The 72,089-nt window shown below is 37.1% G+C and overlaps 2 protein-coding genes and 2 non-coding genes across 4 annotated transcripts; 3 read left to right on the plus strand and 1 right to left on the minus strand.

Annotated features, from left to right (window-relative positions):
* Positions 1-6,022: 6,022 nt before the first annotated feature.
* Positions 6,023-6,129, plus strand: LOC136201628 (small nucleolar RNA R71). Its single transcript, XR_010673974.1, has one exon. It is a non-coding gene; the product is annotated as a small nucleolar RNA R71 (small nucleolar RNA).
* Positions 6,130-22,193: 16,064 nt separating this feature from the next.
* LOC136201026 (amino acid permease 6-like) lies at positions 22,194-25,527 on the plus strand. The gene is made up of 7 exons (XM_065991566.1): positions 22,194-22,496; positions 22,572-22,805; positions 22,899-22,992; positions 23,072-23,289; positions 23,360-23,505; positions 24,456-24,686; positions 24,766-25,527. The coding sequence occupies exons 1-7, from the start codon at positions 22,397-22,399 to the stop codon at positions 25,189-25,191; spliced, it is 1,449 nt and encodes a 482-aa protein (XP_065847638.1). The 5' UTR covers positions 22,194-22,396; the 3' UTR covers positions 25,192-25,527.
* A 1,449-nt stretch (positions 25,528-26,976) lies between these two features.
* LOC136235498 (KH domain-containing protein HEN4-like) lies at positions 26,977-34,332 on the minus strand. Its single transcript, XM_066025205.1, has 9 exons — positions 34,185-34,332; positions 31,186-31,909; positions 30,125-30,550; positions 29,773-30,033; positions 28,870-29,193; positions 28,590-28,669; positions 28,397-28,508; positions 27,701-27,857; positions 26,977-27,543 (listed from the first exon to the last, which is right to left on the minus strand). The coding sequence occupies exons 2-8, from the start codon at positions 31,891-31,893 to the stop codon at positions 27,714-27,716; spliced, it is 2,055 nt and encodes a 684-aa protein (XP_065881277.1). The 5' UTR covers positions 31,894-31,909; positions 34,185-34,332; the 3' UTR covers positions 26,977-27,543; positions 27,701-27,713.
* A 15,004-nt stretch (positions 34,333-49,336) lies between these two features.
* LOC136201559 (small nucleolar RNA R71) lies at positions 49,337-49,443 on the plus strand. Its single transcript, XR_010673906.1, has one exon. It is a non-coding gene; the product is annotated as a small nucleolar RNA R71 (small nucleolar RNA).
* Positions 49,444-72,089: the final 22,646 nt, after the last annotated feature.

The following is a 72,089-nucleotide window of genomic DNA, read 5'->3' on the forward strand; positions in this document are numbered from 1 at the left end:
GTTACCAACACGCTTAGTCCTTACCATGGTAATGGTGTTTAGTGTGTTTAGGGTTTGAGAAGAAGAAGAAGAAGAAAAAGGAATTGAGAGAAAGAGTAAAGCTTGAAGATGAGTTTGGGGGTTGAAATTGGAAGTGATTGAATGGAAAAGAGGATAGAAATTGGAGTGAATAAATTGGGAAGAGTAAAAGTAGGTTTTTGGGGAAGAGTTTGGAGTAAGGGATTGGGTAAAAAGAGAGGTGATGTGAGGTTTGTGTAAGAAGTAGGGTTATATAGGGTGATTAGGTGAATGTAGAGGTAGAATAAGAATAGGAATAGGCAAAAATATTGGCAAAATCGGAATCAAATGGGCATATATCACGCGTGTCGCGACCGCGTATAGCAAAGCCGCGGCCGCGGCACGCGACTTTCAGGGAATTTTGCCCCTGAAATTCGTCCATTGTTGCTGCTCATACCGAGAATTATTAATTCTCGGTAGAGAATTAGTCAAAATGGCCTATTCGGATGCCTAATGACTTGGTTTGTGCAATTTTGATGATGGATTGGTTCCTGAATGTAATATAAAGTGTCCCTGCACTTAAAAACTAAAATAAATGACATTAATTGCAAGGAAAACCAAAGGTTTAACCTTAATAAATTGAATTAAAGTGTATAAATTGGTTTATGAAGAATTAATGAAACTTAAATGTTCATTTATGCATATAAGTTAAAAGAATCATATTAAGTGTATAATAAGTGCATATAAATATATATTAATGATATGAATTTAATCAATTGAATGAAGTAATGTTTCAAACTCAATGAATGAAGTTTGTGAAATTGGATTAAGTGTGAATATATGTGTTAATTAAGAAAACCATGATTGTTCAATATTATTGATTTTATATAGATTTAACCATGATTATATAAGAAACAGAACAAACATATATCCAACCTTTATAAAATTGATAAATGAATGAAAATGAAATAGAAACTTTATTGAATAAAACAAAGTAGAAAAACAAAGAATGAACTCAAAATACACAAATATTTACAAAAAAAAATAAAAAAACTATTAACCTAAACTATTCTATATACTCATCCCTATCAAGCGGGATATTTCTAGCCTTAATACGATCAATTTGAAACTGCACGAAAGTTTCACGTTCCGGTGCAGACAGAAAGTGAGGCCCTGCTCGAAAGACACGTTTCACAAGTCCTTCGTGCTCGAGAAATTCATAGTCAATTGTTGGGAAGAATTCATCATCATTCCATGGAACATCAATGGTACCCTTGGTACCGAGAATTATTCCACAGATTATATTACCGAACCCAATCTTCTTATCTTTGGATCGAGAAGCGGCGACAAGACCCTCCATCAGAATCTTTGAAGAATCTACTGCATTTCCCTGGAAAATATCTCCAAGAACATAAAGATCTATGTCACGGACCACACTACTGAATGTGCGACCGAATAGACTGTGACACAAGAATTTGTGCAAATACAACATGGAGTTGGAGCGAAAGGAGTGATTATAGGCGAGTTTTGAATTGAATCGCCAGAAACCGGTGAGCATTCTCCAAACATCCGTGGATGTCATGTCTCTTCCAGGATGACGTTTGATTGTATCCCTCGGGGGAAAACCAAACCAAGCATGCAACTCGGGATAGCCAAAAGTGAAGATTTCGCCATCTCGACAAAAACTGAGACGTACTCGTGGTTTGTTAGTGAAACGAACGGTACAAAAGAATTCGAGTATCCAGTCGCCAATTATTGGGAACCGCATTTGGGCGAATTTTGTCCACCCTAGGCGTTCTATATATCGGCTCATGTCATCACTAATGCCAAGTTGGTTGTTAAGAAAGTCATCCATATACAACATTCCAGTGAAGAATTTATAACGGAGATTCCAATAACACCTCCCTTCATCGTGATTGAAGATAGGAAAGGGCGCCCCATATCGCTTGGATAAGTCTGGGCGTTTGTTGCTTGAGGCAGCATTGTGCCTTGAAGGTTTGTATTTGGTAGGCATGGTGTTGGTTTGAAGGAAACAAAGTTTCTGGTACTAAATGAAAAATGATGTTTTGAAGAAATCAGAAATCTGACAAAGATGAAAAGAATTGTAACAGAACTTGAATCCTCTAGGACTAATTTATAAGAGTTTTAGATGAAAAGAGGTGTTGTTTTAATCATGAAAAGGTATAAAATTACACCTTTCGGGAACGAAGAAACTTAAGGTTTCGTTTGTCAAAAGGTTCGTCGAAAGGTTTAGGATGATTCAAACTTAAATGTGCAGGAATTACGCGTGTCGGGACCGAGAATTCCGAATTCGCGGTCGCGACACGCTTGGTTTCTTACGGAAATCAAGCGTCGTAAGCCATGTCCTGATTCACGGTAGAGAATTTATTATTCTCGGTAAGTTCAGAGAAAATCTAACCTATTTAGACAAATCTGAAAAATAGAATTCTCGGCAGAGAATTGCCTGAAACTTCAATTTCATTCTAATTTCCTAAAATTAATTCCAAAATCATGAAATAAACATATTTTATGTACTTAAATCATAACATAAAGTCATCTAATCACAAAAATGGCATGTGGAAAAATAAAAATAAAAATAAAATAAAATGAACAAAAATATAAAAAGAAATAAAACAAAATAGACTGTGATCGAAAACTGAGTGATTTATACGTCAGATAATCTTGTTACGAACGGAATTTCTATTTGTGAAATATTTTCGTAATAGATTTTACATCGATTACCATTAACTTTGAAACGAATTCCGTTAGGACCTTCCAGTTCTAGAGAACCATAATCGAACGTTTTGACGACTAAATATGGTCCTATCCATCTGGACTTAAGTTTTCCTGAAAATAAACGAAGTCGTGAATTAAATAACAGCACTTTATCCCTAACATTAAAATGTTTGACTTTAATTTTGGCATCGTGCCATTTTTTCACTTTTTCTTTATAAATTTTTGCATTTTCGTAAGATAGATGGCGTAACTCATCTAACTCATTTAAGTCGAGCAAACGTTTCTTACCTGCTTGTCGTAAATCAAAGTTAAGTTCCCTAATAGCCCAATAGGCTTTATGTTCTAATTCGACTGGCAAATGACATGCCTTCCCATACACTAAGCGGTATGGAGTCATTCCTATTGGTGTTTTAAATGCAGTACGGTATGCCCATAACGCATTATTAAGTTTACAAGACCAATCTTTTCTTGAGGATGAAACTGTTTTCTCTAGAATCCATTTGAGTTCTCTATTTGATATCTCCGCCTGACCATTTGACCGAGGATGGTATGGCGTAGACACGCGGTGGCGTACTCCGTATTTTTTTATAAGTGTTTCAAAACTTCGGTTTATAAAATGAGTACCGCCATCACTAACGATGACTCTTGGACAACCAAATCTACAAAATATATCGTCAAGAAAATTAACGACAACTTTAGAATCGTTCGTCGGGGTTGCAATTGCTTCAACCCACTTTGAAACATAATCAACGGCAACTAATATGTAAGTTTTACCAAAAGAAGGGGGAAAAGGTCCCATGAAATCTATTCCCCACATATCAAAGACTTCAACTTCTAATACGGTAATGAGGGGCATCTCATCTTTCCTTCCTAGATTTCCTGTTCTTTGGCACTTATCACAACGAGTAATAAATGAACGGACGTCTTTAAACATCGTAGGCCAAAAGAAACCACATTCAAATATTCTAGCTGTTGTTTTGGTAGCTCCATTATGTCCTCCATAAGAGCTAGAATGGCATTCCGACATTATGGATTCAAATTCATTTTCACCAACGCATCTCCTAATTATCCCGTCACCACAGGTTTTGAACAAAAAAGGATCTTTCCAAAAGTATTGTTTACTGTCGAAGAAAAATTTCTTCTTTTGTTGGAAATTTAATCCTTCCGGAACAATATTGGCTGCAAGATAATTGGCAATATCCGCATACCATGGCGACATGACGGTTTTCATTTGATAGAGATGTTCATCAGGGAAATCATCTCGTATACCATTAGTCTCACCTATAGGACCGTTCTCATCTTCAAGTCTCGATAGATGATCGGCGATAAGGTTTTCTACTCCCTTTTTGTCTTTTATTTCTATATCAAATTCTGGTAACAATAAAACCCATCTAATTAGACGCGGTTTTGCATCCTTTTTAGCAAATAAATACCTTAATGCTGCATGATCAGTATAAATAATAACTTTCGAACCTAACAAGTATGACCTAAACTTATCACATGCAAAAACTACAACTAACATTTCTTTCTCAGTTGTGGTGTAGTTTAATTGTGCACCGGAGAGTGTGTGACTTGCATAATAAATGACATGAAGTTTCTTATCCTTCCTTTGACCTAAAACACATCCGACAGCTAAATCACTTGCATCACACATAATTTCAAATGGTAAATCCCAATCGGGTTTAGCAATAATAGGTGCACTGACAGTAGATTAGTGAGTGGTTTGGAGATTACAGAAAAATTCTTAATAAATCTCCTGTAAAAACCGGCATGTCCTAAAAATGATCTTACTCCCTTAACAGTAGTTGGAGGGGGTAATTTTTCTATTACTGAAGTTTTTGCTCTATCCACTTCTAATCCTTTTTCAGATATTTTGTGACCTAAAACAATTCCTTTGTCAACCATGAAATGACATTTTTCCCAGTTTAATACCAAATTTGTTTCTTCACACCTAGACAAAACTTTATCCAAGTTTTTTAGGCACGAATCAAAAGAATCTCCATAAACTGAAAAATCGTCCATAAAAACTTCCATGATATCTTCAATGAAATCATTAAAAATCGCAGTCATACAACGTTGAAATATTGCAGGTGCGTTACATAGACCAAAGGGCATTCTCCTATATGCAAATGTTCCGTAAGGACATGTGAAGGTTGTTTTATCTTGGTCATCCGGGTAAATGTATATTTGAAAGAATCCGGAGTAACCATCTAGAAAACAGTAGAAAGCATGACCAGCTATCCTTTCGATCATTTGATCAATGAAAGGTAGAGGAAAATGATCTTTCCTAGTTGCTTTATTTAGATTTCTATAATCTATACAAACCCTCCAACCAGTGGTGGTTCGTGTAGGTATTAATTCACCTTCGTCATTCCTTACAACTGTTATGCCTCCCTTTAATGTATCTTCTCTTTTTTATTTAATGTATCTTCTTTGGGCTTCGGTAAATCAGTTCCAGGTAAAGTCGAATTTCCGGGCATTTCCGGACCTAAGTATTTTTTTTCCTGAATGAAGAGTGATAGCCTTAACATGCTCTTTCGGATTTTCTTCCGTATGGCTTGGAAGACTTCCCTCTTTGCGGGATGGAATTGATTTAGCGAGTTGACCAATTTGAATCTCCAAATTATGGATGCTAGATGATTGGTTTTTAATAAGCTGATCGAATTTATTCTCGATCCGTTTAAAACCATCGTCGTGATTACTTATTTTTCCGCTCATAGCATCAATAAATTTGTCGATTTTAGAAGATAAAGTGCTAATCGTATCTCTTGATTGATTTTGATAATTAGTAGTACGATTTTGATTAGCATTAGTATTATTATTATTATCTCTCCAGTTAAAGTTAGGATGATTTCTCCACCCAGGATTATATGTATTAGAGTAAGGGTTATTATTTTGGTTTTGCCCTTGGACAAAATTTACATGTTCAATTTCACTCATACCTTCGTAATCCACATCTGTTTGGATTGGCTTACCATTAGGATCACACGGTGCCATAAACCTATCAATTTTGTGCGATAAGGCAGAAAATTGGGCTTGCAACATCGCTACTGGATCAAGATTCACTATACCTTTAACTGATGATGTTGTTGAGGATGATGGTTTTGCTAATGGTACGTGTCCACGTTCCGCGGGCCACATACTGCTGTTGATTGCCATTTCCTCCAAACGTTCTCTTGCTTGGGCAGATGTTTTCTTCATAAATAACCCTCCAGACATAGCGTCCAATGAACCTCTAGTTATAGGATTTAGTCCATTATAAAATGTTTGCATTAAAAGTTCAGCGGGCAATTGGTGGTGTGGGCATAAACGTTGGAGTTCTTTAAAACATTCCCAAGCCTCATAAAGAGTTTCATTATCATTTTGAGAAAAAGATGTTAACTCTTTAATGACTCTTGCGGTTTTTGCTAAAGGAAAAAATTTTGATAAAAATGCTTGGGCTAATTGCTCCCAAGTCTCAAATGTTGCGGCTGGCATAGAAGTTAACTACTCTTTGGCTCGATCCTTCAAAGTAAAAGGAAAAAGGCGAAGATTGATTGCTTCTGCAGTCACATTCGGTATTTTAAAAGTGTCACAAATTTCTAAGAAATTTGTCAAATGGGTATTAGGATTTTCATTAGGTAGCCCGTAAAATGTTACGTTATTTTGTAACATATTAAGCAACGCAGGCTTAATTTCAAATTGATTTGCATTAATTTGGGGTCTAACTATACTGTTTGTTACACCGGCCACTCCTGGCCTAGCGTAATCCATAAGTGTGGCCATAACTTCTGGCTCGGTAATTCTAGTTTTTATTGGGGTTTTGTTTTTCTTTTTCTTTTCTTTCTTGTTCTTTTTAAGAGTTCTTTCAATTTCTGGGTCAATAGGATCTGGTGACGTGCCTGAACTTCGAGAACTGCGCATGAACTTGAAATTTCGCACGAACCGAAACTACCTACAAAACAGAATTTGAAAAATAAATATGTTAGTAATTGAAAATAAAAAATATAAAAGTTTGAATAAGTATGAATAAACCTAGATTCGTAATAAAACACGAAAAATTTAAAATTTTGTCAAAAATTTTGGCGTTCCCCGGCAACGGCGCCAAAAACTTGTTGAGCGATTTCCGCAAGTGCACGGTATACGCTTGTAGTAATAAAAGATATCGATCCCACAGGGAACGTTTTTTGAACAAAACTTACTTATAATCGGTTAAATTTACTTTTAGGTTTATAGTATGGAAAAATCGTTTAATCGGTTTTGGTTTTGAAATTGCTAGAATGAGAATTAGATTAGAGTATGAAAACGTTAGAAAATATTCTGATTTAAGAATGAATTTGCAAGATAGGAACGTTCAGTACTTTTTAGAAAAGTAAACAGATGTATTTGTTTGCATTAAGCAAAGAAAACAACTTTAAACTTTGTACGAATTATAAAGATGAAATAAATGACGGAACCTCTAATTAATTGGCTTTGAACATGACAAAACCCTTCCGGGATAATTGCCCTTAATCAAATTAAAACTCTTTCGAGATAATAATTTGCCTAAGTGTTCAACAAAGTTTCCTTGTAAAGATTTTGAATTAAATACGTTTTAATGAAAACACCAGTAGTCACTTTAGTGGATTGGTTACCATAAGTGCTGCATAAAAATCTATTGAATAGAACGGACTTTATTAGATGAAATATAAATTGATACAAGTTTACAGAGAACATGGAGCATGGAAACATTCGACGACGTGCAAGTGAACGGGTTGTCAATCCTTTCCTTGGGTTTCGTTAGAGTTTGTCAGGCTCAGGGGCGGATCCTCTACTCAATCTTCTCGTTGAATCTTCGTAATAGAGACTGGGTCGGTCTACTACCAAAATGAAAACTAAACTGGAACAATGTCTAAATGCTACTAAACTTGTTATTATTGAATAAACAATGTGTGTACAGCATATTGCTTTTGAACAGAATCGAAATCTAACTTTGAATCACTTGATTCGGAATTTCTGCATAAATTCTATACTAATCTCTTTTTTCTACATATCTTCAACTCTCCATCAACTCTTTATTTATAGATGTTGAAGAGTCTTGATTGAAGTGTCGTGTCCGTTGTGAAGGATCGTATCTGTTGCGAAATGACGTCTTTATCCATCCGAACGATCGTGTTTCGTCGAAAACGAAAGTGTGTAACTAGGCTTCTACAAACTCCTGCTCATACCGAGAATATTAAATTCTCTACCGAGAATGGGGGAGCATCAATTGGTCTTCAAACGAAGGGAAGGAAAAGCTGACGAACGCGTGTCGCGACCGAGAATGTGGGGGCCGCGGTCGCGGCACGGAACGTTTTTCAGTTCTGCTGCTTTCGTTCGCGTCCTCGATTTGGCGTTATTAATTTTCGTCGTCTGCGACTCCTTTTGTAGGGTTTTTCTTCTATTTTCGAGCTCTTTTCGTTCCTATTTGGATTTTACCAAATATTTATGTACCTTACAAGAAAGAAACATATTCGAGAGTAAAAGCTTTCTAAACAGTTATAAATAGCATAAATTCGTAGCAATATTGATGTAATTATTGATGATATTTTAGGTATATTTTGGGCTTAACACCAAGTATCGGCCCAAAACTTCATATCAGCTCCATCCGAAACCAACTGTTCCAACCTGGCTTTCAACAAAACCGGCCCCTTGACCACACATTTCCAAAGAAAGCTCGAGTTCATCATTGCGTGAAAAATTTCCAGCCCAGTACGATTCCAGGAATACTTTCTCCATAAAATCTGATCCCAAAGTGTCCTCTCCTCTATTAACATCTGCCAACTGAGATTAGAGATTAAGGACAAATTAAAATCACGTGTAACACGAACACCAAAGCCACCCTCATTCTTAGGATGGCAGGCCGATTGCCAGTTAACTAGGTGAATCTTCCGCTGCGCATCAGAGCCTCCCCATAAAATGCGTCTGTTTAAACAATCAAGTCTACATCAAACGCTTGTTGGTAGAATGGTGGATTGCATTGCATAGGCAAGGAGAGATGCATTCACAACCTTAACCAGAGTCGCCCTTTCAACAATAGACAAACAATGATATTTCCATCCACTTAGTCAGGATTGAACCCGATCAATAATATGCTGAAAAGACTCTTTTAAGGGATGCCCATGAGAAAGATTAACCCCTAAGTACTTGCCCAAATCAGTAGTGCTTGTAATATTCAACTTGACTTCTTATCGCTCTAGGGGAATGTGACGATTCTACCAATAACAGTCTTCGCACTCATTCTATTATATGTTTAGTTGAAATTGATTTGTTTAAATTAATTCCAATAAGCATATATGGCTAGTGGCGGTAAGAATCTAATAGCTCACACACAGAATTAAGACTAGAGGACGAAATGGTAATTTTAGAGTGAGAATAGGGTTGGGTCGAAATATGTAGTGTATGGAGATTAATTGATTTATAAGATAATTATAATTTGATTATAGTTATGGATAAATTAATTAAAGGATTATAATTTTGTTAGGAAATATAAATTCTATTTTGATTAGAATTGTAGATTATAATTATGTGAATATATATATATATATATATATATATATATATATATATATATATATATAAGGATAATGTTTCTAATATTAATTAGTAAATATAATGTGATTATATCTCTAATTAAATTAGTATCCTAACATAAATGCTATTAGAATTAGAATTGTAATTATTAGTTATATTTATATTAGATATAGATATAGATAATATTAATAATTATCATTATTTATTTAATTAGTAAACCTAACATGATAAAGCTCTTAGCCTGTTAGTTGAGAGCTTACCTATAACCCTAGAAGTCATGGATTCGAATCACATGGGGTGGGACCGGGTTGAGGGTTTCCTCATATGTCAACATGCAATCAAAATCTCCAATAATACACTATGGTAGCTCTGAAGAACTAGCCACCCACCCTAATAGATACCACGACTCCATGTGCCTTTTTTTATCCATATATCTATAAAATCCAACCAATCGCCAGTCACCTCCGATAACATTCCTAATAGTTGCCTCTATATGATGTTCCGAGAAAGAATTTATCGTAAGTCCAATAGACCCTTTCCACAACATTGCCCCCCACTATGTCACCAAGCATCAACTACAAAGCATCCATCAAACATAAATTGTCGTCGTAGTCCTCCAATCTGACTCTTGTCCACCAATGTTCCAATAAGGAATACCACCATTGGCTTGTGATTTTTTATAAGCTCACCCAGTATACAAAATGCCTAGGGGTTGCCGAAACTCAGACAGTTCCAACTTAGGTAACTCATAATGCCCGACGAGTCTGCTCTGCAGACCACACCGTTCATGTCTCCTTAGTACTCAATTTATCCTTGCTTGTCAAAGAAGCAACTGGTACTGTACCTTCCGTAGCCCCCACACTTCCTCTCTCCTCACGCCTTCGTTTCCTATCCTCCTGAAACTCTAGAACGTCACCTTTGCCCAATGCCATATCTTCCTTGTTTCGGGTTTCTACTGATTTGCTAGCAACCTTCGTACCCGTCAGCCCACTCCCTGGTCTCCCTGATGAACCACATGTCTCCCCTCCTAGCGCACGTAACCATCGCGAGACATGTTGCATGATATTAATTCATGCACACAGGAGCAATTAACCATGCACCTCATTCACGTTTAAGGTCCACAGTGTGCGGACTAAACATTCGATCACAAAATCGTTCAGTATGTCCCAGGATCCCACAAATAAAACAGTTGTTGCCGTCCATATTTAGAGCTTATTGTTGTCACCTCTTTCTCAGCCCTCTTGGCCTTCTCGACTCTCTTCAATGGCTTCTAAATGTCCAATGCAACTCGGATTCGCATGAAACTCAACCTCGAATAGTTCATATTATTCATCGTGTCATCTCCAATCCCCTTTGCCATATATCCCAATGGAAGGTCATATATTTGGACCCATATGTCAACTGTATCAAACGTAACTTGATCCGGACGGATACCAAGCTTCAGCTCCTTTAGAACAAGCATCTTATTATCAAATGACCAAGGGCCTCCATCCACCGATCCACCTCATGATATAAATCAAAAGTAAACATGTTGAGTCAATATCCACAATCAACACTCCTTTTTCGGCATCCATATATATGTCAATCTAGTTTTCTTCGTTGTAAAGTTAACAGGCCTCTTAAATAGGAAGCTTCCTACTAGTGCATACTAGCATGTTTGTGTATTTGCCCCGCATCGATAGGAAAGGTTATAGTCTCTGCCTTCCGCAGTCAATCATTAAAACGGATCCGCATTGGTAATGGTTAAATGACATATATTAAAAACTGTTTGGAGTATATAATTGTAGTTCATATTTATTATATTATAGTATTTTTATAATTTTAATTAATATTTAAAGTCATTTCAGAAGATGTATAATTTTATTTTAATTTTTAATGAATGTTTTGTTATGTTAAAGTCTTAATAGAATTGCGTTATTATAAAAAAAAATAAGAATGAAGTAGTAACCTGTAATGATTAAGGTGGCATTATTGGGGTAATGGTCAACACATATGACTTCCAAGTTGGAATTTTGTGTGTCAAAGATGAACCGAAGAATTTAATTTCCATATAGTCTATATTGGCTGGCTGTCGTTTTCGGATGATTTAGGGTACCTATGCTGTCGTTTGGCGCTACGTCCTTATCCAGTTCCAGAAACGACTATGAGTATGCATGTTTAAGACCATTTTTAAATCACATTTCCTTATTAAGTAAAATGCTCTTCATATGTTGGTGCTGCTTGAAAATAATAACTCATATCTTTGGAAGTAAGATTTTAAAAGGAGGGTAAAAGAGAAAATTGATTAACTTTTACTACTTTAGAAATAACTGAAAGATACCTATTAATAATGAGTAGTTTTCTATGTGTTTGCATATGATTGGTTCATATTCTGTAATGTTTTTGTGTATGTTTCCTTTATACTGTAAATTAAATTAGGAGCGCTTTTTAAAGATTAGAAGTGTATCTTTAAATCTGATCATGTGATTGAAACACATATTTATATGAGATATCTGATAAAGGCTATGGTTACATTGTTTTTGACAAAGTAACTCTTACTTTGTGTGTTTTCACCACTGGATGAATCTTATACTCCACCATCCAATGGTGAAAATAACCAAGTAAGACTTACTTTGTCAAAAACAAAGTAACCATAGAAGACACCTAAGATATCTTATTGGTTCATGTGGCCAATATTTTATTTAATATGATATAAAAAATCATACCATTTGAATTTTGAAAGTAAATTTAGTTTAAAATTTGAATAAGATTATAAAAAAAAATGGCAATTTTGAAAAGAAATGGATAGTGATGAGGTGGTAAATGAGGAACAATTATAAGCTGAGGACAATTTGCATCCTAATTAATGTATAAAATTATCCATAAGTATCCGATGATAAATTGGGAGTCAGCATGAAGTTGACCACATTAATAAAGTTTGGATTTTGTTTCCCTTTTTTTGGGTTGCATTAATTAGCACCGGAGACGAGTTGGTCTTCAACTTCTTCTTTTTTTGACTTGAAACTTCAATTTATTTGCATAAAAGAGAACAAGGACTACCTATATTATATAGCTACATTTACCACATCATTCCAACCTAATTTTATTTCTATAGTTCCCATGGGATATATATACACATCAATTCTAACGTTAACGCTAGCAGGTCAAAATTTACCAAATCTGCTACTCAATCCCTATATGGGAAGAATTTTTTTATTATATATGATGGCTACTGTGTTTTTTTTAAATTGAATTAATTTATTTACTTTGTAAACTAGTATTAATTTAAATAATTATGGCTCTATGTGAAAAATGAGATAAGAGGCTCTTAATAATTAAAAAAAAAAGTATTTGGTCCATTTTAAACCTGAATATATATTATAACTATATTTATAATAATAAAAAATAATACATATAGTAAAAAATAATAATTTGGGCCTATTTTGGCTATGAGTTTTGGGCGGCTACACTTCTGGCTTATACCCAGGCTCGGCTCTAGTATATAATTAAGTCATAATAATTAAGAAAAAAATAGAATTTTAGTATAAAAATTTAGAAAAAAAATATTAAGGATAAATTAATTATTTTAATAGTTTAATTAATATTTCTTTGGTATATATGAAAAAATCCTAAATGACATAAAAATCGAATAGAAAAAGTAGTAATACTAGTAATAGTTTATATAACGTTGTTTTCGGTGAAGAAAAAGTAACGAGGGATTCAAAAATACAACATCACTATTCCTACCTACATCCTATCACATAGAACCATCTCACTCAACTTAAACAAAACGTATCATTGTAATCTCAATGATAACTAACTGATTTTCCTTCCATATGTACATCAACCAATATACAACAACTCACATCATTTGTGATGGTTTCTTCATTCCCTTAAGCCATCTCCAAGGGTTCTCTAAACTTAGAGAACCCTTGGAAAATCCAGCTCCAATGGAGCTGGATTTGCTTGCGGCATTTTTGCCACAAGCAAAGATATATTATTTTTTTTTTTTTTTAAAATCCTTTTGTTTTACTATTATTTAATTCAATTTTATTTTTTTTATTAATCTTAATTATTAAATGTTTTGTTTAGTTTTATATAGTATTTATTTTATATAATATTTGTTTTAAATATTTTTTATTTTAAATATTAATTTCATGTATATTTATTTTTTGTACATGTATATTTATTATTTAGATATTATTTTTTAGACGTATTCATGTTATTTAATTGCTAATTGTAGTGTTATTTGATTTTTTATTGTGTTGTACATTTAAATATTAAATTATAATTATAAAAACACTAAATATTACATAAATTATAAAAACATTTAAATATTACACGAATCATAAAAGCGTTACACGAATTATAAAAACATTACACGAATTATAAAAACATTACATGAATTAGAAAAACATTACACGAATTAGAAAAAACGAAAACAAACTAGAAAAACAACAAAGACAACATACTACTCAATAAGGTCCTAAATCATTTCCACTTCCACCAAGATTGTTGAAAAACCCGGAAAATTTGAAATCAGCTAAGGTAGGTGGTGGTTGTGATTGAGTATCTTGCGTTGCCGCCAATCTTCTTGCATAAATATCATTTAGTTTAAAATAAAAATATTAAATTATAAAACATGAGAAAAATTAATAAATGGATATATTTTGATTAATAATATAAAGAATATAAATGTTATGTTTATTCAAAAAAAAATTGTTATGTGAAAATTGAATATAATAATAATAAAAGTTTTAAAGAGTGGGTAAAATAGAGTATATAGTTGGAGAACTTTCACTGTAGCAACTCTATATTTAAAGATAGAGTAGAGAAAAATGAAGATAGAGTATGCTAAATAGAGAACACGGTTGGAGATGGCCTTAATGCAAGGAAGCCAACTGACAGGTCATCGATATAATTATATCATTACTCGCCAATCGTCTACATAGACACATCTATACCGTTAGATAATAATGATGTACTGTAAGTTGTTAGATTCTTAAGCTCGCTTTTATTATGGGTGTTGCTATTTACCGCCCTCAAATTACTTATCGCCACTCCCATTTGGACAATTTTACCCTTTTCATAAAAAAAATTTTAAAATTTTGAATTTAAAAAAATGCAAAATTTGGCCTAGTCGGATCCGCCTAGCCAATAGGCTGGGTGGGTGCTGGATCCGTCCAGAAAAACAATAAATTGTTCCATTTTTTGTGATGAAAATGCATTCACTTTTTTGTGACGAAAAATATAAAATCGTCACAAAAAATATGCATTATTTTTATGATTTTTTGACTAAAAAACGTAAATTTTAATGTTTACAACTCGTAATCATCCATTTCCGGAGTTTAGGTTGTCACACATTAATTATTTTCATAATTTCAATTATTATTGTTTGAGTTTGTGATTTTGGAGAGAGAATTTTTAGTTTTTAATCAAAATTATGAGGAGGATAAAAATGTCCAAATGGAAGCGGTAACTAGTAAAAGAGGCGGTATTTAGCAATTCACTTTATTTTTCCTTCTCTTCTTTTCTATTTATAGATGTAACAATATATAAATTAAATCAATTGAGATAATATCTTATTCTCACAAATTCAATTCTTCCTGCATTTTTATGATTGTATCAGAGCACGCTTAGTGTAAGGGGGGAGTTTGGCCATAGGCAAACTCAACCCCAAGCATTGGCAAAGCTACGATAAGGTTTCGCCATGGAGTGGAGAATGAGACATATCAAGGTACGCTGATGGAAGAGACAGAGTTGGTATAAGGAACATTATAGGGGACAGGGACTACCTTGGCGTTGGATCTCCACCACCCCATAGATCAGTAGTCAGGACTGGCTTAAGCGATCCACTCTCGTCCATTAAGGACAGGAGAGTCGGGCATACGTCCTTCGTGAAAGGAGGTGGATGTCTCCATAAAGGGGAACTCTATGGACATTATAGGGCCGCCGAGAGCCCATAATGCGTGCCCATTCTAGGGCGGGGTTTAATCACATGGAGACCCTCCGGGACGGAATACCGACAGACGTATTGACGGGACACTTAAAGGGAATAGACCCCTTCGGTAGGAGTTGGCTGGCAGAGATTAGGGAAAGTCGAGGCGCCATACGGGATTTTGGCCTGGCCCCGTGACACTTAGCTCACTTATCTATTTCATAAATTACTCAAAGCTTTATAGCAATGACAGCCGTTAAAGTTCCTCAAGTAGATGACACTCTAGGAAGCCCTTCTTTCCTTCATATAAATGAAGCACCATGACTGAATCTAGTCTCCCAAATACTGAGTGAACCAAATTACCATCAACGGTCCAGATTAGTGAAGGTTGCCTTTATGTCCAAAAATAAATTTCATTTCTTGATGGTACAATCCAAGTACCTGCAACATAAAATCCAATGTTCTCTACATGGTAGAGATGCAATAATATGGTAAAGTCTTTGATCATGCTCGTAGTATCTCAGCTAATTGGCAAGAGTATTATCTGGATTGAAAAAGCTTCAGAGGCATGGACATATCTTAGAGACACGTTGTCATTGTCATAAGGTGATTCACTAAGGATCTCAGAATTGAATAAGGAAATACACAATTATAAGCAGGGACAACTTGGAGTAACTAAGTATTATACAAGTTTAAAGATTTTTTATGATGAACTAATGAATCTAAGAACCTTACCCAAATATAGTTGCAATCGTGCATGCAATTGTGGTGCCTTTCGCACACTCAGAGAATAGCTACATGAGGATCAGGTAATTACTTTTCTCCAAGGTGTAAATGATCAGTATAACACTGAATGTTTTCAAATACTGCTTATAAAACTATTTCCATCTCTCAATAATGTATATGCATTAACTATGCAATATGAGAGGCAGATTCATCACACAACTACCAGAATCACCAAAATAGACTCCACATCGTTTGTTGGTTTTATAAATTCCTAGCAAGGATATAACAGAAACACAAACACCAATTCTAACCCCCAAAGGAAATTCAAAGGCCTATTGATAGGGACGTTTTGTCCCTATCTTTTTAGGGTGATTCACGGTCTATTTTGAGCTAATAATTAAGTTTAATACCTAAAAACAAGTGTGTTCCATTTAATCACTAGAAAAATAATAAAATATGTACTCTTGATAATTAGTAGGATGTCATTCAAAGCCTATACAAGTGACTGTAATAATAAATAAGTTGTCATCGTAACACGAGTAATATGACAGCGTACCAATAGGCTTATGTCATGTGAGATTCCTTTACATGACAGAATTCAATCGTTATCACACAGCAGTGAATCCCATGATAGTTTTATTTACGGGACGACGGTTTTAAACCATCGTCTGAAGGGTTTATCGGCATAATGTGTCCACCATCGACAGTTCCAGTACCAGCTTTTCATCCTCATCTAAGCTTAGTGATAGGCTTGTAAAATCCTCCTACATGAAAGCCACAAAAAGAAACTAGGGTTTACAATTTTCACAAAGAAAAAACATACGGACGACTTGCGAGAGACTAATCTTTTAACATAAAAATTAGAAGACATTTGAGTGAGGTGGATTGGAGACGATCTATAGACTAATCTTTTTTGTTTTTTTGAAATTCATAAAACATTCTTAAACATTCACGTGTTGAATATTGTGTAGGGTGAAAATAATTGTATCTCTTTAGTATTTTTCCTGACCGGAATAGAAATAGAAATATAATAAGGAAAAGTAAGAAACATATGTCAAGGAGAAGAAAAGTTTGTGAATCTAAATGAAAATTCTCCACCTAACCATAAACTTGGATATACTTGTCGACATTTGAGATCTTCATTCACCATATCATATGTGAACGAATTTCATAAATCTTTTGATTCTGTTTATTGTACATGCTAGTCAAATCAAAGAAATTATGACCGAATACTCATTAACTAAGATTATGCATTACAGTGTACCAAAAAACATTACATATAATTTATTTGTATTTTTGGAATGTATGCCCAAAATTCTATTATGATTATGGTTTATTAGATATTATTACAAAAAAAAAAACAAAAATAAACTTTGTGGTTTGGGTTATTTTCAAGCATAAACTACGTAGTTTAAAAGTTTGCAAACTAGCACATTGTGGTTCATTCCGTTAGAAAAGACAGTATAAACTGACTAACGGTGTTAAAAAAGTTGAAAGTAAAATGGTAAGCAGGGGCGGAGACATGGAGGGGCACGGGAGGTCCGGGGCCCTCCGGCCGCACCATGGTCACGAGATGCTTCTTGACAAAGAGAAAACAAATATATTTGAAGTGATCATTTACAAGGAAAAAGTCATTTTATGTGACATAACACTTTGGTCAATTTATTAGAAAACTCTTAGTCGGTTCCTTTGTAATTGTTTGAAATAATTTCTCACTCAGTTTTTTATTTTATGAGTGTAAAATCTATTTTTATAGGTATTTTTAGAAAGAGAAAATAGATGAAGAGTGAGTATGTTTAGAGAGCGAATGAAAATAAATTAAAGAGATATGTGAGAGAAAGATGAGATTGTGAATTTGATATTTTGTTTTTGTTTTGGGGTTTGTTTGTGATAATTAGATAATAAGAAAGTTAATTTATAAAATAAACAAATATAAAAATAAAATAGCTCTTTACCATTTGACTTTTGACTTTTTTTTTAACACCGTTAGTCAGTTTGGACTGACTTTGCTAACGGAACCACAAGGTACCAGCTTGCAAACTTTTTAAACCACGTAGTTTATGTTTGAAAATGACTCAAACCATATGGTTTATTTTTATACTTTTTCCTAAAAAAATGTGATAATGACCAATTAAGATTGGCTTTAGTGGTTAAGGGCTTCAAGTCACTTAAACTAGGTCTCAAGTTTGAGTCCTAGCGTACGCAGAAAGCTCTAATTGGGAGATGATCCACCATAAAGGGTGCTTGACGAGCCTATTTCCGAGAAATCGGACAAACTATCAAAAAAAGGGGTTGGCTTGAGTGGTTAAGGGCCTCGAGTCACTTAAGCTAGTGATATCAGGTTTGAGTCCTAATGTATGCCAAAAACTTTAAGGGAGAAGATCAACCAAAAGGGTGCCTGGTTTAAAGGGGGAGTTCGATCATAGGCAAACTCAACCCCAAGCACTCTGATGGTAGAGGTCTAGTTGGTATAAGGAACACTATAGGGGGACAGGGACTACCCTTACCAAAAACTTTAATTGGGAGAGGATCCACCAAAAGGGTTCCTGATTTTAAGGAGGGGGAGTTCGATACTGGCAAACTCGTTGACGGGACCCTTAAAGGGGATAGACCCTTCGATACGAGGACGAGACTTGTTCTTGACAATGCATGGGGTTTTGGCTTGGCTCTGACCTGGCCCCATGACATTTGGTATCAGAGTCTAAACTAAGTAAAGGCCTTGCGAAGTGGGCGGTGGTGCCTTAACCAAGAAAGCTCTTTGCAAGGTGGACGGACGAGTTTTAACTAAACGAGTTCTTCATGGTGTGAGTGTGCCAGCTTTAACTAAGCGAGTTCTTTACGGTGTAAGCGAACATGGCTTTAACTAAGCGAGTCCTTAGTGACTTGGTCTAGTGATACTAAAGATCCTAAATTTTTCCCCTAACGAATTGACTTATGCAAATTTACGATGATTTTCCTAAAAATGTTTTGTGATGCTTTTCGATTTGATTAAAGCTCGTTGTTTTCCAGGGGCTGTTGTTGCGAGACAATATTTTGTGATGCTTTTCAGTTTGATTAAAGCTCGTTATTTACCAGGGTCGTTGTTACGAGACTTTTACCCAGTGTGTGGGAGTGTGGAAATAGCAAAAAGGAACTGAGATTACTAATGTATGTGAAGGTTAGAAAGTGAATTCATACTCCCCTAGTGTTGTAGGCGATGGAATTCTACAAGATTCAATCCCTTTAAAGGGGGAGAATTCGTAGTTGATTTTTCCAGAATTCGATGCTCATGTGAAATAGCACAAAGATGATCTATCAAATTAATGGATGCCTCATCCAAATCATTGAGGAGTAGGTTGTACTTGAATCATTTTAATTCGGTTAGACATTGCTTGTCCTCTTCCATGAGTCGAGAAAAGTCAGGCGAAAATTGGGGCTTGTGCGAAGGATCACATGAATGAACTGTTGAATTCTTGGTTTGGCGATGTAGGATTATCGAGGTATAATCTGAATTTCGCCCTATATGGATTCAGTAAAAAAATGTGTGTGCCTTCTCATGAGTCAGGAAAAACTCATTATCGAGTTACTCTTGGATTACGTGGACATTGTCCATCGTATGAAAACAGGCCCTTATGCGGAGAATTGTGGGAATTCTTAGGCATGTTGGCTTAGTCTATCATGGCAAAGGTAGACATCAGAAGTAATTTTGGATATCGGGTGGGAAACATCCGATTGAGAAATTTGGTGGCCATGATTGGCCTTATGTGGGAAAAATTATGGAAGTTATTATTTGGCTGAAGAAGGTTAACGTGCGGAAAATTCATGTAACCCAGAGTTGGCCTATGAGGATGACCGACGCGTTGATGAAAAAAAGGTTGTGATCACTCGTGAAAATTATTGGCAGAGGCCATTTTGAGAAATTATTGGCAGAGGCCAACTGAAGAAATATTCTGGCAGAGGCCATTGTGAAAAGAATGATATTTTGGGTTGAGATAACCGAGGGTCGTAGATGCCCTTGGAGACTTCCTTGGGTGGAGATAAATGTTCTAATTGCTATAAATGTATAGAGGGGACGCCTAAAATAATTCATAGGCTTTGATCCTTGCTTATAATGAGCTTTGTGGGGGGACGCCCAAAACAACTCATGTACAAGATGGACTTACTTTTTGTGCAGGTACTCCAAGAAGCTTGAGAAAAGTGGGGAGTTTCAACGGTAAAAGAGTGGGGATCCCACTAAGAGGAATGAAGCGTGCGAAATCATTCAAACTCTGCAGCGAACACTAAGGAGCCTAAAATTTGTCCAAGCAAAAGGCAAATCAAAATGATGACATGAGCAAACGGGAATGACGGTTAACAAGTCGGCGAGCAAGGGTTTCTAGAAAAATGTGGACATGTCCATCCAAAGTAGAGGTGTTGCTCATAGGATTAAATCTGGTTGGTCGGAGTGGAAGAGTGCTACGGGTTTCCTTTGTGACCCTGACATGCCTAATAGATTGAAGGGAAAATTCTACCGCACGGCAATTAGACCTGCATTATTATATGGTACATGGTGTTGGACGTGAAACACTGTCACATTCATAAGATGTCAGTGGCGGAGATGCGTATGTTAAGATGGATGTGTGGTCATACGAGAAAGGAACGAGTGAGTAATGAAATAATTAGGACAAAAGTAGGAGTTACATCTATTGAGAATAAAATGAGAGAAAACCGACTAAGGTGGTTTGTCCATGTAAGACGAAGAGCGTTTGATGCACCGGTTAGGAGGACTAAAGAGTGGCAAAGGGATGTAATGGTGAGGGGTAGGGGAAGACCTAAGCAAACTTGGAAGAGGGTGATCGAGAGTGATATGAGTTTATTGGGGATTGAGGAAAATATGGTAGTGGATAGGACGGAGTGGAAAGAGAGAATTTATGTCGCTGACATGACTTGATTTCACAGTTTTATATGATGGTTCATGTTAGCCGATCCTGAATCATTTCAGGACTAAGGCTTTGTTGTTGGTGTTGTAATAAGTGGCATTCTACTAGTGAGCTGAAACATGCGACAAACAAAGAGATCCTATCCGAACCCATGAAGGAAAAGATCAGCGAAACAAGCGCATGATCAAAGTTGAAGGAGGAAGATTCAAAACCATTGATGGAAAAACACCGGGGGTTTTGATGTTGGATTTTAATGTTGGGTTTCAACTTCAAACTCATTTTGAAAGAGAAGGGGAAGCAACCCAATGCAGAAGTTGGAGACAAACAAAGGCAGGAAATAAGCAGAAAACAAAAGGATTCCGAATAGCAAATATTTGTCAAACAACTGGTGTTGCAGTTCTACCTAATTTTGGTAAATCCAAATATTTAAATACTTGATCAATCACGTAAGTGGGCTTACCTTTGTATCATGAATACTAATTGACATATTATTTTCTTGATGTTTGATTTTCAGTGTGAATGTTGGTATGGATGCATAAAATGTATTTTGAGTACCAACATTCTCCTTTTCTTTAAATTGTGAATACTATGGTATTTCCTTTTGTTTATTTTGCAAGGTGAAAATTTGAAAGAGAAAATAAGGGTGAAAGCATTGCGAATATGAACAGGAAGAATCTGAAGCAAACATCGACTAGTTGAAGTTTGTGAGGAATTTGTTTGGCTAGTTGACATCAATGGTCTTTGTCGACATACTAAACCCCTTTCTCTCGATCATCGAGGACGGCGCTCCTCCAATGGTGGAGCGTACATTAGGAGGAATTTGACCTGTATAGACCCCCTGTGATATATTATGGAGATATATTGAAGGGCGTGAATTAGAAGAAAAATGAGATGAAAACCGACAAACACATTAATAGGATATTTAAAAGGAATAGACCTCTTCAGTAGGAATTAGTTGGCTAAGACTTGGAGAAGTCATGGTGATGCACGAAGTTTTGACCTGACTCAGACCTGGTCTCGTAACACCTGACGAGCCTCGAATTCAATAATCGAAAAATTTTAAAAAAAATTGTGATAAGATTATAATTTTTTTAGACAAATCAATTGTTGATGAATTGGCGTATAATTTTATTTTATTTTATTTTTACATTGATTGAGTACATTACAAGTGATATAATATAGAAGTTGTTGACAGTTTGAATAAATTAAAACATTTATGGTCCGGAGATGGCAAAAATAATACGTATTGTATTGTGTGGAAGAGATATATTTATGTATGTATATGAGTAAATGATGATAAATGTAGAAAAAGAAAAAGAAAAAGAAAAGATTCTTGATGGATGGTCCAAAGCTAGCTAAGAGAAATAGAAAGGCATGATGGTGGGGACCTTTGTAAGTGTTTTTAAGTAGCACCACAGCATCCTCTTCTTGGCATTACCACCATCAATGGTGCCTTTTCTTCACTTACCTAACCTACCTATCTTTCTTTTCTGTTTTTAAATTAGAATCATACCATAAAATAAATTCTTTCTCTTTTGGGCATACACCAACACCAACACCAACTACTGCTGACATATATATACTAGTAGATATGGGGAAAGAGATGCAAGGGAGTAACATGGACATAGAAGGATATGAAAATGGAGGGATTCGGAAGAATATAGACGATGATGGCCGACCTAAAAGAACTGGTACGTACTAAAACATGAATTCATGAATTCATTCTTTCTTTCATGGTTATATTATAATTAATGTGGAATTTGAAGGAACGTGGTTGACTGCAAGTGCTCATATAATAACTGCTGTGATTGGGTCTGGAGTGCTGTCATTGGCATGGGCAATAGCTCAGTTAGGTTGGGTGGCTGGTCCACTTATTCTCATGGCTTTCTCGTTCATCACTTTATTCACTTCCACTCTTCTCGCGGACTCTTACCGCTCTCCTCATCCTGTTTCCGGCAAGAGAAATTACACCTACATGGATGCTGTTCAGGCCAACTTAGGTCTATCTTCATATCTTCATATTAATAGTATTACACTCTCACTCTGCTCCAATAATATTAATATTAATATGCTAAAAGAATACATACGTGCAGGTGGGTGGAAAGTAGTATTCTGTGGAGTGGCTCAATACTTGAATCTAGTAGGAATCACAGTGGGTTACACTATTACAGCATCGATTAGTATGGTGTAAGTCATTCATTTTCATTAATATGTATATATGTATTCACAGTTATGTTAATATATGCGTGTGTGATGGTGATATCAGGGCAGTAAAAAGGTCAAATTGTTTCCACAAAGTAGGACATGATCCAAGCAAGTGCCATACATCAAACAATCCATACATGATAATATTTGCTTGCATCCAAATCCTACTTAGCCAAATACCAAACTTCCACAAGCTCTCATGGCTCTCAATTCTCGCTGCAGTTATGTCTTTCGCCTATTCTTTAATAGGTCTTGGTCTCTCCGTAGCAAAAATAGCAGGTATTCTTCAATTCTATTAATTAGTAATTAAATTAGCTAGGTACGTATGATTAATTAATATGATGATTAGGTGGGGGTGCAAAAGTAAGAACAACTCTGACAGGAACAACAGTAGGAGTAGATGTCACAGCATCACAGAAGATATGGAGAGCATTCCAAGCAATTGGGGACATTGCATTTGCTTATGCTTTCTCCACTGTTCTAATCGAGATTCAGGTTACTTCTTTTCACTACAATTCATAACTGATACTGCATTACTTATGATGCCTAATTTTTAAAGGATGACCCTACACCTATTTTCAGAATACTAAACATTAAATGCAATGATATACTAGTACTATATTGGGAAAAATATTAAAGAGAACATTTAATATTTCTTTCTCTGCTATCTCGTTTTAATTTTTTATTTAATATTATTGGTATCATGATATTAATGGTTATTAATAAATTTTATTAAAATAAAAATATTATAATTTTATTTTATATAATATATTTAAATTATAAAAATTAGATAATAGGAAAAAGAGCTTAAAGAGAAAATAAATATACTACCAACTAATATTATATAAGAGACTAAAATCGCTTGTTTTAAAGCTTATTTTAAAATACCGAATTCGAATTTTAGATTTTAATGGGAAAAAAGATTAGCTAAAAGATATTTGAACAATCGAAACCATCATACCTAATAAAATAAATAAATTATAGTAATTGAAATTATTTGCATCAATTATTACATTATTGAGGTTGACTTTTCTTCATTAAATAAACGAATAGACCCCAGAACTTTTTGTAATTTGGGAGTTTGTGGAGAAAAAACAGAAGGTGGTAAAATACGAGGTCCCTACAAGTAAAAGGGCCCGTGATTGATATGGCAAATTGCAATATATCAGTAAACAGTACCTATTTAGTTAGGGATTTTATTTTAATAGTAAAGTTGATGGACCAAATTTCAAGAGGAAAATGATGGACCACAATCCTAAAATGCTTTGCTTTTCGAGGAAAAATCAAAAGCCCGCCTTCATCTATTTCTGATCCCCCCTATTACAATTTTGTCTCATCTCTCACTCAGAAAGCAACCCTTTTCTATATGTACTAATGTTGTTTTACGTTTTTGGACTATTCAAAAATAATTATAACATGAATATGTGTAATTAAATTAAATGCAGGATACAATCGGGTCAGGTCCTCCTCCAGAAAACAAGTCTATGAAGAGGGCATCATTTGTTGGTATCCTGACCACAACTATGTTTTATGTTATGTGCGGTTGCCTTGGATATGCAGCATTTGGAAACCAAGCACCTGGAAATTTCCTTACCGGCTTCGGATTCTATGATCCCTTTTGGTTGATTGATATTGCCAATATCTGCATCGCCATCCACCTTGTTGGAGCCTACCAAGTATGCTTGCTTGCTTATACTTCCCTTTCTCTAACAACAACAACAAATTTAAGATCATACTAATCATTTAAACCTCCAGGTCTTTTGCCAACCAGTCTACAATTTCGTAGAGAAGAGTTGCCACAAGAGATGGCCCGAGAGCAAGTTTATAACAAGTGAGCACGCCGTCCACATACCATTTTACGGTGTTTATTACGTCAACTCATTCCGGTTCGTGTGGAGAACACTATATGTGATAGTGACAGCAATTCTAGCCATGATCTTCCCATTTTTCAATGACTTCTTGGGACTTCTTGGAGCAGCTGCATTCTGGCCTCTCACAGTGTATTTTCCAATAGAGATGTACATTGCAAGATCAAAAATGAGGAAATTCTCATTCACATGGACATGGCTGCAAATTTTGAGCATGACATGCTTAGTAGTGTCCCTTATTGCAGGAGCTGGATCAATTGAAGGTCTCATCAATTCTCTCAAGTCTTACAAGCCTTTCCAGTCCGAGTCTTAAAAATAAATCAGTTCTGCATTTCTATTTTCTACAGTATTAGAACAATTGTACTACTCTTATCATATTGCACTAGTAAAGGTTTAAGCTTGCTTTTTCATCAAAAAAACTGCAACAAGTATTACCAGAGAAAGAACCACAGAACCAAATAAAAAATGTTGACTAGAATACTAATATTATTAACCTAGATGCTGCGGAACGAGTTTGGTTCCTAGAAGATATAATGTTTCAATCATATGCAAGGACCTACAACCACACTTCTTCATATGCTTGTTATATTATTTGCATTCCAAGCTACTCTCTGCTAACCTAACAACTTGCTGTAAGAGTGAATTTTGAAGTCATTTTTTTTATTTCCACCTGAATAATTTCAGGTCTGTCTTACTCTGAAAATAAACACATTATGCCCCCATCTCCATCTATTGATCAATACGTTGCACCACTCTTCATTAACATCACTTTTTCATTTTGTATCAAATACTTCACTGCACCCTCCTCTGGGGTCCAATATACCTATATAACAAGAATTGCAAATGTACTCTTCTAAGTAAACATACCAAAGTGGTCACAAGTGGAATATCTTTCCAATTTTGACACCAAAAGGTAAGACCTATGAAGCACGGACACGGGTGCGGACGCGGGTGCGGACACGGGTGCGGACACGCAAACGATATTTTTAGAAAATATGAGACACGGGTGCGGCGGGGACACGGCAAATTTTATATAATTAATTATATATATATTAGATATAAAAATATATAAAAAACATGCTAAATCACAAATCGGAATCGTGATGTTAGGAGAAGAACCCAGGAGAAGAATCGCAGCGCATGAGAAGGAAAAACCCAGGAGAGAAGAAATTGTTTCTGATTATTCCCAAACAAAAACGAAATCGTGATGTTAGGAGAACTGCAATGTACGCAGCACAGGGGTTGAAATCGCGATTTGCGCAGGAAGAAGAGAAGACCTAATTCTAATTCGTGCGATAGAGATTATAATTTAGGATTTTTGACAAATTGCATAATTGATCCTTAAATTTTATAAAAAAATTTAAAAAAAACCCTAATTTTTAACTTTTTTTTAGCCCAGCCGTGTCCCCAGCCGTGTCCCCCCGTGTCCCGCCGTGTCCCCATCCGTGTCCCCCCATGTCCCGTCGTGTCCCCATCCGTGTCCCATTTTCCGGCCGTGTCCCCGCCGTGTCACCGCCGTGTCCGGCCGTGTCCCCGCCGAGTCCCCGAGTCCGGCGAGTCCGACTCGGCCACAGCGACCCGGGGAAGAGTCCGTGCTTCATAGGGTAAGACAGTATTAAGCAGGAAATTATTCATAAATTCACATTAGCAAATTGAATTTGAAAAGAAAAAAAAGCCTCCTTTAAAAAATGAGTATATTTGCATATTTGCATAAAAGAACTAAAACAATAAGGTTCCATGCAAGACTGATGCGCCTTCTGACTCCAAAAAGAATGAGTGGAAATAAAAGAGGAATCCTATGGGCAATCCATTTTCAGTTTAGAGCCAAAGATCAATGAGCAGTTTCACTTGTACATAAGCCGCTGGAGCTTGGCCTTCATAGATTCATAAGCGATATAATTTTGCCATCAATAGCTTATAGCTCTATAATGTGTCAAAGCACCTTATGTAATATCATAGAAAAAAATTATGTATGCAGATGCTGGAAGGTAAATATATCCTGGAGAATTAAAACGATATAGTAAGTAGCCTCTGGAAGCACATAATTGCAAACAATACTACAAACTGACAAAAGGGCCATAATTATAGATCGGATCTCTGAAAGAAAAAATTGATAAGTATCTATTTGATTCAAAGCTGTTGATTTTTTTCTTTATGCATTTCATAACAATCCATACCACCTAGTATCATGGATAGACAGAAAGGATAGTCTACACATTTACCAAACCGGACAACTAGCCAGTGAAAGGAAGAGTCAATCCAACTATGAAAAGTAGAGTATAGTATATGCATATACAACAGGACTACTGGTTAATGAAAGAAAAGGTCAGCATATTCTAATACGCAAACATATGCATATAAGTACGATGAGCCCGCATTAAATCAAAGATTTTCCGTACAGTCCACTAAAAACTCATTATCCGAACATGTAGTCTCTGTTTGTCAACTCTAATGGGGAGCCAGAGGTAATTTATCCATTTGCACATCTTCATATGAGATTGAACGTGTAAGCCAGCCATCGAGATACAAAACTATATGAAAGTATGTCATCTATTCACCAATAATTTCAGATGAGTTTCACTGTACTCACAAAACTGTCAATTTAGACTTGTGGCAAACTCTAGTCTTCAATAAGGCCAACTGCTTAAGAATCTCCTTCTGCACACTGTAAAATGAGAAAGGCAGATTTAATCAATAGAAAATTGTGATTAAGAAATTTTACCAATAGAATACAAGTGACAGTGAATATGCTCAATGTTCAATGTCCAATTCAGGGTGGAAAGAAGGGTTTCGGCAAGAGGGCAGGTGTTTGCATATATTACCTTATGAAACTGATCAAGCAGCCTCCCTTTCACACATCACAAATGCTTGAATAAGACTCTGAGCTGCATGAGTCTGTTCCGGTGTCCCGGATATTATAATCACAGTTTCTGGTGCTCCATGTTTTGGCTCACTAACAGTAATTTTAGCATCTGAAATCTAAAATAAGACATAGCAAATTGGAAAGTTTAAAGCCGTAGATCAAAGCTTCGTGTCGTTAATTGAAACATCTCATAAGTACTAATTCGTGCTGTATCAATTTTTTGACGTCTTCATACATGCCGTGACCACAAAGTTGAGAAAGTTAAGTGGCTCTTATCATGTACTTGTGCAGCAAGAACATTTATCAAGAAGTAAAAACTACCTTAGCTAAATATTGGTCAGAAACCAGCTGTCAACTAACTGACGGGAAAAGACATGTATTTAAAGGGATTATTCAACCACAAATTGAACAGGTTTGCAAACTATTATTCACCAGATTTTCCACCACAAGACAGTAAGCACAATGAGCTAAAAAGGTTGAGCAAATGGAAATACATGGTTCAATATAAGAGTCGCATTCTTCAATCAGACATTGTAAGTTTCCAAATTAAAATAGATAGTGGAGGCTATGTATACATGTACAACAGTGAATTGTATTTGGAATTTCACTTTAGTCTCTAAGCAACCTGTAAACAGCGTACCCAGCAAAAGCATACCTGACGAATTTGTCTCAAACATGCACCATCTTCCCCATATATTGCAGGAACCACAGAACGTGGAACAACAACTTCAACAGTAGTGCTTGTGATAATAGCTGGATGATTTACCCTACAAGTACACAACATGAAATCATAAGAAAATAATTCATACAAAAAAAACAGGTGATTTATTCAAACTGTATATGCATACCCTCCAAAACCTGACATCCTTCTTTGTGGAGGTCCTCCATAGTCAGGCAAGCCCATAGGGACACCACCTTCAATGATTCCCTGCAAGCCAGATCAGGAAAGACAGATAGGTCAGCTAGCAAAATTCTCTTTTAGAGGTTTAAAAGTATTATAAACAGTAAAATTTGCCTCTTCAAAAAATTATCAACATGAACCCCTAACATCCAATATGTGGCCAGCATATGCTTAAAAATTCATGCACGCTCATATAAGACCTGGAAGCAAAGAAGATCCTTGTTTACCTGAGGACCCCAATGTTTTCTTTCAGGCGCATGTAGGGGCATGCCTGGTCTATGAATATTGTGCATGAAAGGAGAATGGTCATCATGAGGATGGAAACCAGCATGCGGAGGTGGACCACCCATGCCATCAAAGTTGTGGAATGCGTGGAATGGTGGTGACAGTTCCCTTCTTCCCATATATGGAGGAAATGGAGGCATTTGATCCAGAAAAGCAGGATTGGAAGGATGGTCTATAGAAGGAAATACATCACGGAAGAAATGATTGCGCAACCTGGTGGTTATCCGCAGAAGGGCTTCTTGAACTACTTCATGCTCCCCATGTATCTGTTAACAGAGAAATATCAACTTGTATGAAACAAATTTAAGATATCACTATAGCATAAGGCTAGTGATTAATAAATGCTGAACTTTGCCATTGTTTTCCAACTCTTTAATCTTATTAATTTTAGACTAGTCTGAAACAATTCTTTAGCCAATTAGGTGAGTCATATCTAAAACATTGTGAAACTTACAAAATTACTTCCATGACCAACAAAAAACAATGATATTCTTATAAAAATTTGTATTTTAAATTATTTTTATGTTTTGTTGACCAAGTATAAGAGAAACAATATATATATTTTACAGTATGCAAAATAAGTATCAGAGGCCTATATTCTTTTTCCAATAAATGAAACTAAACAGGGTTTATAGGTTTTTTCCCTAAACCAACTACTTATATCACATGTCACAACTTAGACTTAAAATGATAACATCGCAACTTACAAAAAAAAATACAATTGAAACAATGATTAGGATTTTTTAGGTCATTAGGTGATTATGGAAACATCAGAAAAGGGGCTTCGTTGATCAAAACTACCCAGCTTTGCATGCTAAAGAAAACAGAAAACAAAAAGCAAGCACCTGAACCACTTCCTCATTTTCTGAAGCACATTTAGGAACTTGATCCTTGCCCAAGATACGAATATATGCCCCAGTCGACTTCCTCATTTCTGCCATAATTGCACCACCCTTGCCAAGGAGACAACCAATTTGATTAGAGGACACAAGAAGCCTTGCAAGCACAGTCTTCTCCTTTCCATCCGTTAATGGCAAAGCCCTAGCTATCCTGGTTTGTACACGAAGAACTGCATCTTGTGCAGCTGATATCCTATCATCTGGATGCTGTGACAGTTTGTTGGTTCTCAGCAAATAAAATAATGAGCAAAAGAAGGAAAAAATGCTGAACATATCACTGCAAACAAATAAACCATACCGCTGAACCAGATATGATGATAACGCGATCTTCCGAATCTGGAATCCCTTCCAAAACTTTTATCTCACAGCCTGTTTCTTGCTGAAGGGTTTTTATTATTGTTCCTCCTTTTCCAATAACACCTCCTACCTTCTCATCAAGACACAATAAACGGAAGGTTATCAGATCTGGAGGAAGCCTCATTCGACCAGGCATACCACCTTCATGAAAATCCCGAGGTCCAGCTCCATAAGTTGCACCCCGAGCATTAAAAGAATGGTATGGTGGTGGATATGCTTCTGACCTAGAAATTGAATGACCAAATGAATGAGATGAAGGCCCGGTAGAGTTGGCAACAAAAGTGTCATGATCCTTGGGTGGATTTTCCAAGAGCTGCTGAGCAATTGATTGAAGAGCTTTCCTAACTTGATCAACCTCACCAGTGATCTGTAGCATTACAATAGAATAAAATGGCGAAATTAGAATTAACAAAACAAAAGACATTCAGAAACAAAAAAGTTAGAGAAGTTCAGATATATACTCAGTTTCATTTGTCAAGGAAGGAAACTAATCACGACCTACTTCTATTGAGACTGAAGCCATACTCCTAAATCACTTAACTACCGAGTAAGAAAAAGCAGGTACAGAGTATACTGTACATAAAATTTAGCTGAAATTTGCAGGAGACAGCAGAAATGACTAGAGCACAACAAAAATACAACTCTGCCAGATAGACAGCAAATCAACTATTGCATAAACATAAAACATGATGCTTGCACAAAGTTGGCAGGCATTTACATGAGGGGAGATGAAAGACATCAGTCCTCTTGATATAAATGAAAAAGTGCATTACAACTCAATGGTTCTTCTAACAAGTAGCCATAATGAAATTGTCAAGTGTCAACACAAGTTACAAGCACTGCTACACCTTTATGCCCTATTTTCAATGCTAAATTCAACATTCTCATTGATAACACATTTATAACATAATTGCAACCTCCTTTGTATATAGTGACTGAAAAATCTGCATGATTTCCAAAACCAACAGAGAATGAGCAGGTAAACTTGCAATAATGAGTTACCTGAACTAGTTCATCGGAAGGTGACGCACATGGAGGAACTTTATCCCTGGGGAGAATCCGAATCTGTGCCCCGCTTTCTGATGACATTTGCTTAATTACGCTGCCACCCTTCCCCAAAAGGCAGCCAACTTGACTGGAAAGAATAAGTAATCTCAAGATGAAAGTAGAATGCTTGTTATTTTCCTCTTCCCCTGCATCTATCTCTGCTTCTGGTTCAAGCATTCTTTCAAAAACAAGTATCAAAGCCTTCTCCAGGGATGAGATTTCCTTTACAGATTTTGATGCATCTTCTGCGGGAACAGTTTCCTTATTTTCATCATTATCCACATGATCCTTTTGGTCACCCTCCTCAATCCCGTTAGGCTCTTTGGCCCCATCCCCTCCATAAGGTTCATTTTTAACTTCCAACTCCTTGTCAGAACCCAAAATGATAACTACTCTTTCATCACATCCCGGGACACTTTCTTCTACTCTGACTTTTGCACCGGTCTCTTGACGGATTTGTGATATGATGGCACCACCTTTACCAATAATGCCTCCTGTTTTGGAAGCAGGACAGAGTATTCGGAAAACTACACCACCAGGAGAGGATTTCAAGGGTTGGTTAGGGGAACTACGGCCAACAGTCTTTTGCCACTTTCCTTTTCCATTTGCCTCGGAAAAGTTCCGATCATGTGGCCTCTTAGAAGGTGTCAATGCAGTAGACATGCCCAAGGAAACAAATCTGGAAACACATAATATTAATAAGACAATTAAAAGAAAACAGTCAAAGAGGAATACCAATGAAAACTATCACAGTCAACAATTAAAAACTTAAAAAGAAAACAAATAAAATGCCTTGTAGCACATATGGAACCACAAAATAATGTCAGGAATCAGGCAGCTTTAGAATCCTACTTAGATTGATATTCTGTCTATTTAATAATTATTATTCCTAATAGAACTAGTAATCAATTTGATTTTTCACAATAGATAGTTACCATTTAGGATAGGTTTTAATTTCTGCAGTACTTGGTTATTCTCTATTCCTAATTAGTTGTCATTTCCTATTACTAATTAGTTGCTGCCTATGCAGCCCTAGCTAGCACTTATTTTTTCCTATTTAGTCGTTCCCTTGTCAGATTGTAATTCTGTCTCTTCTATTTAAAAGGTAGCCCTTGTTAGATTGTAATTCTGTCTCTTCTATTTAAAGGGCAGATCATTAATAAAAACAGCTATCAGTTGAAAATCCAATTAAACGTTAAGAGATCGTGGAATTCCCTCTTAAGGAACTCCTAACTGTTTTCAACAAAATAGGTAAGGGAAGGAAGACTCCTAAGCATTCTTTCCTAGAAGAATTTAGGTACAAGGTCCTGTAACTTGATCCCAAACCCGTGTTCCTAACAACTTGGTATCAGAGCCTAGTGTTATGGATCTCCTTACCCTACAGCAGCAAACTGGGACATTCATGGCCATGTACAAATCTGATCGGGAGCAGGACAAGGCCGAAAGTGAGGAAAAACAACAAGAGATCTTAGCACGGTTGGATGATCTTTCTCAGAAGATTAATGGTAGTCATACCAATGAAGGAGGTTCAGAAGGGGAAGGTATCAACAGTGATCGCCACAAAAATCAGGCTAATACCAATGACAACAGAGCTACTGTTCCAAGCAATGTTGTCAGAACCAGACCGAATTTATAATTGGGCCATGGGTCAATTGGTTCAACCAAATGACTCAGATTAGTCGGATCCAGATGATGTAATACATAAATAAATAAATAATATTTACATATTAAATATATATATAATTAATTTAAAATTATTTTTATAAATGATATAACATAATAGATGCCACCATTCTTAACTCCTCTAACTAGACCAGCAAATTTTGTTTTGAATTTTACAGATAAATGGGACTGATTCATGGTGTGTTGCTTTCAAATGGAAAACTGGAATTTGACTATCTAAAAAATGTTTTCTAATTGAAAGAAACAATTCTAAACTAACTGAATAACATTCTAAAATACAAAATGACTGGACGAAAAAGAAACAAGCAAGAATTGAAAGCAAGAGCAGAGCAGTTGAGAACCAAAACTAAGGCTTTAATGTCAATACAATCCGAATAAGATCAATTACAACCCATCAATTTTACCAGAGACAAGTATGCTTGATAACATTTTCTCTTAACAAAGAACACCCACAAGAAATTAAAAAGGACCAAGAAATAGAATCACAAAACCTGAACAACTACAGGAGCTTTTCCTCGAACACTAGAAGATGATACTTTAGCCCTTTTCCTACTCCTCTAGTGTTATATGCACTTCATCCAACAGTTTATTTGTTGTTGTTGTTGTTTTTTTTTTTTTTTTGCTTATTTGGGACCGTCAGTTCACATCTAATCCAATGGTGAATTTAAACCTGAAAAACTTTTAAAAACCCTAAAAAATGCACCTATGTCACCAAGGCCTTTGGCAACTGCATCTTGGCGCACAATGGTGCCCCTGGTGCGCCATAACTATGCTATGGTTTAGCTTTTCAAAGACGTTAATACACAAGGCATGCTTCTACCTTTCTAAAGGAGGGTCAATAAGAAAAAGTCTCCAATTTTTCGAGATCAATATCAGAAGATGGGCATAAACAAAAACGAAAGTAAAATATGCTTACACTAAGTCACCAAATAAAAGTAAAACTAAAAGGCTGAGTTGGATATCCCAGGTCATATGATTTTCTTATTCTCACTGCCGGATTGCCATTTAACTCGAAGCAACTAATTCTCGCCATTGATTACTCTGATTTTCACGAGCAGCCTAGCCTAACAAAGTTTAGTAAAATACTAGTTTGATATACAAAATCGGACCAAGAATCCGCCAGTTTACTCATAAAATGCAGTTCCGCAAGCTTGCCGATAAATGAAGAATCACTTAATGTACCGATACTATGAAAACGTCAACATTCAGAAAACATAAACAACAAAAAGAGTATATATGTATAATGGCGATTAGGGATTTAGTGAACTTACGTCGTTTGTGATTTTGCAGATAAATTGTTTGGCGCTCCCCAAACAATATACCGCTAAAATTAGGTCTTCCAATAGGTGCTGCGACAACGAGATAATATTATACTCTGTGCGCGAGAGCAAGAGACCAGGCTATTACGAGTGTGTTAGTGTCGTGTATTTTCAGGTTATTGTTAAAACTCACGCCCAATCCACTCAAAAAAAAAGATTTGTGTCACACTCGTGTTAACATGTCCCGATAATTGTCGATTTCATAATTTTGTTAGGGAAAAGTATGAAAATAAACGATATGGTTTGGTTCATTTTCAAACGTAAACTACGTGGTTTAAAAATTGACAAACAAGTACCCTGATGTTGATTCCGTTAACAAACACAGTCCAAATTGACTAACGGTATTAAAAATACAAATTACAAATATCATGAATTATCATGAGTACGGAGTTACAAATATGACAATGGATGATTTCAAATACAAATTACAAGCCTTTATATAGATCAAATAAAACCTAAAACACCAAATCAAATGATACATGAACTCAGATATTTATAGTAGACAGAATCTCACCTAAATTAGAATTGAATCGGTCAAATAAGACTAGTTTGCGGGTCCAGCTAGCTCGTCGAGCTGAATCTTAAGGCTAGACTGGCCTAGTTAGCTACAACAAGGGTCAGCTCGCTGAGCTGGCCTGCAAGGGTCAGGAGCAAGATTTCTTCTTCAAATTGTCCTTTGCGAGTCTTGCCCTTTGGTTCTTATGTGTAAAATCACACTAAAATCTCTAAAAATCATTAGTTTAAAATTAAATTGATTCACCAAACTAGGTCTTAAATACCAAGTCAATTCAATTTTGATATTTGGTGAATCAATTAGCTTAGAGATAAGGAAAATTTAGATAAACACTTAATTTGGAAATATTTTATTGAAAATGACACAAATAAGCATAAAAAAATGACAAAGTGCTAAATAAGAGAATAAGAAATTAATAATTGAGCGAAAGTGAAATAGAGTATATGAAATTGACATTAACTTGTTAAAATTGGCATAAAAATATTCCAAAAATCGTAGTGAAAGATAAGGGGTTTTCACCTCTAATTAAAGCTCCGAAGGGACTTTGTGGAGAGCTGGTCATACTAATATGTCACTTCCTTTTTTAGAGTGGTAGAGAACGTGTTGCAGTATGCCTTAGTCCCGAGACATTATATCTAACGACATTATTAACTATAAGGCAATAATCTATTAAGTCAACTTATTTGTGCAAACTGATTAATAGAGTGTCCAAGGTTAGTGATCTGCTCACGTTTGGCGGGTTGATGACATGGTCAAGTGAAGCTATGAGACAACAAGATCCTAATCTGAATATCTCTGGTATGTTATTGTCGTGGAAACGATAACTAACTAAAGACTAGTATATTCTTTGATTTCAATGTTGTTTCACCGGTTACATACATTAGATGCCAAATCAGGGGTATTAGGATTTATGGACTAGTAAACTCTAGATTGATCCATGGAAACACCACATGGTTAGAATAGTCATAGGCGGTTCTCATGTAATACTCTAAGTTTAATCCTTAGACTAAGTTCCATATGGGACATAGATGGCTTGCGGTGTACTTTGATTGATCGACTAACGAGCCTGTAACAGGGTGCCAAGTATGGGTTCAGTTGGGTGCACTATACGATATGCTTAGAAACCATGAATGAAGTGAGAGATTGGTGAATCTCTTAAAGAGATAAGATATCACCTACCACTTGACTAGTGGGATTGAGCAGTGCCTGGCCACATGATAAGTGCAAATTATATCATGATAATCACGGGATTTGGGGCTGGTTTTAGTACTTAAATTATCAAACTAGCATTTGAAATACCTTATAATTTGCCTTATCCGTGCAGGTTGTTCTTTAATGTTTCTGCTTGCTCAATTGGAGTGAAGAACAGTCAAACCAGGGGGAAAGAGGAGATGTCACGTGCGAGGCGGAATTGGGAAGGAGGAAGACGGAGTTGCAAAGCTGATAATACAATTTTATAAGTCAAAAGTCATTACATGTGTATTGAATGGCACATTAAAAGTTGAAACATTTGTCTTTTATAATGTAGATTTGTCTGTTTGTGCTGTTTTGTCTTTTATCAGGTTGTTTTGTCTGTTGTTGTAGATTGTTTGTCCTCTGGTCCAGACTATTCTTATTTGCGGCAGACTGTTGTCAGCTGTTGTCTTGTATTTTGTTTGGTACTTTGTTTTGTATCCTTGTGTTCCTTTATATAGCTCCTTGTAGGAAGCTAAGAACACATCTATCTTTCCACCTTTAAGTTTAGTTGGTGTACTTTTGAAGTGAGATCCTTAGTGATCTCACACTTTAATCTAGTTTCTCTTTATGTTACCTTTACTTATTCTCTTTATTTCAAGTATGAGCATGAGTGAGTGGTCACTCTACAGGCTGAAGCCGGCCTAAGGCTGGTGGATGCAAGTGGTTTGCCACCCCTATTGCATGCAAGAATATCTTTAGATGATTGTTAGATTGGATGCTTAATTCATTATAGGTCTAGCTAGCCTACACCTTAGTCGAATAATTACGGAGGAGACTCGGGTTAGACGGTGTAAAATACCATCTAACACACATTACTTAAGGATGGAGACACGATTAACTAATGTGCCAAGGGTTTTTAGCGTTACCGTTAATTGCTTTCTTGTTCTTAATGCATAAGAGTCTTTGTGAGCCCTCGTTTTATACTAGTTTGCATGCTCATAGAAGAATCTCTAGAATATGGGAGGCCTAAGCTTAGTGAGATTAGTGAAAGTTACCTTGGGTCTACGTGTATGATATTGTTCAATAGGGGGAATCTACTTGTCCACTGGCTGTCTGGTTGCGCTTTGATAGGGGTCAAAAACCCATATCTTTGGGTAGGATTTTAGGACGGTTTTTAGCGTTATTTCATGAATAAGTGAGCAATTCTCGTATTTATATGCTTTTGTGTGAGTTAGTTAGAAATTGGATATGTTCTGTTTACTTTTCGTTGTTTAGGCTCGTAATCTGGTTATTTTAGGCAAATATGGCCAAATTGGCATGTACGTTAAATTTCCATTATCTTTTATAGCTAATTGATCCGCCAAAAGTCGCACCAAACGGAGTGTTTACTCAAAATGAGCGATTGGCGGGTCAATTTAGCCTCGGAACTAATGTTATTTGGAGTTTTCGTGCATGTGCATGCTAAAATAGGAACGAGTTCGGGTGAAAGTTGCATTTCGGGACATCCAACAGTCGCGCAAGGCATTCTGGGCAATCACGCTCGTCGAATTGGCCTTTTTGGGGCCGGATCGGCGAGCTGGCACTGCCAGCCCGTCGAGTAGGCCTCTAAGGGGCCAGCTCGGACGAGCTGCCCTGCGGGAATCAGTCAAAAGACTGATTCCCAATCCCACGAAGACACGATTGACCCCACGACTTCCCATCTGCAAAAGGATATGAATTAGGTCAGAAAGAGGGCCCGAACCGTGTCTATAAATAGGGATTTCCAATTGTAAATTAGATATCTTTCATTATTGTAATTTTCTTAGCTTTCCCCCTTGAAAAACCCTCTCCACCTCCTCCATCTCCTTCAACCTCCATTGAAGAACTTCCGAAGCTCCATCCACCGAAGATTATTCAAGGTCCGTCCTTAAGTCCTAGAAAGCCGGCTGCAGGGTAGACAGGTTCCCTGAAAGGGATTTTCTTATCTCCTTTCATCTAATTATGTTTGTACCTGTTGAGCGATTTCCGCAAGTGCACGGTATACGCTTGTAGTAATAAAAGATATCGATCCCACAGGGAACGTTTTTTAACAAAACTTATTTTCAATCGGTTAAATTTACTTTAAGGTTTATAATATGGAAAAAATCGTTTAATCGGTTTTGGTTTAGAAATTGCTAGAATAAGAATTAGATTAGAATATGAAGATGTTAGAAAATATCTGATTTAAGAATGAATTTGCAAAACATGAACGTTTTAGTACTTTAGAAAAGTAAACAAGTATATTTGTTTGCATTAAGCAAAGAAAGAAACTTTAAACTTTGTACGAATTATAAAGATGAAATAAATGACGAAACCTCTAATTAATTGGCTTTGAACATGACAAAACCCTTTCGGGATAAATTGCCCTTAATCAAATTAAAACTCTTTCGAGATAATAATTTGCCTAAGTGTTCAACAAAGTTTCCTTGTAAAGATTTTGGATTAAATACGTTTTAATGAAAACACCAGCAGTCACTTTAGTGGATTGGTTACCATAAGTGCTGCATAAAAATCTATCGAATAGAACGGACTTTATTAGATGAAATATAAATTGATACAAGTTTACAGAGAACGTGGAGCATTGAATTCTTCTACGGCGTGCAAGTGAACGGGTTGTCAATCCTTTCCTTGGGTTTCGTTAGAGTTTGTCAGGCTCAGGGGCGAATCCTCTACTCAATCTTCTCGCTGAATCTTCGTAATAGAGACTGGGTCGGTCCACTACCAAAATGTAAACTAAACTGGAACAATGTCTAAACGCTACTGAATTTGTTATTATTGAATAAACAATGTGTGTACATCATATTGCTTTTGAACAGAATCGAAATCTAACTTCTGAATCACTTGATTCGGAATTTCTGCATAAATTCTACACTAATCTCTTTCTTCTACACATATAACTTTCTATATCATTATTTTTTTTCAACTCTCCATCAACTCTTTATTTATAGATGTTGAAAAGTCTTGATTGAAGTGTCGTGTCCGTTGTGAAGGATCGTGTCCGCTGCGAAAGGACGTCTTTATCCACCCGAACGATCACGTTCCGTCGAAAACGAAAGTGTGTAACAGGCTTCTAAAATCTCCTGCTCGTACCGAGAATTATTAAATTCTCTACCGAGAATGGGGGAGCAACAATTGTACTTCGGAGAAGGGAAAAAAGACTGAAGGACGCGTGTCGCGACCGTGAATAGGGGGAGCCGCGGTCGCGGCACGGAGCTTTTTTCAGTTTTTCAGCTTTCGTTCGCGGCCTCGATTTGGCGTTATTAATTTCTGTCGTCTTTGACTCCTTTTGTAGGGCTTTTCTTCTATTTTTGAGCTCTTTTTACTCCTATTTGGATTTTACCAAATATTTATGTACCTTGCATGAAAGAAACATATTCGAGAGTAAAAGTATTCTAAATAGGTATGAATAGCATAAATTCGTAGCAATATTGATGTAATTATTGATAATATTTTAGGTATATTTTGGGCTTAACAAATCTCCACACTTAATCTTTTGCTAGTCCCGAGCAAAATTTCACTGAATTTATTCTTTAACTAATCTCTTTATGAAAATAAAACATATATCTCTGTATTACCTTTTGGATTAGTTAAGCCGAAAAGACTAACTTCGCATGGCAAATTTATACGCAAAACATCAAACTAACTTAGTATAAATACGATATATTATTCGTCTTATATTTCTAATTTTGAATCGAAGCATTCGGGACGATATAAGCACGCATGTTTATTGAGTTTTTCATCTCAAGGCATTTCAAAGCACAAAATTTTATTTTCCAAACCTAAACTAATATATAAGAAAAATGAATAAGTACTTGATTTTATTTGCTTGGTTACGCCCGAAATAAGGGTGGTTTCAACCGTAACCTCTATACGTATTTTTATTTTATTGCTTTGTGTTTGCTTAAGAGGTACCGACCATGCCATGGGTGGACGCAATCGTTACTTTAAACTTATACACGCTTTTTTTAAAGTTCCTTCCATACCTTGATTGTGATAAGGGTGGTCGCAACCGTGGCCAAAAGTAAACGGTACTTAATTTTCTTCCCTTTCATACCTCGATTGTGATAAGGTTGGTCTCAATCGTGGCCAAAAGTTAAGAATTTAACTAATTGATTAATTAATATGAATTATAAAATTATAACTTGGGAAAAAGAAAGATAGCACATTCATCCTATATTGACTTAAAATTCAACATGTATTATGGCTAAAGTTTCCTTAAAAACTTCAATTAGTGTTAATGTAAGACGAAATCAAACCGAGCTAAAAATTGTTAGTTCAATTTAATGCCTATAAACCTAATTGAAAATTTAAAATAAGATTTATTCTATCATGAATTGCATGATATAAAACAGAGATTGAAATAAAGAATTTTTTACTAAAATACATTTACTCGAGATAATTTTACTTAAAATCGTATCGGAGATTTGTGAAAAATTTGAAAAACATTACCCGTATAGAAATATCATTTCTAACGATAATGATAACCTAAGCAAATAATCATATTAACTTATGAAAATGTTAAGTTATTGTGAAAAATGTTTTGCAATATATATATGTGTTGCATTTGCATGAATATCGTTCGTTGCATTTGTTATTTGTTTTGCAAAATAAAATCTTTGTTGCATTTGCATTTATTCGTATTTGTGGAAATGATATATGTATATCTCCTCCCACACTTAAATTGGACCATGTCCTCATTGGTGCAAAAGTAATGGAGAAAACATAAAATACGAAACAAAGATTTGAGCAAATTAAACATTCAACATAAAATTAAAAATTGTACCAAACATAAGAAAATGAAAATTGTACCAAATTATAACAAGATAAAAATAAAATGAAAGGAAAACAACCTAAGCTTGAGGTGGGGAATCGGGAGGTGTAGGTGACGTCTCCACATTGCGGCGTCGGAAAAATGAAAGCATCCGATGCCGAGTCGAACGATGTTCACGCCTCAAAAGGTTAAGGTTGTCATTCATCACCATATTGTTTTCAACCAAATCATCAATTCGCAAGTTCATTTGACGATTGTTGGAATTGATTTGGTTCAAAATCCTCCGCAAATCTACCGGATCATCCTCCGCTTGAGGTGCATGGGATTGTGCTTGAGCCGGTGGTTCATCTTCCTCTCCTTCCGCATCTCCGCTGCCTTCGGTACCTACAAATTGAGAACTTGAAGCGCCACCACCCATAGTGCCACGAAGATGGGCAATTCGGGTAGCATATGAAATAAAGACGGGAGGTCCTTGGGGAAGCAACAAATGAGCTCGCTCAAGAGCCGAGATGTCCAAAAGCGGTACATACCCACGGTAGGTGGACATGTCATAGTCGGCCAATTCACCCCGTGCTCCCAACACAATACCGGTGATAAAATTACAAAGAGGGATCTGAATTGTACTAGCCCTCGAAGCACGGAACAAATTATCAAACAAAATACCAATGCTATCAATCCTCAAACCTTTAAGCAAACTATCCAAAACATACAAATCCCGAACCTGAACCTTTGAACTCTCAACACGACCAAACAAGGAGAAACTCAAATACTTATGAAAGAAGAACACAGAATTGTCCTTAATCAACTTGCTTGAAGTGTTTTTTGAATTAAAATAATCTTGGTCCGAAAGAGTTTGCCAAACCGCATCATTATCAAAATCTTTAGGCTTATCATAAAAATCAGAAGTAGGGAAACCAAACATATTTCCCATTGCTTCATAGTTAATGGTGTAAGGGATACCATTATTCCTAAAAGAAATTGAAGTTTTCTTCTTGTTCATAGACAAAGTGACCAAAAATTCCACCACATATTCATTAATACGCGGAAAACGCATATTAACGAATTCTTGCCAACCCAAAGCTTCAATAAAGGCATCAATTCGAGTAGAGAAGTTTAATGCTCTTACCGAATGGAAGTCCAAGAAGTGCATATCAACAAATTGGCGGTCGGCTTGAGAAAAATGTTTGAAACGAGCGGCTTCTTCCTCCGAATAGATGTCAAAATAAGCTCCGCATTGAACCCGAAGGCGATTAGCTTCCGTAACAGCGGGCTTGTTACCAACACGCTTAGTCCTAACCATGGTGATGGTGTTTTTGTGTGTTTAGGGTGTGAGAAGAAGAAGAAGAAGAAGAAGAAGAAATTGAGGGAGAAAGCAAAGCTTGAAGATGAGTTTGGGGTTTTGGAATAGATAATTGATTGAATGGAAAAGAGGATAGAAATTGGAGTGAATAAATTGGGAAGACAAAAAGTAGATTTTTGGGGAAGAGTTTAAAGTATGAGATTGGGTAAAAATAGAGGTGATGTGAGGTTTGTGTAAGAGGTAGGTTTATATAGGTTGTATAGGTAGGTGAATAGGTAGAATAGGAATAGGAATAGGCAAAATTTGGTGGCAAAATCGGATTTAATAGGGCAAATTATACGCGTGTCGCGACCGCGAATGGCAAAGCCGCGGCCGCGGCACGCGAATTTCATGCAATTTTCGCCTTGAAATCTTGCCAAAGTTGCTGCTCATACCGAGAATTAATAAATTCTCGGTAGAGAATTGGTAAAAATGCCTATTTTGGTGCCTTTTGACATGGTTTGTGTAAGTGTTGTTGAGGAAATGGTTCCTGAACTTAATATGAAGTGTTCCTGCACTTAAAACTTAAATAAATGACATTAATTGCAAGGAAAACCAAAGGTTTTACCTTAATAAATTGAATTAAAGTATAATAAATTGGTTATGAAGAATTAATGAAACTTAAATGTTCATTTATGCATATAAGTTAAGAGAGCCATATTAAATGCATAATAAGTGCATGGTATTTCATTTTAATACATGAATTGATTTGATTAAATGATAACTTAATTCATTGAAAATAAATTGAGTTACAAAATAGAATTAATTGTGGAAAAATAGAAAACCGTATATGTTTGTGTGAAACCTTTTTATCTTAATTTTGAGGAAGAATAATTAGAAACTACCCATATGAAATATGCTAAGTATATATAATGGATCAAATGGATAAATCTAAGAAAATTAAGAATTGAACTAAATAAGATTTTTATTAAATAAGCATATGTACAAGTAATGAAAACAAACCAATAATTAAAACAAAACAAAATATATACAAAAATAAAATGAAAAACATAAACTATTCTACATATTCATCCCTATCTAACGGGATATTTCTGGCCTTAATACGATCAATTTGAAACTGCACGAAAGTTTCACGTTCCGGTGCAGACAAAAATTGAGGCCCTGCTCGAAAGACACGTTTCACAAGTCCTTCGTGCTCGAGAAATTCATAGTCAATTGTCGGGAAGAATTCATCATCACTCCAGGGAACATCAATGGTACCCTTTGAACCGAGAATTATTCCACAGATTATATTGCCGAACCCAATCTTCTTATCTTTGGATCGAGAAGCGGCGACAAGGCCTTCCATCAGAATTTTGGAAGAATCCACTGCATTGCCCTGGAATATATCTCCAAGAACATACAAATCTGTGTCACGGACCACACTTCTGAATGTGCGCCCGAATAAACTGTGACACGGCAATTTGTGTAGATACAGCATGGAGTTGGAGCGAAAAGAGTGATTCTAGGCGAGTTTTGAATTGAATCGCCAGAATCCAGTGAGCATTCTCCAAATATCCGAGGATGTCATATCTCGTCCAGGATGACGTTTGATTGTATCCCTCGGGGGAAAACCAAACCAAGCATGCAACTCGGGATAGCCGAAAGTGAAGATTTCGCCTTCTCGACGAAAACTGAGACGTACTCGTCGTTTAATAGTGAAACGCACGGTACAGAAGAATTCGAGTATCCAGTCGCCTATTATTGGAAATCGCATTTGGGCGAATTTTGTCCACCCTAGGCGCTCCATATAGCGGCTCATGTCATCAGAAATGCCTAATTGGCTATTAAGAAATTCATCCATATACAACATTCCAGTGAAGAATTTGTAACGGTGATTCCAATAACGCCTACCTTCATCGTGATTGAAGATAGGAAAAGGCGCCCCATATCGCTTGGATAAGTCTGGGCGTTTGTTGATTGAGGCAGCATTGTGCCTATGTGATTTGTATTTGATAGGCATGGTGCAAAGTTAGTGTTACTTTAGCAAAGGACGGTGTTTTAAGAAGAAAATCAGAGTTCTGACAAAGATGAAAAGAATTGGAACAGAACCTGAATCCTCTAAGATTAATTTATAAGAGTTTAAGATGAAAAGAAGTATTGTTTTAATTATGAAAAGGTATAAATTGTACCTTTCGGGAATGAAGAAACTTAATGTTTCAATTGCCAAGAGGTTCGTTGAAAGGGTGAGAGTGTTTCAGGCCTAATAGTGCAGAAAACACGCGTGTCGCGACCGCGAATGGCAAAGCCGCGGTCGCGACACGCTGATTTTCATGCAAAAATCAAGCATCAAAGCCACCTCCTGATTCACGGTAGAGAATTTAAAAATTCTCGGTATGAACAAAGAAATCCGAACCTGTTTGTAACATTCTTAAATGAAGGGATTCTCGGCAGGGAATTCTAAATTCTCGGTAGAGAATTGCCTGAAACTTCAAATTTCATCATAATTTCCTAAAAATTAAATCTAAAATCATGAAATATAAATATTTTATGCATTTAAATCATAACATAAAGTCATCTAATCATAAAAATGGCATTTTGAAAAAAATAAAATAAAATAAAACTAAAATAAAATAAAAAAAATAAATTAAACTATAAATATAAAAACAATAAAACAGAATAAACTGTGTAAGGTAAACTGAGTAACTTATAAGTCAGATAATCTTGTTACGAACGGAATTTCAATTTGTGAAATATTTTCGTAATAGATTTTACATCGATTACCATTAACTTTTAATCGAACTCTGGTAGGACCTTCCAGTTCTAAAGAACCGTAATCGAATGTTTTGACGACTAAATATGGTCCTAACCATCTGGACTTAAGTTTTCCTGGAAATAAACGAAGTCGTGAATTAAATAACAGCACTTTATCCCCAACATTAAAGTGTTTGACTTTAATTTTGGCATCATGCCATTTTTTCACTTTTTCTTTATAAATCTTTGCGTTTTCGTAAGATAGATGACGTAACTCATCTAACCCATTCAAATTGAGCAAACGTTTCTTACCTGCTTGTCGTAAATCAAAGTTTAGTTCTCTAATAGCCCAATAGGCTTTATGTTCTAATTCGACTGGCAAATGACATACCTTACCATACACTAAACGGTACGGAGTCATTCCTATTGGCGTTTTAAATGCAGTTCGATATGCCCATAATGCATTATTGAGTTTAGAAGACCAATCTTTTTTAGAAGATGAAACCGTTTTCTCGAGAATCCATTTGAGTTCTTTGTTTGATATCTCCGCCTGACCATTTGACTGAGGATGGTACGGCGTTGATATGCGGTGGCGTACTCCATATTTTTTCATAAGCGTTTCAAAACTCTTGTTTATAAAATGAGTACCGCCATCACTAACGATAACTCTTGGACAACCAAATCTACAGAATATATCGTCAAGAAAATTAACGACAACTTTAGAATCGTTCGTTGTGGTTGCAATTGCTTCAACCCACTTCGAAACATAATCGACGACAACTAATATGTAAGTTTTACCATTGGAAGGGGGAAAAGGTCCCATGAAATCTATTCCCCACATATCGAAGACTTCAACTTCTAATATGGTTGTGAGGGGCATCTCATCTTTCCTTCTTAGATTTCCTGTTCTTTGGCACTTATCACAACGAGTAATAAATGAACGGACATCCTTAAACATCGTAGGCCAAAAGAAACCGCTTTCAAATATTCTAGCAGCTGTCTTGTTAACTCCATTATGTCCTCCATAAGAGCTAGAATGGCATTCCGACATTATGGATTCGTATTCATTTTCACCAACGCATCTCCTAATTATCCCGTCACCACAAGTCTTGAACAGAAAAGGATCTTCCCAAAAATATTGTTTAATATCGAAGAAAAATTTCTTCTTTTGCTGGAAATCTAATCCTTCCGGAACAATATTGGCTGCAAGATAATTAGCAATATCTGCATACCAAGGTGACATGGCACTTTTTATTTGATAGAGGTGTTCATCAGGGAAATCATCTCGTATACCGGTTGTTTCACCTATAGGACCGTTTTCATCTTCAAGTCTCGATAGATGATCGGCGATAAGGTTTTCAACTCCCTTTTTGTCTTTTATTTCTATATCAAATTCTTGCAACAATAAAACTCATCTAATTAGACGTGGTTTTGCATCCTTTTTAGCAAACAAATATCTTAATGCTGCATGATCAGTGTAAATAATAACTTTTGAACCTAATAAGTATGACCGAAACTTGTCACATGCAAAAACTACGGCTAACATTTCTTTTTCTGTTGTGGTGTAGTTTAATTGTGCACCAGACAGTGTGTGACTTGCATAATAAATGACATGAAGTTTCTTATCTTTCCTTTGACCTAAAACACATCCGACAGCTAAATCACTTGCATCACACATAATTTCAAATGGTAAATCCCAATCGGGTTTAGCAATAATAGGTGCACTGACTAAAGCTGTTTTCAATGTTTCGAAAGCTTTAACGCAATCTTCATTAAAATCAAAGGTAGAATCTTTCATGAGTAGATTAGTGAGTGGTTTGGAAATTACAGAAATTTTTTTAATAAATCTTCTGTAAAAACCAGCATGTCCTAAGAATGATCTTACTCCCTTAACAGTAGTTGGAGGGGGTAATTTCTCTATTACTGAAGTTTTTGCTCTATCTACTTCTAATCCTTTTTCAGATATTTTATGACCTAAAACAATTCCTTCGTCAACCATGAAATGACATTTTTCCCAATTTAATACCAAATTTGTTTCTTCATACCTAGACAAAACTTTATCCAAATTTTCTAGGCACGAATCAAAAGAATCTCCATAAACTGAAAAATCGTCCATAAAAACTTCCATGATATCTTCAATGAAATCATTAAAAATCGCAGTCATACAACGTTGAAATGTTGCAGGTGCGTTACATAGACCAAAGGGCATTCTTCTATATGCAAATGTTCCGTAAGGACATGTGAAGGTTGTTTTATCTTGGTCATCCGGGTAAATGTATATTTGAAAGAATCCGGAGTAACCATCAAGAAAATAGTAGAAAGCATGACCAGCTATCCTTTCGATCATTTGATCAATGAAAGGAAGAGGAAAATGATCTTTCCTAGTTGCTTTATTTAAATTTCTATAATCTATACAAACTCTCCAACCAGTGGTGGTTCGTGTGGGTATTAATTCACCTTCTTCATCCCTTACAACTGTTATGCCTCCCTTTTTAGGTACACAATGGATTGGACTAACCCATTCACTATCCGAGATAGGGTAGATGATTCCATTGTCCAGAAGTTTAGTAATCTCATTTTTTACTACTTCTTTCATGTTCGGATTTAGGCGTCTTTGCCTATCCGCTTTAGGTGGCTTATCTTCTTCTAAGTGAATTCTATGCATTACGATGCTTGGATTAATACCTTTTAAGTCTGAAATTTGCCAACTCATACTTCCTATCCTATTTCTAACAACTTCTTTCAATTTCTCTTCTTGGACTTGTGTTAATTTGTTAGAGATAATAATAGGTAGAGAATCGCCTTCGTCTAAGAAAGCGTACCTCAAATGACTTGGTAATTCTTTAAGTTCTAATTTAGGTGGAACTACAATCGAAGGCGGAACTGGTCCATCTTCTCGAATCAAAGGTTCTGGGTCCTTATCTTCTAGTTCCTCACTCATTATAGGTTCTATTATTTCTTCTTTTTGAACAATGTCATTTACACATTCTTCAATTAAATCAAGTTTCATACAAGCGAAATCTTCCATAGGATATTTCATCGCTTGGTTCATATCAAACTCAATCTTATCATCTCCTATTCGTAAAACTACTTTCCCTTCCGACACATCAACTAGAGCACGTCCCGTGTTCATGAACGGTCTACCAAAGATTAGAGGACAGTTTACATCATAAGCAAAATCTAAAATAACGAAATCGGTAGGAAAAATAAATTTGTCAACTTTAACTAAAACATCCTCAATTATACCGTATGGTCTTTTAGTGGTTTGATCCGCTAATTGCAAAACCATATTGGTACGTTTGATGTCTTCTTCTAAGCCTAACTTATTAAAAATAGATAATGTCATCAAGTTAATGCTTGCTCCTAAATCACAAAGACAACTTGGGAATTCTATATCTCCCAATTTACACGGAATGGTAAAACATCCGGGATCCTTGAGTTTTGTGGGCAAATTGCTTGACACAATCGAACTACAATCTTCAGTTAGTGAAATGGATGAAATTCCTTCCCAACTGATTTTCTTTGAAATTAAATCTTTGAGGAATTTACCATAATTGGGAATTTGCGTAATTGCATCCATAAACGTTAAATTAATATGCAAATTCTTAAGTTTGTCTAAAAATGTTAAAAGTTGTTTATCATAGTCCTTGTTGCGGACTTTGTGTGGAAAAGGCGGTTTGGGTACAAAAGTTTTTGTACTAGAGTCAATCGGTGCATCTTTTTGTTTTAATGCATCCTCTTTGGACTTTGGTAAATCAGTTCCAGGTAAAGTCGAATTTCCGGGCATTTCCGGGCCTAAGTAATTTTTCCCTGAACGAAGAGTGATAGCCTTAACATGCTCTTTCGGATTTTCTTCCGTATGGCTTGGAAGACTTCCCTCTTTGCGGGATGGAATTGATTTAGCGAGTTGTCCAATTTGAATCTCCAAATTATGGATGCTAGATGATTGGTTTTTAATAAGCTGATCGAATTTATTCTCGATCCGTTTAAAACCATCGTCGTGATTACTTATTTTTTCGCTCATCTCATCAATGAATTTGTCGATTTTAGAAGATAAAGTGCTAATCGAATCTCTTGATTGATTTTGATAATTAGTAGTACGATTTTGATTAGCATTAACATTATTATTGTCTCTCCAGTTAAAGTTAGGATGATTTCTCCATCCAGGATTATATGTATTGGAATAAGGGTTATTAGTTTGGTTTTGCCCTTGGACAAAATTTACCTGTTCAATTTCACTCATACCTTCGTAATCCACATCCGTTCGGATTGGTCGACCATTAGGATCACACGGTGCCACAAACCTATCAATTTTGTGCGACAAGGCAGAAAATTGGGCTTGCAACATCGCTACTGGATCAAGATTCACTATACCTTTAACTGATGATGTAGTTGAGGATGATGGTTTTGCTACTGGTATGTGTCCACGTTCCGCGGGCCACATACTGCTGTTGATTGCCATTTCCTCCAAAAGTTCTCTTGCTTGGGCAGATGTTTTCTTCATGAATAACCCTCCAGACATAGCGTCCAATGAACCTCTAGTTGTAGGATTTAGTCCATTATAAAATGTTTGCATTAAAAGTTCAGCGGGCAATTGGTGGTGTGGGCATAAACGTTGAAGTTCTTTAAAACGTTCCCAAGCCTCATAAAGAGTTTCACTATCATTTTGAGAAAAAGATGTTAACTCTTTAATGACTCTTGCGGTTTTTGCTAAAGGGAAAATTTTTGATAAAAATGCTTGGGCTAATTGCTCCCAAGTCTCAATTGATGCGGCTGGCATAAAAGTTAACCATTCTTTGGCTCGATCCTTCAAAGTAAAAGGAAAAAGGCGAAGATTGATTGCTTCTGCAGTCACATTTAGTATTTTAAAAGTGTCACAAATTTCTAAGAAATTTGTCAAGTGGGTGTTAGGATTTTCGTTAGGTAACCCGTAAAACGTTACATTATTTTGCAACATATTAAGCAACGAAGGCTTAAATTCAAATTGGTTTGCATTAATTTGGGGTCTAACTATACTGTTTGTTACACCGGCCACTCCTGGCCTAGCGTAATCCATAAATGTGGCCATAACTTCTGGCTCGGTAATTTTAGTTTTTATTGCGGTTTTGTTTTTCTTTTTCTTTTCTTTCTTGTTCTTTTTAAGAGTTCTTTCAATTTCTGGGTCAATAGGATCTGGTGACGTGCCCGAACTTCGAGAACTGCGCATGAACTTGAAATTTCGCACGAACAGAAACTACCTATAAAACAGAATTTTGAAAAATAAATATGTTAGTAAAAAAAAGTTTGAATAAGTATGAATAAACCTAGATTCGTAATAAAACACGAAAAATTTAAAATTTTGTCAAAAATTTTGGCGTTCCCCGGCAACGGCGCCAAAAACTTGTTGAGCGATTTCCGCAAGTGCACGGTATACGCTTGTAGTAATAAAAGATATCGATCCCACAGGGAACGTTTTTTAACAAAACTTATTTTCAATCGGTTAAATTTACTTTAAGGTTTATAATATGGAAAAAATCGTTTAATCGGTTTTGGTTTAGAAATTGCTAGAATAAGAATTAGATTAGAATATGAAGATGTTAGAAAATATCTGATTTAAGAATGAATTTGCAAAACATGAACATTTTAGTACTTTAGAAAAGTAAACAAGTATATTTGTTTGCATTAAGCAAAGAAAACAACTTTAAACTTTGTACGAATTATAAAGATGAAATAAATGACGGAACCTCTAATTAATTGGCTTTGAACATGACAAAACCCTTTCGGGATAAATTGCCCTTAATCAAATTAAAACTCTTTCGAGATAATAATTTGCCTGAGTGTTCAACAAAGTTTCCTTGTAAAGATTTTGGATTAAATATGTTTTAATGAAAACACCAGCAGTCACTTTAGTGGATTGGTTACCATAAGTGCTGCATAAAAATCTATCGAATAGAACGGACTTTATTAGATGAAATATACATTGATACAAGTTTATAGAGAACATGGAGCATTGAATTCTTCGACGGCGTGCAAGTGAACGGGTTGTCAATCCTTTCCTTGGGTTTCGTTAGAGTTTGTCAGGCTCAGGGGCGAATCCTCAACCCAATCTTCTCGCTGAATCTTCGTAATAGAGACTGGGTCGGTCCACTACCAAAATGTAAACTAAACTGGAACAATGTCTAAACGCTACTGAATTTGTTATTATTGAATAAACAATGTGTGTACATCATATTGCTTTTGAACAGAATCGAAATCTAACTTCTGAATCACTTGATTCGGAATTTCTGCATAAATTTTACACTAATCTCTTTCTTCTACACATATAACTTTCTATATCATTATTTTTTTTCAACTCTCCATCAACTCTTTATTTATAGATGTTGAAAAGTCTTGATTGAAGTGTCGTGTCCGTTGTGAAGGATCGTGTCCGCTGCGAAAGGACGTCTTTATCCACCCGAACGATCACGTTCCGTCGAAAACGAAAGTGTGTAACAGGCTTCTAAAATCTCCTGCTCGTACCGAGAATTATTAAATTCTCTACCGGAAATGGGGGAGCAACAATTGTACTTCGGATGAAGGGAAAAAAGACTGAAGCACTCGTGTCGCGACCGTGAATAGGGGGAGCCGCGGTCGCGGCACGAAGCTTTTTTCGGTTTTTCAGCTTTCGTTCGCGGCCTCGATTTGGCGTTATTAATTTCTGTCGTCTTTGACTCCTTTTGGAGGGCTTTTCTTCTATTTTTGAGCTCTTTTTACTCCTATTTGGACTTTACCAAATATTTATGTACCTTGCATGAAAGAAACATATTCGAGAGTAAAAGTATTCTAAATAGGTATGAATAGCATAAATTCGTAGCAATATTGATGTAATTATTGATAATATTTTAGGTATATTTTGGGCTTAACAGTACCCTTTGATACAGTCTATGAATCCTAGGCTAATTGTATCCCGTGACAATATTCTACATCTTTAATAATATTTTAGCTCTTATTTTGTTCTATGATTTATCTATTTAATCTTTGTCTTATGCTTTGTTTAATTGGTTTAACTCATTCAAAAGCCCCAAAATCTAGTTGGCACATATTGTGAGCTGAATCTGACCTAGTCAGAGCCTAGAAGATTGACGACCTCTTAGTTGATTAAGCCCAAATTGCTGAGTCTTAGACCTAGTTTCGGCCTTACAAGGGAATCACGCACTAGGAACTTCAGGAGGGTAAGTAGGGTTAATCGCCTTAAATACAAGTGACTTAGATTAGGTTTTTAATCTATTGACCTAATAATCTATCTTCATTATTATCGTTCATACCATGTTCCTTCGGGAAATTGCATTAGTAAAAGATCACCTAGGAGTAGTTTAACTTAATTAGGAATAGAATAACTTAATTAGGAATAGAATAACTTAGTTCGAATTAGTATAACTTAGCTAGAAGTAGCATAATTCAACTAGGAGTAGATTAACTTAATCAAAACAACTCAAAACACACACAGCCTAGATAACACCTGAGACCAAGTAGCTCGATACTTGCAGGAATAAATCATGTGGATTCGATACCTGGACTTTCCAGATTTTATTACTTGATAACGACGGGGTACACTTATCCCTTAGTGAGCCTTGCGGTAACGAACGCCGTGAGGTGCATCAAGTTTTTGGCGCCGTTGCCGGGGATTTATTTCTTCTGCAATATCGAACCAAAGGTCGATTTGTTAGTTTAGGCATTCGTTTGTGAATACCTTTGTTTATATCATCTATACTTGTCGATATTTTATACTTGTCTATACTTGTTTATATATTATTATATACTTGTTCATGTGTTAAATAAATTAGGTTATACATTCTCAATCTCTGTATATATGCCATACGAACGTGGCATGTTGTCGTGTATAGATTTATATTACATGTTTCGCCAAAAACAGGTTAAAATACTCATGTAAGACTGTATAACATTGTATGGTAACACTGTATGATAAACTTGTATATTCAATAGTTATACTTTCCTTCTTTAAGGAAAACATTTTTATTTTTATTTATCTTTTCTTTTCAGCATATGCATACTCGATCAGTGGAAATACCGTGTGTCCCTCTTAACCTTGAACTTGAACGTACTCTTCGCAGGAGCAAGCAAAACAGGACTATCAAGCCAGAAAAAATCTCTGAGCCTATCAAGATGGCTGAGACCAACCCTCCTCCTATCAACAACAGGGATAATGAGAACATCACTCCCAACAATGAGAACAATGGACCGAGACCTGACACCCTCTCAATGAGCGAGGTCTTAGCGCCACACCGACACCAGCACCTGTCTGGGATTGTCGCCCCAAATATTTCGGCTAACTCTTATAAGATCAAGTCAGGCATAATTCACTTAATTCAGCAGACGGGATTGTTTGGAGGGGAAGTGCATGAGAGCCCGAATGATCATCTGGATCGCTTCCTGATGTGTGCAGACACTGCAAGGACGAACGGGGTTCCTCAAGATGCTGTCAAATTGAAGCTATTCCCATTCTCACTAACTGGGCAAGCTTTGGAATGGCTGAGAACACTAGAACCCGGGTCAATCACCACATGGGCAGGATTGGAGAAGGAGTTCTTGTCCTACTACTTTCCTCCCTCGAAGACAGTGATACTGAGGGGTGAAATTACTTCATTCCACCAACCCGAGCACGAAGCGCTCTATGCAGCTTAGACCCGATTCAGAAAAATGCTGCGCATGTGCCCTCATCATGACATACCTAAACATCAATCGGTGAGCGTCTTCTATCACGGCTTGACGCCTACTTACCGAGCTACTGTGGACTCCGCCGCGGGCGGAGATTTGTTCAGAAAGACCACAACAGAAGCGTATGACATGATCAATAAGCTAGCAAGAAAGAGTGTGCAGTGGCAAGAGGAGAAACTCGTTGGCCCCTCAAGGCAGCGGGTGTTTGCTATGGAAGATCAGGAACCGAACCCGGTTGTTGCGGATCTGAGTAGGAAGATGGATGTCCTGTTGGCTAGGTTTAGCCAACCTCCCACCTGTGTGCATTGTGGCGGCGACCACCATGGAAAGGATTGTCAAGCAGGTAGCCCTTTCGCTGGAGATGGGGTGGAGATGGTCAATTATGTTGGGGGACAACCGAGGTACAACCAGAACTTAACAACTACAACCACAACTCCTACAACAACAACTACAGGAGGCCTCAGCACCCGAACCTATCCTACGGGAATTCAAATCAGAATGTGCTTAGACCTCCCAACGGTTTTGTTCAAGAGCACATAGAGCAGGGGCTTGGCATGCCCCCATATCAACAGCAGAACCAAGGGCCAATGCAACCTCCTAAGGAATCTGACGAAGTGGTGACTCTTTTGAAAGAGATCTCGGCTAGGCTTGCTAATAATGAAGCCTTCTGCAAGGATCTGAGCAATCAGGTAGCTCAGATCAATAGGGACAGACAAGAAAGGCCGCAGGGTTCTCTCCCAAGCACAACGGAGAAGAACCCAAAGATCTTGAGAAAGGATTGAGTAAGGGGGAAAATCGGATTTTCCCCGGTTTAAATTCAAAAGTTGAACAATCATTTAAAGTTTTTAGTTTTTCTTTCTTTTTTTTATGAATTTTGTTGGTTGTTTTCATCATTTTTATTTTTGTTCATCTAGATTGTCAATTCTTGAACCCTCGTATATGCGTCCCATATCCTTACTGAAAAAAAGCGGAAATTCGCCCCGGGAGGCCCAGCTCGCCGAGCTGGGCATCCCAGCTCGGACGAGCTGGGGATCCCAGCTCGGCCGAGACGGGCAAGGGTTCAGGATTTTTAATCCCGAACTAATATATATATATATATATATGTGTGTGTGTATGTATTTAAGGGGGATGAACATTCATCCCCCTTCTTCATCTTCTTCCATTTTTCTCTCTTTTCTCTTTCTCACAACCCTAACCCCAAAATCTTCGTTTCTAACCCGAAATCAACGAACAAGATATGGATTCTTACCTATTTTTTATTTTTCACATGATTCTAGGATTAGATTTTAGTTTAGAACATTGGTTTTTTGAGTATTGGGTAACCCTAGGTTTTTGGAATTTTTACCCCTTTTCAAATAGATCACTTGTTTGCTTTTTTTTTTATTTCCTTGCAATTTATGACATTATTATGATCAATATGTGCTTTAGGTATTATTTGATTTCTTAATTTGTGAGTTTTTGGAGAAATTGCTCAAATTGGGTAAAAACTCCATTTTTGCTCAAAGTTCAACTATGCAGTTTATAGTTGAAAACTTGTCAATAGGACCCCTTTTCACATTCTTAACACATTTTGATCGTTGGGCCTCGTTGATTTTGCACGGATTAAGAGTTACGGGTTAATTACTTCATTTTAGGGACCAAAACCTTACATTTTGGTCCCTAAGTTTCTAAACTTCAATCATGTCGATAGGTTGGATATTTGGGTATTTAGGTATGATTATATGAGTATGTTCTAAATAGTCTGTTTTGGTCTCCTTTCTTATTCTCAGGAACTATGGGCAGAAAAGGCAAAGCCAAGGTTGTTGTTGAAAACGAGGCCGACTCCGACATCGAGTTCAGTGACGCCTTGCAAGATAAGTATGGTTCTCCTTTTGGGTTAATCGATGAGCGCGAGGGGAAATTATATGATCGTTTTTCCAAACAAGACCATTCCCCTCGAATCATCATTGACCAAAAATACTTAGCATCTATAGGGTTGGACAAGGATTTCAAGGAAATCCTAAAGTTCCAAGGCTGGTATCACCCAGCCACAAAAAGGACTGTCGCTTATGACAACTACACTGTAGAGTTTCTAAGTACCCTGAAAAAGGAGACACCCATAGGTACTGATAAATACTCCTTCCGACTGAACGATAGACCTTATCGCCTTAGTGATACAATAATAACAGCTTGCATGGGAGTTTATAGCCCAAGTGATGCAGTCTCGGGTTTTGAAAAACCCATGACTTTGAGCGACGCCTGGTACGAATTGACCGGGTCGTCAGATTATGATTCCGGCACTGCTAGCCCAATATCTCTTTGAGACCCACTCTTTAAATCTTGCACACAAATTTGTAACACATAACCTATTAGGCAAGAACGAGGTAACAAGGTCTCTAGCACAGAAGTGCTTATATTATAGTGTGTGGCAAATAATAAACCTGTTGACAATGTTAAAACCATCTTTGAGGGTTTCCGGAGCCAACCAAGTAAGAGACGCAGCACCATTGGGCTTGGTTATTTGGTGACCCACTTCCTTGAGGACCAGTTCAAAAGCTTGGTCATTAACAAAGAAGGTTTCCATCCTACACTGCTTAACGCCAATTTTATTAGAAGATCTACTTTTCATGCAGTTTTGCATAAGGATCCATCTGCAGGAGCAAGCTCAAGCAGCCAGATGCGGAAATGAGCATGAAGACCACCACAACAAAGAGAGGAAGAGCAAGTAGATGCTGAGGGGGAAGGAGCTGCAGCTGCAGCAGAAAGGTACCAAGTGGAGTACCAAGAGCCGGGGGTGCAGGCTCAATTCCAAGCTATGAACACGATGATGGCAGAAATGCGGGATCTCAACCTCTGAACCTTCAACACTGTTCAGCAAATGGACCAACGATTCACCAATTTTGAGCATAACATGGATCGGAGGCTCACGGGTCTCGAGTACATAGCAGCAGACTACTGCGAGCGCTATAACATACCATGGCCATACCCCCCGGCCGATTAGTAAGTTGTCTTCTCCACCCTAACTTTTTACACTTGTGTTTTATGGTTTTAGATGCAATGTTGGAACTTATTGCATATTTTAAGTGTGAGGAGGAGGGGTAGACAAACTTACAAAAATTTATGTATAAATTTTTAAATTTTTGTTGCGTCGTGTCTAGTTTAGTTTAACGTTTTCGGGTTTTATTTATGCTTCATTTATGTTTTTGCATGTCTAGGACCTAAAACCGTGAACCTCCTTCGAATCTAAACTTCGTTATTTGTCCTTGAGGGCTGAGAACCGAATCTAAGATTGCATGACAACTAGTTTGGGTGTAGGACACAATCCTTGTATCTGTAAAAGCATGAGCTAAAGTTTGCATTTAGACCCTACTTTTGAAGAAATGCTAAAATCATTACTTAGGTATATAATTTAAGAATTGAAGGCATGTGATATTAAACTTGAGTTTGGGGAGAACTAGTAAGCACAAATTTGAAACCCAAGAATTGTGAGTTGAATTTGAGCCCAAGAGCGAACATCAAAAAGCTCTTTTTCTTGACATTTTTGTGTGAATGCTTTGACTTGTGGAAAGATTACAGATTGTGCACCTAATACTGAGTTGAACCTACATGCGATGATTTGAGATGTTAAACGATGAATCAGCCTCATTAGAATTAACATTTTCTTTACCTTATTTTCTTTTTTTCATCTACTCTAGGAAGCCCCTTTGAGCCTGTATTTTTGTATCTTGTAGATTTTTCTTTCGTTCTAACCCATTTTTTGCAAACCATTACTTGGTTTGTTACTTAACCCGAGTTTTTGCAAAGCTCACATTGAGCCTTTGTTTTCTTCTAGCGCTTTATCTTTGTTTATGGCACCATAGTAGCAAACCAAAAGGCTAAGAAGTGAATGAGCATTACTATCCAAAAGAAAAAAAAAAGAGAAAAAGAAAAACAGAAAAGAAAAAGAAAAGAGACAAACAAAAGAAGGAGAACCCTATCTCCCAGTTCTTAAAATTAGAACGTCTCAGAAAAAATATGTGAATAAAAAGCTCAATCACTTCGCAATTTGCTAAAGCCATTTTAAACTTTGTTTTTCTAGCGCTAGAACTCCTAACCTTTGTTGTACCTTTAACCCTCTAACCACATTACAACCCCAATTCGAGGCTGTTTTTGATATCATCGGAGTCATATAGCATAGTAGAGGAACTCGGATGAACGTGCAAAATCAACGTAATCCTAAGAAAGAACATAAGCCGAGAGTAAACACTTTAGCCACCAAAATTGTGTGAATTGAGTGAACTACCTATGGTGATGTGTTTTACTTAGCTATCCCCTTAAGCTCGTTTAATTGAACATGTGTCCTTTTTCTTAAACATATGACCTGTGATAATTGAAATGCGGCTTTTGGATATCGTGTCTCTACTTTGTAATTCCGAATGCATGTAATTACAGAGGCTCGAAATTGTGTCAAGCACCTAGTCAAACCAGGAGGTTTTCTAGCTTGCTTGTGATTGCGGGTTTAGTTTTTTTAGTTTACTTGGGGACAAGTAAAGTTTTAAGTGCGAGGAGGTTTGATAGGGGTCAAAAACCCCTATCTTTGGGTGCGGTTTTAGGACGATTTTTAGCGTTATTTCATGAATAAGCGAGCAATTCTCGCATTTATATGCTTTTGTGTGAGTTAGTTAGAAATTGGATATGTTCTGTTTACTTTTCATTGTTTAGGCTCGTTTTCTGGTTATTTTAGACAAATATGGCCAAATTGGCATGTACGTTAAATTTTCATTATCTTTTATAGCTAATTGATCTGCCAAAAGTAGCACCAAACGGAGTGTTTACTCAAAATGAGCGATTGGCGGGTCAATTTAGCCTCGGAACTAATGTTATTTGCAGTTTTCGTGCATGTGCAGGCTAAAACAGGAACGAGTTCGGGTGAAAGTTGCGTTTCGGGACATCCAGCAGTCGCGCAAGGCATTCTGGGCAATCCCGCTCGTCGAATTGGCCTTTTTGGGGGCCGGATCGGCGAGCTGGCACTGCCAGCCCATCGAGCAGGCCTCTAAGGGGCCAGCTCGGGGCCTGCTCGGGCGAGCTGGCATGGCCAACTTGTGTCAAGCTGGCTCGCCCAGCTCGGTGAGCTGCCCTGCGAGAATCAGTCAAAAGACTGATTCCCGATCCCACGGAGACACGATTGACCCCACGACTTCCCACCTGCAAAAGGATACGAATTAGGTCAGAAAGAGGGCCCGAACCGCGTCTATAAATAGGGATTTCTAATTGTAAATTAGATATCTTTCATTATTGTAATTTTCTTAGCTTTCCCCCTTGAAAAATCCTCTCCACCTCCTCCATCTCCTTCAACCTCCATTGAAGAACTTCTGAAGCTCCATCCACCGAGGATTATTCAAGGTCCGTCCTTAAGTCCTAGGAAGCCGGCTGCAGGGTAGACAGGTTCCCTGAAAGGGATTTTCTTATCTCCTTTCATCTAATTATGTTTGTACCCTTTGATACAGTCTATGAATCCTAGGCTAATTGTATCCCGTGACAATATTCTACATCTTTAATAATATTTTAGCTCTTATTTTGTTCTATGATTTATCTATTTAATCTTTGTCGTACGCTTTGTTTAATTGGTTTAACTCATTCAAAAGCCCCAAAATCTAGTTGGCACATAGTATGAGCTGAATCTGACCTAGTCAGAGCCTAGAAGATTGACGACCTCTTAGTTGATTAAGCCCAAATTGTTGAGCCTTAGACCTAGTTTCGGCCTTACAAGGGAATCACGCACTAGGAACTTCAGGAGGGTAAGTAGGGTTGATCGCCTTAAATACAAGTGACTTAAATTAGGTTTTTAATCTATTGACCTAATAATCTATCTTCATTATTATCGTTCATACCATGTTCCTTCGGGAAATTGCATTAGTGAAAGATCACCTAGGAGTAGTTTAACTTAATTAGGAGTAGAATAACTTAATTAGGAATAGAATAACTTAGTTCGAATTATTATAACTTAGCTAGGAGTAGCATAATTCAACTAGGAGTAGATTAACTTAATCAAAACAACTCAAAACCCACACAACCTAGATAACACCTGAGACCAAGTAGCTCGATACTTGCAGGAATAAATCCTGTGGATTCGATACCTGGACTTTCCAGATTTTATTACTTGATAACGATAGGGTACACTTATCCCTTAGTGAGCCTTGCGGTACCGAACGCCGTGAGACGTATCACGCTTCTTGCCTGTTCCCTTTAAATTCTGAATCAACTTAACTTTAATTGCATGCTTAGAAGTAACTATATTTTCTCAGTCTTAGAAATTGTTCCTTAATTATTCAAACCTCACTCATAACCCTATTCGACTCATTGTTCTAAGAACCTGATTGTTCTATGAAAGAACTCTGTGATTTTTTGCCTTCCTATCCCTGTGGAGGTGATAATATACTTTCATTTTATTACTTGGACCTAGTGCACTTGCTAGTGTCACTCCATTTTGGGGACAACAAGTTTTTTGGCACCGTTGCTGGGGATAGAAGAATTGAAATCATTATTGTTTATTTATATACTAGTTGGTTATCACCTGTGTGTTTAAGTGTGCAACTATTTAGATCAATTGTTCTTCGTTTATGCGATGAGCTGGAGTCCCTCCTTTGCCCATTGACTTAGAAATCGAAGCTACGTTAAGACAAAGAAACGCAGCAAGGAGAGTCGGACAAAGAAACAGACTAGCTGGCCAGAATCGTGAACAAATTGAACCATCAACTGAAACCATAGAGCACGCAGAGGAACGACAATGGGAAAACATGGAGGAAGTAGCTCCCCCTTAAGAATGAAAGAGTATTCGAAGCCATCAACTAAAGGTCACTCATCATGCATAGTGATCCCGGACGAGGGTGACAATCTCTTTGAAATCAAAGCCTTCATGATTCAAATGCTTTAAGCTGTCGTACAATTTGGAGGCTTACCCAATGAAGATCCAAATTCACACATCCAAGATTTTGTTACTATATGCAACACTTTTCGAACCAATCGTGGAATATTTGATGATGTTATTCGACTCAAACTTTTTCCCTTCTTTCTAAGGGATAAAGCTAAGAGTTGGATGAAAAACCTACAACCAGGATCAATAGCCACATGGGATGATATGGCCAATGTTGTTCTTACCAAATACTTTCCACCTAGACAAGCCACCAAACTCAGAAATGTCGTATCCCACTTTTCTCAACACCATGATGAATCCCTTTCAGAAGCTTGGGAGAGATATAAAGATCTATTGAGACAAGTACTAAACCACAAAATCCCCATGTGGATGCAAATCCAAATTTTTTACAATGATCTGACCAACATCTATAAAATCCAAATGGAATCTGTAGCCAATGGAGATACTGAAGAATTAGCACCAGAAGCTTTGTATGAACTCATTGAGAAATTGGTAAGTACAAGCTACAAGTGGCATTCAGTTAGAAAAGACGACCGCAGTGAATATGACTCACCCGTGGCTGAGGAGGTGTCCAAGCTGACTGCTCAGGTAGAACAACTAAGCAAAAAGATCATAAAGATGAATGCACCACCTGTGAATAGCGTGCATGTTGTTCAATGTGATTTCTGTGAAGGGAACCACTGATATGCTGATTATACGGGTAATCAATTGCTGAACCCAACGGTAGAGCACTGTGACTATGCAGGGAATAACCACAGGCCGAGGTCAGATCCCTACTCCAAAAGTTATAATGACAGATGGAGAAATCACCCAAACTTTGGGTGGGCACAACAGCCTGTTCCAGTAGTAACCCACCCTATCAAAGGCCACAAAACAATTACCATCTATAGTAGAACAACCAGCATCAGCAGCAGGAAACCAGCAAGGCTATCCACAAAACAACCAGCCCACAGAAGAGAAAAAGCTCAACATGGAGGATTTTATGATGAAAATGATGCAGCAAATGCAACAATATCAGAACTCTATCAAGGGTTTGGAGACTCGGCTGCATCAGCTAACCAACATTGTGGTCTCGAAAAAACAAAGGAGCTTTGCCTAGCAAAACCGAGTCCAATCCTAGGGAAGAGGTACATGCAATTATGTTAAGAGGAGTCAAGGAACTCCAAGAGCATAAACATCCTAATGTCATGCCTGCCCCAGCAGAATAAGCTAAACCAACTGAACAAGCACCATAGGAAGAAAAGGCACGGTTGGACAAGGCAAACGTATCAGAACAGCCAACCTCATAACCTACCAAGAGGCAGAATGAGCCCAGCTACACACCAAAGGTTCCATATCTGGAAAGATTAAAGCAATAGCAAATGAACAAATAGTTCGGGAAGTTCCTTGAGGTTTTCAAAAAGTTACACAACAACATCCCATTTGCCGAAGCTCTAGCTCAAATGCCCATGTACATCGAATTCCTGAAAGATCTGTTGCAGAACAAGAAGAAGCTTGAGAATGTCACAATGATCCAACTCAATCGTGATTGCTCTTCCATCCTACAGAACAGGTAGTCACTACCAAAAAAAAAATTAAGGATCCAGGGAGTTTTTCAATCTGTTGCTCAATTGGTAGTCTTAATATTGAAAATGCTTTTGTGTGATTTAGGTGCAAGTATCAACTTAATGCTTTACTCCATATACAACCAACTTGGACTAGGTGAACCCAAACCCACTAGGATGTCCATACAACTAGCAATTCTATTAGATACCCTATAGGGATTGTAGAAGAAGTCATTGTGAAAGTAGATAGATTCATCCTACCCATAGATTTCATTATTATGGATATGGATGAAGACATGCATGTACCCATCATCTTAGGAAGACCCTTCTTAGAAACCACTAGAGCATAAGCATTCATAGATGTCCAAAATGGCGAGCTAATTTGAAAATTCACAACCAGCATGTCATCTTTAAAATGAATGAAGCTATGAAACATCCTCCTTCAAATGATGATTCATACTATTTTCTTGATATAATTACTGAAGCTAACCCTCCAATGGTGTAGGAACAATCTGAGGCAGGAACTACCAACGAGGTAGAAGGAAGCACAAAAAACTGCCTAGCAGCAATGGGGAACAGGCAGAATCAGTTTGAGCCCTTGAACAATCAGCTGAATGATATGCCCAAGCCATTGTTTGAAGAGCCTCCATCACTCGAGCTCAAACCGCTGCCAAATCACCTCCAATATGCCTTTCTAGAACCACCAGATAAACTGCCAGTCATTATATCGTCCAGGCTCAACACGGAGGAGAAAGATCAACTCCTTATTATTCTCCAAAAGCACAAAGAAGCTCTTGCTTGGAATAACTGACATCAAGGGAATCATCCCTGGTATTTGTGTCCATAGAATACTCATGGAAGATGACTACAAAGCAACTTTCCAACCACAATGAAGGCTTAATCCTAACATAAAAGAAGTTGTCAAGGCGGAAGTTATAAAGCTCCTGGATGCCGAAATCATTTACCCTATATCAGACAGCTTATTGACAAGTTCGGTCCAAATTGTTCCCAAGAATGGAAGAATGACTGTCATAACCAATGAGAACAACGAGCTGATCCCAACCAGAATAGTCACTGGCTGGTATGTTTGCATTGACTACCGCAAGCTAAATGATACCACACGAAAGGATCACTTCCCCTTACCCTTCATAGATTAGATGCTCGAAAGATTGTCTGGATATGCCTTCTACTATTTCTTGGATGGCTACTCGGGGTACAATCAGATTGCCATTCACCCCATGGATCAAGAAAATACCACCTTCACATGCCCATATGGTACATGTGCTTACCGAAGGATGTCATTTGGTCTATACAATGCCCCAGCCACATTTCAATGTTGCATGATGGCTATCTTCCACGACATGATTGAATCCACTGTTGAAATCTTCATGGACGACTTATCGGTCTATGGTAAAACGTTCACTGCATGCTTTAACAACCTGGAAGCTGTTCTCAAAAGATGCAAAGAAACCAATATGGTCCTCAATTGGGAGAAGTGCCACTTTATGGTGGAGGATGGAATCGTCCTTGGGCATAAAATTTATGAAAAAGGGTTAGAAGTTGACAAGGCCAATATCGAGATCATAGAAAAGCTGCTTGTTCCCTCATCAATCAAAGAAATTAGAAGCTTTTTGGGACATGTTGGATTCTACATGAGGTTTATCAAAGATTTCTCAAAGATCACCCTACCACTATCCAACCTTCTCCATAAAGATTCTGAATTCAGGTTTGATGATAAATACGTAAATGCTTTTGAACAACTCAAGGTTAAACTGATTTGCACCATTCTGACTGCTCCCAATTAGGAAGTACCCTTTGAAATTATGTGTGATGCTAGTGATACTTGCATAGGAGTTGTCCTTGGACAACGGGTTGATAAACATTTCAACCCCATTTACTATGCAAGTAAAACGCTCACTGAAACTCAGCAAAATTACACCGTTACTAAGAAAGAATTACTTATTGTAGTTTATGCTTTTGATCAATTTCGATCTTACCTTGTTCTGTCCAAAGTGGTTGTATTTACAGATCATGCTGCCCTCAAATATTTGCTCACAAAATAAGATGCCAAGCCCGGGCTGATTCGATGGATCCTTCTCTTGCAAGAATTCGACCTAGAGATTAAGGATAAGAAATGAGCCGAAAATGCTGCAATTGACCACCTCTCAAGATTGGAAGAGAACAGGCAGGTTGTACAAGCAGACATCACTGATTCATTATCGGACGAACAACTCATGGCTCTCCAAGAGGATTATGCCCTTTAGTTCGCAGACATTGCCAACTACCTTGTATGTGGAGTGATGCCTTACCATCTGTCATATGCTCAAAAGCAGAAGTTCTTTACTGAGATAAAGTATTATTTCTGGGATGAGCCTTTTCTGTTTAGGTTGTACGTTGACCAATTGACACGAAGATGTGTGGCCCAAGAAGAAATGCACTCCATACTCACCCACTACCACAATCGTGAAGCTGGAGGCCACTTTGGGTCAAACAGAACCGCAACTAAAGTTTCAGAATCAGGTTTTTATTGGCCCACACTGTTCAAGGATACCCACAGGTTTGTTTCTCAATGTAATGAATGCCAACGATTAAGTAATATCTCCTCCAAGAATGCCATGCCCTTGAATAATATTATAGTTTGTGAGATCTTTGATATTTGGGGTATAGATTTTTTGGGGCCATTTCCTTGTTTATATGGAAATATATATATCCTTGTGGCAGTAGACTATGTTAGTAAGTGGGTAGAGGCCATAGAAAGTCCAACTAATGATGCACGAGTAGTTGTAAAGTTCATTAAGAAATTGTTCTCCCGTTTTGGTGTGCCAAGAGCAATAATTAGTGACCAAGGAACCCATTTTTGCAATTCCCAATTTGAAAAACTCCTTGGAAAATTTGGTGTCACATATAGAACTGTCACTCCATACCACCCACAAACCAGTGGCCAATTGAGAAAACCATAGGTTGTTCTCGAAAGGATTGGTCGAACAAGATGGACAATGCCTTATGGGCATACATAACAGCTTATAAGAGACCAATAGGGATGTCTCCCTACAGGCTAGTGTTTGGAAAAGTATGACATTTACTTGTTGAAATAGAGCATAAGGCATTATGGGCACTAAAATTGTTTAATTTTGATGAACATGCAGTAGGAGAACAACGGAAAATGCAGCTGAATGAGCAAGATGAATTTAGATTGTTCTCCTATAAGAATGCGCAAATGTATAAGGAAAAGACCAAAAGATGGCACGATAAAAGAATCCACACCAAAGAATTCTTCCCTAGTCAGAAAGTCCTGTTGTACAAGTCACGTCTCAGTTTATTTCCTGGAAAGCTCAAATCAAAGTGGTCTGATCCTTTCACGATCCAAGCAGTGTTCCCTCATGGAGCAATTTAGATAGCTAATGAAAATGGGGAGTCATTCAAAGTCAACGGACAGAGGCTGAAGTTATATCAAGACAATGGGAGCAAGCTGGGCGAAAAGCACCAGCTATCATCTGACCCCCTAAAAGAGAACTGTAAAAAATGTTGTGCCCATCTCAAGCACCAATTGGAAAAAAAATTGTAATATATATATCTGCCTTTTTTGTTTTATTTAAGGTATTAATTAAATTTTGTGTTGTGAATTTAATGTGCAGTAGTTAAGTTGTCTTTATGAGAGACTTTTGTCATTATTAGAAAGAGACATGTGATCCCTTTAGAAGTAAAAAAGCAACTAACACACACACTTTCTCCATTAAAAGCTGAAAACATGCTTCCCACTCCTGCCTCTTCAAATCCTCCAGCCGAAAAACAGTTATTAGAAGGAGAAGAGGAACCGCCAACCTCCATTCCACCACTTTCATTCAAATACCTCTTTTCTCCCTTACTTCCTCTTAGAAAACCCAGAAACTAAAAATGGCAAGAAAAACACGAAGTGCAAAAGCCAAACAGATCATGACTGAGATCTCCGATCAAAGTGAACCACAAGAAGCCGCCGCTGAACTCACCATAAGAATCACCATATTCTCCGTGGAGAGTGAAATGCATAAGTATGAGGCCCTAAAAAACAAGGAGTTCCTACCATTAAGGTGTATTTGTTGGCCAAGCTTGCAAATTTTGGGGCTCGATGGAAAAATTCAAGAAATGTTGGAGAATGCAGGGCTGCTAAAGATGTGCGACATAAGAGAAAATCATACAAAGAGCTAACATTGGAGTTCATGTCCACCTTCATTTTCAATGAGAAAATCAAAGACTTAGCAGATAAGGAGAAATTAAACTTCCTTCTCATGGGAATCAACATCTCCCTTACTCTCAACACCTTCAATGCCTATTTAGGGTTCATCGATGCCAAGTAGATCGCAACCCATGAGTATAGAGATAGTTTGATAGAAATTCCCCCTGAATTTTAGCCCGAGACCTTCTGGTAGGAGATCACAGGGACCACTGGGTATAACCCCAATGACTCCAAATCAGCCCAAATTCTTACTCATGAGATGTGATTCCTGCAGAAATATCTTGCAACAAGCTTGTTTAGCCGATACAATCAAAGCAATGTACCCACCAACGATCTGTTTGTGCTTTGGTGCATGGTGAACAAGAAGAGGATCAATGTTGGCCACTGGCTAGGACTTCACTTGGCCAGGTAGGAACAAAGGAGCTCCAACTACATATTGTGCGGTCCAATCATAACCAAGCTAGCAAGGGGGCTAGGAATGTTCAACCCCTCTATACACATTTTGATCGTGGCCAAGAAGATGGAGCTATTTGATTGCAGCTCTATGAGCTGGCTGGATATCTGTAAGAAGCAAGGGAAGTCTTGGGCCATCATTACTGAAGAAGCCAAAGAGGAAGCTAGGGCAGAGAAGACCGGGAAGAGAAAGATGATAGAAAACATGTTGAGGAGTAAGCCCTCGATGGAAACACCAGAGCCCAAAATAAGACTGTTTAATGATGAGCCTCTACCTAGTGATGCAGCTAACCTTTCAATGAGGCAAATATTCGAGCTGCTCAGCAAATTACATGGTCAAGTAAGGACCTTAGAAAAACGTTGTGAAAATCAGCAGAGGGAGCTGGCTGAGCTTAGGCTCCTTATAGGTGGAGAAGAAACACCTCACAGTGAGCAGGAGATGAGTTCCAGCCGTAATCCCTCATTTGAACTGGTAATCAAAAAGACCCTTGTCCCAAAAGAGCCAACCACGGAAAAGGTTAGGGAGGATAACAACTCCCTACCCTCACTCAACAATTGAATTAGATATTTCTGCCCGATATCTCCTTTCCTCTAGTAATGTTCCTACTCCGTACACTAAATGTCGACTAAGCATAAATTGGTAAATATGTTCCTTATCTTTTAATTATGCATTAAGGACACTACATGTTTTATTTTGGGGGTGGCTGATAGGGGTATTTTACCCCTATCTTTTAGCGTGATTTACGGTTTAATTTGAGACTAAATAAATAAGTTTAATTACAAAAATAGAGTGTTTTAATAAAATAACATAGTAAGAATAAAATCCGTAGTGTTAGTTAATTATCTTTGTTTTTGGTTGAATTTATGAAATAAAACGTCAAGCTAACTCGGCTCTCGAGAATTATATTTCAGGTACGAGCAAGGAGTGGAAATCTACCAAAATACGCGGGGCGTATCACTCTTCACGTGAGGCGTGAAACATGGAGTCAGAAATAATTGTCTTATCCACAAGCACCATGTGGAATCTAGTCAGCATACGCGAGGCGTATGCCAACCTACGCGAGGCATATGACACATGTCAGAAATGATAAGCCCAATCCTGAAAGTCAGACTGCATTGTCTCATAGGTCAACTATCGGTACGCGAGGCATGTTTTGGGATACACAGAGCGTACATGATGTATTTCAAGCAATAAAATGCCAGAAGCTCAAACACGCGCGGCGTGTATCACTATGCGCGGGGCGTGTTTGAGACAACAAGATCCAAATTGATCCACATGTAGGAGATTTCTGACGGAATGGGCATACACGCAGGGCGTACACCACCATACGCGGGGCGTATTATGGGATTTCTGCACAAAATGATGTTCCTCCATGCTTGCACCTTGTGGAATTACAATCTTGCCCCTAGCTTGATCTATAAATAAGAGTGACTAGCACTCATTTAAAAAAACACACACCTTGTACATAGCTACATTTTACTTCTTTTGATAGAATTCTTGTTGTTCTAGTTTTAGATTCAGTTTTTATGTAATAAAACCCTACCACCTTGAGAGCTTGTTCATTTGATCCGTCATTCGTCAAAGTTCCGTTCCATCCTCGTCCACCGAGCTCGAGAGTTCCACCTCCAAGACCTAAGAGACGGCCTTGAGTCCGGTTAGCTAGTTCCGAGGGCCGATTCTTCCCTCTTCACTTGCTAACTAGCTTGCACTCTTCCTATGTACTAGGCTTGGTTGTACTCCGCATTTACGCTTTCCATATTTATAATATATGATTTGCAATTTCCGTTTCTATATACGTGTTGATGTTTATTGCTTGTTTTGATACTCATAATTGACTATTGTGTAGGGGAACGCGATTTCCGACGCCATTCGGGCTATCTTTAGGGACTCATATAGGTGTTGCCTTACCGGAAGTGACAAACCGGAAACCGTAGGAATTGACAAGCCATGGAACTTACGGGCCCTAGTTTCTGGTCCCCAGCATTAGACACGCCTTGACTAGGAACCACGTAGTCTAAGTACTTCACGGGTCGGTCGAACTACACGTAGTCGTCTTTGCAAGAGTAAATTGTCAACCGAATATATTCAGAGTTATTGCATATTATATTTATAACTTATCGTCACCCATATCATTCCTTGGAGTTTCCCGTTACATAAATCTGCCTCACATGTAGTTAGGAGTAGTTTGTAGTTGTGTCTCACACCAACCTCAAAGTATTCACCGCTTAAATAACGTATAAAACCGAGTCGTTTAATACTTGCAGTTATAAATCCCGTGGATTCGATACCCGGTCTTAACCGGATTATTACTTGATACGAAGGGGTACACTTGCCCCTAAGTAGTGACATCTAGTAGATACAAAGCATTTAGAAAGACCATATCCATAGTCATAGCGCAATCATCGTAATATACATACATTTCGTCGTAAAGAAATATGACTGCTAGACGGCACGCATCAAGTTTTTGGCGCTGTTGCCGGGGATTTATAATTTCTTGCAATATTAGACAAAAATGTTTTATTGTTAGTTTAAGCATTCTTTTTGTATAAATTGTTTATATCGACTTCTTTTATATTATTCTCTTTTTGTGAATAATTTATTTTGTTGTTAGTAATGATCTTTTTCCTGGTATGATGCCTTATAGTCGTCATCTGTGGGACGGCCACAAGGATGACGGATGTTCGCACCAACAATCAACCTCGCAACTCGATGTGGTAATCTCTATGCTTAAAGACATTCATGTGAGATTATCTAACACTGAGGCATTTTGTAGGGATTTGGGAAATCAAATCGCTAGATTAAAGTCTCGTATCGATTCAACCACGGACGAATCAATTAGAGACGCCAATCTAGGTGATCAAAATGTGGTGCTCGAGTTAATTGAGCCTTCTCAAGAAGACTCTCCAAATACCGAAGGTTGTCTCAACTGCGAGGAGCCGGAGATCCTAATCGATGCACCGGTTGCATGTGAACCCATGGAAAAGAATCCAAAACTAGAAGAGTTTGAGGTTCCTTCTACCTCGGAATATTTCGCTCTTTTTGAACTACCCAAGGAGTCAAAGAGGGAGCAAACTAAACTCTTCAATAATTTCTGTAAATATAGTTTTTGGTTTTTGTTAAATTTTTTGAAGCTAACAATCCGTTTTGTAGGTACGGATTGTTTATTCAAGAATTTGCATTTCTAACGCGAATGGAAGCATACACCTAGGAGGAAATGCTAAGTCGAGCTCACCGACTATAACGTATCGCTTCTTGGGAGGCAACCCAAGCTCGAATAAGGGAGTTTTCTTCCCCAATTTTTATTTCCCGCATTTTCTTTTCCAATTTCGTTTCTTTTAAATAAAAATCACCGGAAAAACAAATCCCATTTTAATCAAAAAAAAAGCCACGCGGAGCGTACACACCAGTACGCCCCGCGTAGCTGCGTTTCTTTTCCATTTCCATGCTCGTTATTTCTGTTTTTGCGTGAGTTAATAACGTTCGTGCGGGGCGTATCCCTTTTACGCCCCACGTGCCCCCACCTTGTCCCAGATCAAAAGGCCCAGAGCTCGGAACACGCGGGGCGTCCCTCTACGTGCGCCCCGCGTATTTGAGTCTCTGTCCAAAAATGGATTAAACCACCCCTCCTACGCGGGGCGCCCCCTAGACACGCCTCACGTAGGACCTGACCTTCAAGGGTCTATTTTTTTTCCATCTTTATTTTTGTTTTTGTTTTTGTTTTCTTTTGCGACGCCCTTGGAATAGGCGTCATTTTAATAACGCGGAGGGCCGTGCAACCCCACACTCTTAGTTTGGTTTGCACTAACAAAAACAAAAATAAAAATTAAATAAACAACAAAATAATTAAACTAATTTATTGATTCTTAAATCTATCCCGACACACTACTTCCCTCCAAAATTAATTAAAGTTCCGTTATTTGTCGTTAAATCTAAAAGTGTCGGAACACAAAAGAATGGTTCAATTGAGAAATTTTAGTCTTGGTTTTGAAATTAGGGAGTTTATGCAAAGCCTAGGTTCGTACTAAATGAAAGCATTGAGCCCTAACCCAAAGGTTATCTCCATAATGAAATTTAAAAAGGCAATAAAAACGGGATGTTTGAAAATTTAGCGAAGACTCGATAGTACACAATTAAACCCGAAATTTTGTGAGGTAATTTTGAGCCTACAGGAGTTCGTACGAGAACTCTATTTTTTTCACAATTCTTCGAGAGCTTTGACTTCACTCGAGTCACAGAGTTTGCATCTAATACCGGGTTAAGTACACTTATTTTGGTTAAAATGGAAATAGATGATAAAACAAACCCACTTAGTCTAATTCTTTTCTTAATTTATTTTTCTCGTTTTTGTTAACCTCTAGGAAACCCCCTTTGAGCCCATTAACCACTTTTTTTTTGTTAACACCCTATTTAACATTTAACCCTTTTTCCTCTAGATTAAATACCAACAAAATCAATTCGTACCCGAAATAAGCCAAGGCCTTGATAAGTAAGCACCAAAAAGTCTCGGAATCGTTTTTTCTGCCGCTCTCAAAACAAAAAAAAAGAAAAAAAGAAAAAGAAAAACACAATAAAGAGCAAAAAGGCATTCTCAAGCTCCACCCGAGCAATTTTCGAGTATATTTGATGAAACTCACCAAGGCCGAAATAAGAATACGGTGCGATCATTAAAACGGTATTTAAACTCGAGTTTCCAAAAAAAATTAACCACTAAAAAAGCCACCCACATTACAACCCCCCTCCGGGTTCATTTTTAATATTTCCTAAGCCATAACATAGGAGGAAAAACCCGGATAAAAATACAAATTCAAAGTGATCTCGAGTAAGTACAAAGAAGAGTGCTAAAACACCGACCCACCAAAGTTTGAGCGTAAGAGTGAAATCCATTGGTGAGGTACTATCGGGTTCTCAAAAGATAATCGACCCCCGTTAATATTGCCTATTAATTTTGATTATGGAGGTTTCGAACAAGTTTTGGTCACTCGATTGTTTGCGTAGGTACTTACCGAAAGCTTCGCATAAAACTTTAACTTTGAAATCACGCACTTGGCAAAACCAACCATCGGTTTGTTTCTTAATAATCTCAATCCCTTGTCTTTCGATTTCTTTTACTTGAGGACAAGTAAAACTTTAAAGTCCGAGGAGGTTTGATAGAGGTATTTTACCCCTATCTTTTAGCGTGATTTACGGTTTAATTTGAGACTAAATAAATAAGTTTAATTACAAAAATAGAGTGTTTTAATAAAATAACATAGTAAGAATAAAATCCGTAGTGTTAGTTAATTATCTTTGTTTTTGGTTGAATTTATGAAATAAAACGTCAAGCTAACTCGGCTCTCGAGAATTGTATTTCAGGTACGAGCAAGGAGTGGAAATCTACCAAAATACGCGGGGCGTATCACTCTTCACGCGAGGCGTGAAACATGGAGTCAGAAATAATTGTCCTATCCACGAGCACCATGTGGAATCTAGTCAGCATACGCGAGGCGTATGCCAACCTACGTGAGGCGTATGACACATGTCAGAAATGATAAGCCCAATCCTGAAAGTC

This window comes from Euphorbia lathyris, chromosome 7, assembly GCF_963576675.1.
Source record: "Euphorbia lathyris chromosome 7, ddEupLath1.1, whole genome shotgun sequence".
Lineage (NCBI taxonomy): Eukaryota > Viridiplantae > Streptophyta > Magnoliopsida > Malpighiales > Euphorbiaceae > Euphorbia > Euphorbia lathyris.

What these genes read in the sequence shown, in the direction of transcription:
- LOC136201026 (XM_065991566.1), top strand. Translation starts at nt 22,397, where the DNA reads ATGGGGAAAGAGATGCAAGGGAGTAACATGGACATAGAAGGATATGAA. An exon ending in ACAGCATCGATTAGTATGGT is followed by an intron (nt 22,993 to 23,071) that starts GTAAGTCATTCA and finishes TGGTGATATCAG; the next exon opens with GGCAGTAAAAAGGTCAAATT. An exon ending in CTCCGTAGCAAAAATAGCAG is followed by an intron (nt 23,290 to 23,359) that starts GTATTCTTCAAT and finishes TATGATGATTAG; the next exon opens with GTGGGGGTGCAAAAGTAAGA.
- LOC136235498 (XM_066025205.1), bottom strand. Translation starts at nt 31,893, where the DNA reads ATGTCTACTGCATTGACACCTTCTAAGAGGCCACATGATCGGAACTTT. An exon ending in TCATCATATCTGGTTCAGCG is followed by an intron (nt 30,034 to 30,124) that starts GTATGGTTTATT and finishes AAACTGTCACAG; the next exon opens with CATCCAGATGATAGGATATC. An exon ending in AGGATGTCAGGTTTTGGAGG is followed by an intron (nt 28,509 to 28,589) that starts GTATGCATATAC and finishes GTGTACTTGTAG; the next exon opens with GGTAAATCATCCAGCTATTA.